Here is a 72,089-nt window from a genome sequence, read left to right on the forward strand (position 1 = left end):
TGGCTTCTTAACGGCATTAAAGCTGTTTTTAAAGTTGTTTCGCGTATTAAAAAACCTAGTGAATGTGTATAACTAGTAAAAATAGTAACTAGTAAAAATAGTAACTAGTAAATACTGCAGTATAAATAGTAGTAACTAGTGAATATAGTGTAAAAACTAGTGAATATTTTGTATACGCATCTGTTTGGTTTAATTTATTATTTCGTGGCCATATATTTCTAATTAGTTTATTCTTTATAACTTTTCTTTCACGGTATCAAAGAATTTATAAAAATATGTTATATAGTCAGGCTTAGTTTTTGATATGTAATGAAATGTGTGGTTGTATTGATTTAATTGTGGGCTCTTTGAATATTTAACATGTATTTTTTTCCTTAAAGTTAGTAACGAACCTAACCTTTTCCGCAACACCCAAGATAAGCAATATTTATAAAACAAAATAATGTCTTATTTTACGATTATAACGTCATAACGACACTTATCTTGAATGAAAAGCGGGCGGATTGTATTTTGCTATAACAAAAACAATAGGCACATTCAAACAAACTGAAAATACCGTACGCAAAAGAATCTTATGAATTTTTATGCATAATAAAACTGAAACAGCTCCATATTGGATTATTATCTGTATTTATATTCAGCGTCTCACGCTGAGAGACTAACATTATTGGCATCGATATAACACGGAGGATCCCGCATGTCATTTCGTTGCCGTTCCGGGCGCAAGAAATTGCATGAAATACATCTACGATACACGACCAGTCACACGAGATCTGTGTCTGTACCACGGCTTGCCTGTAACTGGTAGGGAAATAGCTAGAATGACGCAAAATGAGGGTCGATCTACATTGGGCCTGTGAGGTTTACTATATGCGTTCGTGCACCCCTACAGGGCATATTGGACGCAATCTGTGATACCTGACGTGGTTGGGAATTTCATTATAGGCGATTGACTGCTCATGACGGCCGCCTGGATTGAAGTGTGATGTTGAAAATGTTTATCGTTGGCCGTCGAACTAAAATTTTAGTGAAATTAAAAAAAAAATATGAACTACATTTTTGACCATTCAAATAATACACATAATAATACACCTAGTTTCAGAAAACGAAAGATTGTTCACAAATAGATTCATGATTTTTGTATTTTTCTGTATGTAATATACCAAATACAAAAACAAGGAAGAGGTAATTTTATTTGATATATACCACCCCCTATTGTTACCCTCGTATATTATATTTCTTTCTCCTGCATAAAAAGTGCGGCAAATATTATTTTCGGTATTACAGTTTGATTTAAAATTTAAAGTACTCTTTACCCGACTGCCGAAGAAATTTAATATTTTTCGAACTAATATTTGGATGGATAGATGGATGGATTTGATACTGAATTTTTATCATGTAAAAAGCTGATCGTTTAAAAAATATATAACTATGTATGTCAGTACTAAATGTCGTAATTAACTATTAAATAGAAAAAAAGCTAATCCGTTCAACTAACAGAGAATAACAAGGCGCTGAACGATTTTGCCTATGTCTATCTAAATTCGACTGTATATAAAATGTATTTGAGTAAAATAATGTTTTCTATTTATTTATTAGTATTATTCCAATAAATTATGACCGTGGATGCTAAAACTACGTAAGTCATTCTAGTAACAGTTATACTAAAATTATAGATTATATTATTATATAGTTGAGTAAAAAACTCGTATTTATTAAACGCTTTCGGTTAAGTAATGCATTGATATCGACTGTTGTCTGAACAGGTTTATTTCTATTTAACTATGATTGAAAAGAGTTGAAGAAAACAGTTAAGGAAGATTTGCAATTATTGTATATTGTTTTGCATCACCCTTATTGGTTTTCATAAGCACTTATTCATTTTAAATGCATCGAATATTAAAGGTAGCGGCTCGAAGAATCCTAAAAAATACGCGAAGTACGCCACACGCATAATATAGCCGCCATGTCACAGTACGTAAGCATTATCGAGGAGGGGACATGAAAATGCATTTCATTGATTCAGTCCTCGGTCATTGTACTCGTGGTACGTGGAAAGCGGAAATATCGATCAATCTATTATTTACTTCACTGTCACATCATAATTTTCAAGGTATTATTATTATGTGGATCACAAATCTAGTTACAAACATTCGGCTGCTTGATTTTTTGCAAATTTTGGGCCTATTTTTAATTAATCAGGAAATTTTATAGGATAAACAATCACAAAACAAAAAAAGTTGGTATGTCGTTTGGAACGTCGGCGGCCTGGCCAGCTGCTGAACCTGTGAAATATTCAATTTTAGCTTATCGATGACGTGTTAGCAACTGAATATCATTCTGTAACAATTTTGTAATTTCTGAAGTTCTTTTTTTTTAGTGATAAAACATTATACGGTTTGAATCGAGAGCCATCTTGTTGAAGTCGTTTTCCAATTTAGTATAATAGCCGGCAAACTTCTTGAGCATTTGTTGACGTAGTGGGGGTAAGTTTGCGCATGGTACACTCACATGCAAAAACATTATTTACTCTGCGTCATAATGCAATTAAATTATTAAAATCAACATATGTATTTATTTATATATTTATTAGAACATCAACAAAAAATATAGGTTAATAATTATAATAATTTAATCTTGGGGTAAAATAGATATTCCTTCTATTAAGTCAAAACTAGAGCTGTTGCCAGGTCTTCGTTCAGTTGAAGCGAAGCTGGTATTTGTAATTTTTTTTCATTATCATAATCTTGACCATTATCATCATCCTGTTTTCATCACCCGAGTCGCCATCATCGTGATAAGTCGACATAGGGCTCATCGGTGTAGTTTACGACTCGGTCGGTTCGATCTTCTTTTTTGTCTTTATTTAATTATTTTTTGAAGATATTCGATTCGTAGTAATCGAATGTTACTTTTTTCAATTACCAGCTTCCGATTATTTTCTGTTTTTTTTTTCCATCTGAAGCCTAGCTCTTTCATAATTCGTCGTAAACTTCATTCCGAGCCATTAAAATGTATATCTTCTTTAAAATTTTCGAAGCCTTTCTACGGTACGGAGTTTCGCTGCTTGTTATGTAGTTATTATGATTACATCTTTTTATTACAGATTGAACGAAACTATCCATTCCGGTAACTTTCTTCTTCCCTGATCTTTTCTTACCCGGAGTCCCAAGCACGATGAGCAAGCCAGAGCCTTTAGCTTCGTTAATAATGCACCTAACAGTACTCACTGATGTTTTTGTTGCTTCCGAAGTCTGTTTTACTTTTTCCATAATATCATTCTTCCCCTGTTTTATAATGAAGCAATATACGTCGTACACAATTTTTCTACCCTTTCTTTTGAATACTACACCAGTTTGTCGCGGCATAGTGTATTTTTATAAAAAATCAACAAACACTCAACAAATCGCAATGGCAACAAAGTCAACAAGCAATTATAACAAAATATAACTTAACGATTAATAACGATAGACTTTTCACTGTACGCAAGCGTACTTTTGGGAGCAAGCGGAACGAAGGCGCGGTGCGGGACGCAAGGTTCGACTGATCTACCAATAACGCGCTCGATACGATTTCCCCTGCCGTCGCGCCTCACCCTCACCACCAAAGTGATCTAAAATTCGGTTCTGCGCAGTCAAGGTCATTTGCTCACGATGTTTGCCGGTTACTATACCTGATTTTGATTTAGTATAGTTACCTTAAATCCCTAGATGCGTTAAAATTAGTATGAAATAAAATTAATTGAGTTGTGACATTAAAAAAAAATGCCAATTACGGTAATTAAATACATTAATTGCATATTTTCGTTTTGAGAATATAAAGTTTCTCCACTCCAGAGCACTCTCTGCTAAGAGAATCCATTTGCAATCCGAAAGTTCTTTATTCACTTTCCTTCCGTCAACTTGATAAATTTTATTACCAAGAATAGTGTTTTAGTGGCTTTTGTGCTACGTACTTAAGAAGACGAATAAAGTAGAAAGTTACGTTTGTAATTATTTAATTAATTACTCAACTAAAGTAATTATAATAATAAAAGCCTATAGATCACTAAATAAAGTTGTTTTATGATTTTAGCTTTTAATCTAAGTATGAATCTAATATTAAGGCCTGCGTTTTTATTTATTTATTCTTTGCTGGTGTTGAGGCGAAGTTAGTATGCCCTGACAGATTTCAGTGAGCAGAACTTGCTAATTTTTTTTTCCTACCTAAGCTGAGAGCCTTGAGAGGCTATTTCAGCGTAACCTTAACTAATAGGTGAGCTCACGGGGCTCAAACCTGACGACGTTGCTAACACGAACCCTAGCAAGAGCCGTGCTTTGCAGAATCTACCACCGGATCGGAAACGCGACCCACTGAGAAAATCCGGCGGGAAACTCAGTGGGCTGTGTCTGAGGGTTAATTTACTCGTCGAGCCCTTCGTCGCAAGCGACGGGTTTGTCGAGAACGATGACCGGTGCTTGAGGTACCCAAAAGCACCGTTAGTGGATCGGGAGGATCCGAAATGACGTGTTTTGGGCGACGTAGACTGCTTTCCATTCTTTCCGCAGGATCGGGAATGTAGACCGGCGGCCACGATGAGAGAGTTCTCATGTCGTGCCGCTTTATCGAAGTGGGACCTCGCTTATGGACTACTACGTGCTGAAAATGAACTTACCTGATTTCATTGACACAGCATATGCTGATATTAAGTTAAATTGCAATCTCTTTTGTATAATCATGGAATTTCTTTGACGAGTCCAGCTTTTTTTTTTTGCTTTGATGGGCGGACGAGCTCACAGCCCACCTGGTGTTAAGTGATAACTGGAGCCGATAGATATCTACAACGTAAATGCGCCACCCACCTTGAGATATAAGTTCTAAGGTCTCAAGTATAGTTACAAGTATAGCTTAAAGATATTTAGTTGTTCAATAAATATTAAGACAAGATTTTATCTTTTATTACGAAATAAAACAAAAAAATGAAACAAAATCAATGAGTTCTATGTACATGGGGCCATCATCGATTTTGTCATTAATGGCGAAATATTTCTAATTATGGAAACAGCTAGCGTAAAGGAAGAATGTAAAAAGTCAGAACTATGTCGAGGACAGCGAAGAAGAAGATTGTGAGATGAACGAACATTTCGGCTGTGGTCAGACCCTAAGTATTGAAAGGAAGTAGTTAAATAAGCAGGTGGATTTGGGGAGTGCAACAAAGAGTAAAGAGTACTGAGAGCACGCAAGCTACGGCGTTCTCGAATGGGGAGCCATTTGAGTTGGAAGCAATGAGAAGATACGTGATCGTATTTCCGAAGATTATAAATAAATCGAATGCAGTTATTGAGAAGCCGGATAAGCTTATTGTATAGATCTGCATTCAGGTCAAAGTAGCACACATCACCATAGTCGATCATGGGGAAGACCAAAGTTTGAACGAGCATTGTCTTGGTCTCGGGCGGAAGGAAATTCTTCGGGCGGTAAAGCATACGGAGTGTAAGTGTAACTCGCTGAAACACGGAGATGACCTGCGCTTGCCAACTCAGGGTAGAGTAAAAAAGTGGGCCTAGGTCCGTTACGACTGAACACCAGTTGATGAAATGACTACTTTTACCGTTATTTATTAATAAAATAGTTACAATAATTTACATTTAGTATCCCAGCCCATTCTACGATAAAATGTTTTTTTTATAACAAAATAATTTTGCCTTATTTATTGTTTATTTATTTATTATTATTGTATAAAATTACTTTAGATATAATAATATAAGTTTCGAATGCTTAATATTATAATACTTTTCGCGTTTACGAAAGACTAAGGTGTTATTTGTCGGTATTTCAATATTGTGTTGAACACCGATTTTTTTTTTCTATTATAAATATTTCTTTACAATTATTGTTTTTATATTTATATTACTTACTGTTTTTAAGCTAAATTATATTCTTTAACTTTAATTATATACTACAATTATTCGAAATGTCGGATATAAAAATAAAACCGTAAAATAGCTTTTAATAACGACTACGAATCGCGAAAACCGTAAAAAAAACTAAGTTCAACTGAGTTACAAACTAAAGTTCCGACAACTTCGATAAAAATGTGAGCGAATTAAAGCTGTTATTTAATTGAAGCGTTTTACCACTTGGCGAGTTAGTCAAGGAGGTGCACAATTTAGGGTCTGCGTCAGATGGCGCCGAAACTTTGCACTTCGCAACGTAATCACCCAAGTTTCGTGTTTTTCTTGTTGTCGCCTTATTTTAAGACGATTTACTATTGCCCTTTGTTGAGTCGTAGTAAACAAGGAGATTAACGGTAGTTATGTTAGAAGGGGTGAATATTTGATGTTTTTTGTGGGTACTTTTGTGTTTTTATAATCTAACCATTATAGTGAATTCTCCGAAATGTTTTAAGACAATGTTAAATGTTTTATTTAATCAGTAATTTCATTTTAAAATCACCACTTTTCGTGTCCACTGCTATAAAATTCTACTGAGTAAACCGAATTAAGCTATTTAGTTTTCCAGTACACTAACTCGTCCGAATTACGCTACAAGTATTTCCTATAAAATTATTCAAAGTAATTATTCTCAATAAAACCTATTAAACTATTATATTAAAGTTACAAAATATCGATTAATATAATGTAAAATCCCCGTCGTGTCCTTCAGAAATTACACGCCCCCAAATTATTCATGCGTACCAAAAGTTTTGCCCTTGGAGCCCTTTAACCATGTTGCCGAAGTGATGCGGGTTTGATTTATTCCCATTCACCTCTCGAGTGGGACTTTTGAACTTCACCGTTTTTTCGTTGCTTGTGGGCAATGGGCCCAGTAAATTATGTTTCCCACTTGTTGGCCACCTTGACTATTTACAAGGCTTTTGGTTTCGTGTTTGGGGATAGGATTTTGAAGCAATATATTGAAGTTTAATTCGCTAAATAAACTAAATCCGTGTGACTTAAACAAAATTTCGGAAAACTTCAAGGTTTTTTTCAAATGTAACTAAATATGTCGTCGGGAATGAATCACGAATTCTCACGTTCACCATTTTCATGTCATCCAATGATTCCCTTTTGTAAAACATAGGAAAAAAGAAGTGGATTAAATTAAAATTATCTCAACAAAATACCAATTCATACAATAGAGTATGAAGGAACAAATCTTCATCAATATTACTTTACCAACCTCCAAGTAAATACAAAACAAATAATTTCTCACGTGAAACGTCTTAATGTGCTTTTTCACACAAACGATAATGGACTTTCCCTGAAAGTAGATAGTTATGTACCGTTACATCGGCCACCCACCCTAATGGACTTAACCAGAGAACTATAAATTCCAGCAGCCCCTTTCTAAAAGGATAATCACATAGACAACTCCGTTGCAAATGGGAATTTACAACACTCTGGGCGCAGGCCTAATTGACAAAACATACTCGATTACAGCAGGCCCCCTAAGTTTGACGTGGAAACAAATTGTCACACGAATTAAGTACGTATGCAAATTAATTCATTGCTATTATAGTTTTGAGAGACCTTTAAATGGACATATTAGGTTTTTATCTAAGAAATTGACGTTTAGTATACATAAAGTAAAGATTTTTTTTTTGAAAATTCTTTTTTATTTCTATATATCAAAATATACACCCGTGGTATCGATGTATCTCTGTCAGCGCAGTGGTAATTTTTCAATGCCATTCTTCAAGAATTAAGGTCTACGGGTGCCAACAAACACTTCAAAGGCAAGTGCTACGACGGTGGATGAAGCAAAGCGTCGGACCCTATCTTTTGTAGCTTAAAGACCATCTCTTGTGCCGAATGAGGACGATCGTTGTCGTGTACGACCAGCGGAGACAAGCGCTTCATCAAGGCTAGGCGAGGATTTGCAAGATTTACCATTATTGCGCTCAGTTCCTTAAACGGAAAGCGTTCGTCTCGATGGCGATCGCTCAGTTCGTGCGGCACTCGCTTACCGAGCTCTTTTACCTTACCAATTTGACGCAAATGGACCAATATTGTTTTGATGGTAACATTGAAAGCCAACGGTAGATTGAGTACCGGCTGCTTCCACTATCGCTTTTAATTCCTCGTTGTTGACTTTCAATTTTGGACGACCACGGCATTCATAAATAATGATCAATATTTCCATGTCGGAATCATTTAAACCAATAACGAGTCGTGCGTTCGTTTCTAGTGTTCACTCCGTACACGTCATTAATGTTGTGAGCCGTTTACTTTTCAATAAATAGCTTCCTAATTTGAAAATAAAATTCCATATTTGTAGAAGAAAATTCATTTGAATTTAGAATTTATTGCCAGCCAGCAAGCAATACATAAATTACATTTCAAATGGCCAATATTGTAAAGCTTCATAGATAAAGACTTATTATTTATATACCTTACCTTGAATTATGAGGAGTAGAGTCCTTAAGTAAACAATGATTACTGTGCTATTGACATTGACACCTGCATACACCGAAGATTTAGTTTAACCACAAAGGCAAAAAAAACCACTGATTTCGGTCTAGGCTTACCATTAATATTTTGATTGACGATATATGTCTTACTATCAGCTAAATGGTGTATCTTTTTAGATAATAGTTTTCTGATTATTTATCTTGATAAGACGATGCTTGAGATCAATTTTCCTTTCCATATATAAAGGTTTTGTTCCGGAGAATTTCCTCAAAAACTAAGTGTATTTATGCAATATCTCTTAAACTTCAACATATGATACAACTTATATTGTTGGCTCGTTCATGTTTGAAGATTTTTCTACTCCGCGTTAGATCTCACAATGTGCTCAATGTTCTCAGATATTTACCTTTAACGATGTAGAATCCTTCACTATTGATTAATGATTTTTTTTATTGCCCTTGTAGGCAGACGAGCATACGGCCCACCTGATGGTGAGTGGTTACCGTCGCCCATGGACTTCAGCAATGCCGGGGTCAGAGCCAAGTCGCTGCCCACAAATCGTACCAAAACCGATCGTAACAAACATTACATACATTACATCGATAAATATAATATATTTTTTACCTATTCAAACGAGCAAGTTCTACTAGTGTTTATAAAATTGGAAATATTGAAATATCGAGAACGATATGAAGTCCCTGATGTTGTCAATTGCTCCATAAAGTGACTCGATACACCGTATAAACGCCACGTGATCAGAACGTACAATATTTTATCACGAAAATATTGGAACCATTATTATTAAATATTTTTGTACCAAAACTTAACTCCGTAGGATATTGAAATTGTGTTCAACAGATCCGCGGACCTACAATATAATTCTTTTAATTTTTAATAGTCATCGATGTTTCATAATTGAATAAAACACTATAAAAATATGATGATTACCTGTAATTTTATATAAGACGATTTTGACATGCGTCACATATTTTTTAATATTTATTTAAATTTAATAATACTAGTGGTTCCGCAGTAGTCGAAATTCGACTATATTTGTTTGAAATTATAAGTTTGAACATTATTATGGTTCTATTGTCAAAGACTATTTATTATACTTCTATAATCACAGATTTCGCCAAAACTACACTTTAGACAAATACTAACAAAGACAAACAATATTTAATCCATTCTCAATTTGACCATAGACTTTATGCAATAAGAAAAGTTTGACAATAAACAAATAGTATGCATGCGTATGTGTCAAATAAATGGTAGATTTTGTAATGTTTTCTTTATTGATTTAATGTATATTTTATGCATTATTTAAAAAAAAAAATTATCATTGTCACTTCTTCTCTATATTCTCTATAAGTGTGGGAAATTTTATACTCCTCCGTCCGCGCTATTTTCGTAAAAAGGGATACAAAGTTTTGCTTTACGTATTAATATATAGATTAACAGAAAAAAATCGCATAAACGACTTTTCCATACTATACAAGTATACAGTTTGTTTAATTTAAATTAATAATATTATTATAATGACCCAGAAATCATCATTTGAAAATTTTGATAAATCTATATTAAAAAATAAAGTAACTAATCACACTGTAAAAGTATTGAACAAATTCAAGATTTCAAGCGAACATGGATTTTACGGCGTAAACTTTATGTTCGCAACATTCGTTTGTCGTATTTTTATTACGACACAAACTACGAGAAACTTCACATAAAACAGTCTATCTACAGATCTCCCTTAAAAACACGTAGGCCAAGACAAAAACAAATACAAATCAATGATTTCGACTTAGTGAAAAAATGATTCTTTTCATCCAGAATACAATCGATACCGAGATATCATCGACTTCTAGGAAAACTTATAAAGCCATCCTTTATATTACCGGTGAAGTTCTAGAATTTTTCATGTTAAAAGGTAACCAATAACTTATGTCTGAACTGAGTAAATCTTGAGCGAATCTCAGCGTATCAGTACCGACTTTTAGAGTTATATTATTATAGTTTGATATCCAAAATAAGTGGATGAAAAGCTAAGAAAAATGAGTGCACGATTAGGTAGGTTACGATTTACTTGACGAGTTCCAGATTAGCATTTGAATGTACAGTTTCTTATTACAACTGGTTAGCACAACAGATTACTGATTGTAAGGCGTATTGTATCCCGCATCGGTAGGTACTGCTATTATGCTTATTTCTGCCGCGAAGCAGTCATATACTTCAGTTTAAAGCGCGAAATAGTCTTTAAAAAACATAATAGAACCTCGTTCTTGCGTCTAAAAAAAAATCAATTAAAAAACTAAGATACAAGAATATTTACTCGAAGTAGAGCGAGAACTATTGGTTTATTCAACAAACACACTTCTTCATTGTTCTTCTTCATTGTTTTACTCTAGAAAAGGGGAAAATGTTAAATATTTCATGGCTGCTCTGTCCAAAAATCAATTTAAAACCAGGATCTTAAAGGGTCGCTTATCTTTGGCCGGCAGCTGTGCTGAAACAACACGACCAATGAACTGCATGGGTCCGCGGTTTTATTAGAATTTAAAGCTTCAAGATTGCCTTCTGTTTGGAACGAAACAATACCCGATTGAGTAACTTGCGGTTTCAGAAGATTTAACGGCGGCTTTCATGATTGCGAAGAGCATTCGGGTTGTAAGATATGGTTCGTGACTGAACAGTATTGGCCGTCTTTTTTTTTCATTAGAGCTGAATTTCATTCATTTCTAATATCATTTCATTAGAATTCATTAGAATTTTAATGATGCCATAGTAAATATGAGAATATTTTGTGGTGGTTAATTCTCTGTAGACCAAACATAGGAACGTTGTTATTGGGTAGTTCTACAAACGGAACACTTAAAATTGTTGATAGCACGGTTCAGATTTTCATAGATTCCTTTTATATAGTGTTAAGCACGAAAAAATAAACAAATTACCGATGGTAGGACCCCTTGTGAGTCCGCAAGGGTAGGTACCACCGCCCTGCCTATTTCTGCCGTGAAGCAGTAATGCGTTTCGGTTTGAAGGGCGGGGCAGCCGTTGTAACTATACCTACTTGAGACCTTAGAATTTATATCTCAAGGTGGGTGGCGTATTTACGTTATAGATGTATATGGGCTCCAGTAACCACTTAACAACCAGGTGGGCTGTGAGCACGTCCTCTCATATAAGCAATAAAAAAATTAAAAAAGCAAAGGTAAGTCGATAATGCTGTGACAAAAACAAAGAGCCAACAATTGTACTACAGTTTTAAGAATTGAATGTAAAAGTTATCACTGAAAATGTATAAAGCTCCAGGAAAATGTTATAATAACATTTTTGAATAATTTTATGACGTCTTAATAAGGTCGCCAGCGTTAACAACGTAAATGAGTCTTAAATAAAATGGCGCTAATAATATTTATGTGACAAACTGAGGAATTGTTCGAGATGATACCGGCATCTCGTTTTTACCATCACACCGCCCGCCACCGGAGTAGAGTTCATCCATACTACCTGGAGCCACTGCGGTCATCCACAGTGCGTTTCCAGAGGTCTTTTTTGCCACGTACCATCCGGCTATGGAATGAGCTCCCCTCCACGGTGTTTCCCGAGCGCTATGACATGTCCTTCTTCAAACGAGGCTTGTGGAGAGTATTAAGCGGTAGGCAGCGGCTTGGCTCTGCCCCTGGCATTGCTGAAGTCCATGGGCGACGGTAACCACTCACCATCAGGTGGGCCGTATGCTCGTCTGCCTACAAGGGCAATAAAAAAAAAAAAATCCAGAAAACAAGTTAAAATTTTTCATAATAAAAAATTACATTGGATACTGAGTACTAATTTCATTAAGTTTAATCGAAGGCGACTAAAGAGAAATAAACTCAAAATCACCTTTTGAAATGGAAAAATTCAGGAGGAAACGCTTTAGATTTTTTTTTTTTTTTTTTTTATTGCCCTTGTAGGCAGACGAGCATACGGCCCACCTGATGGTGAGTGGTTACCGTTGCCCATGGACTTCAGCAATGCCAAGGGCAGAGCCCAGCCGCTGCCTACATACAGATTTCTACGTATATTCCTCGTTTGAATGAAAAGTAAACACATTGTCCTTTACTTCAGACAGTGTTTTAATTTGAGTATTGTTGAAGTGGAAAAAGGTGGGAATTTTGGATGCTCGGAACTTTTTTGATACATTCATGAGACGTTACTATGTTACTCATTTTCGCACAGTGGTTGGCTTAATTAGCAATTGTGCCAATTGATGTAATCCATTTCATCAGTTAAACAAAAGAAGTAACATCTCTCGACGGCCAAGTAATGGAACGTATGATGAATACACATTATAACTTTTAACTTACCTTTAACATTACATAAATAATATATCTACTAATATTACAATCAATACACTTTTTTTTTCAATTATACGACAACCTTATTAATCATGTTGGAGTTGTTTGATTGTCACATCCAAATAAAGAACCCGTTCCCACATCCAAGACGAAAAGTCATTTGGGAAATTCGTAGGGTGCGAACGCCGACGTGGGGCGGTGTGTTTTCACTCAGTGTCGCTTTCGGCTGGGACGCGAGAGGGCGCCGCTCGCGCTCCGCTAAGCCACGTGACTCGTTGTTTGAATCGTAAAACAAACAAACAATGTTATCTCTATACAATACAGCTAAACTATGAGATCAAAATCGCTCGGAGATGAATATTACAACGAGACCGCCGTACAGTCACGGCAAACTTTTCATGTTATTCAGTTTCGTGGTTGCTGTGTTCCTAACGGGAGTATTTCTCCGAAAAAGAAGCAAACAATCGCAGCTCACGAATCCGCACGAAATTCAGGAGCCCGAGGACATCGAATACGAGTCTATGATAAATGCGAACGCAACGGAGCCGACTAAAACACGAAGAAAAGAATACCTGTACCGCCTTTTGACAAATACGACCCGTTCGCTCATACAAATGGAAATAAAAGCCAGGAGACTGGAGGAAAATATACGAAGGATCGAGGAGAAGACTGCGGATTTATTGTGGAAGAACAAGGACAAAGCGTTGTGGCACATCCTATTCAAGAACATAAGCAGGCACATTTCAATACGGCACGAGTTTCATCAGCACGCCAGCCTGAAGCGTATTATGAAAGACGCGCCGCACTCACATAAACGCAAAACAAGAAGAAAATATTTATCACACCAATAAACATTTATATAAAATAGTTTGTACGATAAACAGTTTTGTGTATAATAATACGTTTATGAAGAACATTATTTTTTTAAACTGACAATAAAAGTATTTTATGTAGCATCTTCTTAAAGTGTAACGAATGCAGTCGATTTTAGTCCGCGGAGCACGTAAGTCCCATATGTCAGTCTTATTTCCTTGTCACAGTATTATTGTGTTGTATTCGCCCGCCCGCTAGTATTAACGAGAGAACGTTTTCTGATATTGCTCTTACTTTACGTTAAGGTAAAGATTGCAATTTGTTTTTGTCAAGGCGTATTCCGCACACGTACCCCGTGATTAACGAGTTTCACACGTAGCCTTAATGTACGTGAATTAATTACATTTATATATACGATGTTACTTGAATATAGCTTTTAGGTATTATTATTAAGTTATTAAATCTCTGGAACATGCTGTTAGTAAATTGGTCAATCTCAATGTTCGTTTATAATTAGATAGTAATTCTTTTTGGATGCGATTTGTTTTAGGTTGGTAAATCCTACAGTGCTTAAAGTCTATCCGGATATTTATCACGGGATCCGGGTATGTACGTGACCTAAGCCACCTCTAGCTACTGCTACTACATCTGCAGCTTATATTTAACGGGTGAAGGATGCGAGTAGAACTACCTGAACCCTCCGAACCCCTGTTGTCCCATAATTTTTCATCTGCTAGAGCTTAATGTACGGGTGAATTCCGGGATATCATTTCTTTCTGTGTCAAAACATAGATGGAATTAATGAAGAGATATGACTTTCATATAACATATCAAAGTGGGCGTAATCACGCGATTTTATGATGTCTATGACCTCTGCTTATCACTTAACAGTGTGATGCAGTAGCTTCGCTACCGAATACCCGATTATACACATGTCATGTGAATACCCGCAATGCGATATAAGATCGAATACTACGTATTTTTGCCGAAAAGCACTCATCTGTCTTAAATTGCGTTTGAGCATATAAGTTGTAAGGTATATAGGTGCAGTTAATCATCTAACACCAAGGAGCCAGTTCATTAATTTATGCAATTAACAAATTAAAAAAAAAAGCAAATGGGTCCATGGGCAATCACTCACCATCAGGTGGGCAGAGGGCCGGGCAATAAAAAAAGTATAAATAAATGAGCAAAGACAAAAAACGTGAACTAAGCATATACTATTATATACTTACTATTTATATAATATATATATTTTACTGGTGGTAGGACCTCTTGTGAGTCCGCACGGGTAGGTACCACCGCCCCGCCTATTTCTGTCGTGAAGCAGTAATGCGTTTCGGTTTGAAGGGTGGGGCAGCCGTTGTGACTATACTGAGACCTTAGAACTTATATCTCAAAGTGTGTGGCGCATTTACGTTGTAGATGTCTATGGGCTCCAGTAGCCACTTAACATCAGATGGGCTGTGAGCTCGACCACACACATAAGCAATAATAAAAAAAATTATTTAAAACTAGAAGTTTAAAACAAACTGTAATTTTTAAAACCGCCATCAATATATGTCTGTTCATTTTTAATTCGTACGCCAATAATAATTAAAAACTTTATAAATTGGTTTTCACACTTTAAAGCGAAAATGATATAGGAACATATTTTATTATCACCCGTAATGTTTATTTTCTTGTCATGTACACACAGTATCCGCTACGTTCGGTTCTAATATACTTTAATTAAATATGAACGTTCTGATCTTTGCGATTGAGCTTAAAGTCGTTTAACTTATTTTGTGGTTTGTGATGTTATGATTTTATTGACCGATATGCAAAGAAGTAGGTACAGGAAAGTGAACGTCAGATATTATTGTGTTTGTTTTAGTTCACAGTTCATTCACTAGTCGTTCGGTTATTCTGTAGGCTAGTTGTTTGTTGTGTTGTGAATTTAATTTTGGAAGTCATGTCTTGTTGTGAGTTATTTTTTTTAACGCAAAATGATTCATTTTTGTTTTATCACTCAGTATTTTTATGGTGGAAATAATTGGTTGATCAATTGTTTAATTAACATTTTATCGGCAGAAAGCTAGTGTTGTAGCCGGTGACAGTGACTTGTAATTGTGTTAAAATAATAGCAATTTTTCTCGTAACTAACGGGTACAGTGACTTGTGATTGTCGTAAAATGATAGCTATTTTTATTTAATAACATGGTTTTTGCTAATTTTTGGGTATTCAAGTACAAGGTTTAAAACGAAAATAAACTTTCATGTTTCTCAAGTGATTACAAATAAGTTTTTATATTTTAAGACCCTTTGGATTTTTTATTTAAGATAACATGAGATGTATTATTATTTCCTAACTAATATTTCAAAGGTTATGTTAGAAACTTGATTCATTAACGGTGCTTTTAGGTACCTCAAGCACCGGTCATCGTCCTCGCCGAACCCGTCGCTTGCGACGAAGAGCTCGACGAGTAAATTAACCCATAGACACAGCCCACTGAGTTTCTCACCGGATCTTCTCAGTGTGTCGCGTTTCGGATCCGGTGGTAGATTCTGTGAAGCACTGCTCTGGCTAGGGTCAGTGTTAACAACACTCCCGGTTTGAGCCCCGTGAGCTCACCTACGCGTCTTGGCGAAGCTGAAATAGCCTCTCAAGGCTATCAGCATAGGTGGAAAAAAAATTTGCAATTTTGTTTACGTTGACGCTTTCTTGGTTCTTCTAGTGACCATAACTACTGTGGAGGGGACTTTAGTAGGTAGAATATTCATTAGGTCTCAGGGTTTGGGTAAGCTTGTTCGTGTCTCGTGTGTATTTTTGATATCTGTAAAGCAGGAGAAAGTCCTTGTTTGTTTTAGGCACATAATAACGTATGTAGATTATTTTCATTATTTTATCAATATACATTGTGTCCCTACAGACTTATCTTTAGACCCGAACACTTCAAGCTAATTTGTGGAAAAAAACATATTTTTGGAATCATATTATCAAACATAATCTAATCCAGTTTTTTTTTTAATCACGGATGAGTCAACAAAAAAAAAGCGAATCAATGTGAGAACGTTTTGAAATCTATATGCCAATATTTAAATTTAACCACTATTGACAGATTGACTGAAACAGATTAGATAAATAATGCACTAGATAACGTATTAGCCATAAATCAATTTGAACAAGCGATCGGTGGTTTTCAGGTTTAAAATTTTCACATCTTCTCATTTTACTGGATAGGTACCACCGCCCTGCCTATTTCTACCCTGAAGCAGTAATGCGTTTCAGTTTGAAGGGTAGGGCAGCCGTTGTAGTGTTAAAACTGAGACTTAGAACTTATGTCTCGAGCTGGGTGGCGGCACTTACGTTGTAGGTGTCTATGGGCTCCGGTAACCACTGAACACCAGGTAGGCTGTGAGCTCGTCCTCACATAGGAGCAAAAAAAGAAAAGATGTGTGTTGTCGTGGGACGCCGAATAGGAACGAAGTTCCTTATTATAAAAATATTAATTTTAAGTTCTATTCGAGGTATAAAGAAAATAAAACTGGAGGTTTCGCAACAACCCACGGTTATTCGGTAACTTGCGAACTTATTGTGGTACACTTCATTCACGGCTATTTGCATACGTTATTACACGTTATTACAAAGTTAACTGTGTGCATTACTAATAAAAATCTTACGTTACGGACATATTTTCCCGGTTAGGGTAACCCTCCGTATCGTCCCATAAGGAACTTCGTTCCAAAAAAATATTTTACGTAATACTATTCAAACATTCCTTATTAAGGGTGACTGTTTTTTTTTATTGCTTAGATGGGTGGACGAGCTCACAGCCCACCTGGTGTTAAGTGGTTACTGGAGCCCATATACATCTACAACGAAATGCGCCACCCACCTTGAGATATAAGGTCTAAGGTCTCAGTATAGCTACAACGGCTGCCCCACCCTTCAAACCGAAAGGCATTACTGCTTCACGGCAGAAACAGGCAGGGCGGTACCTACCCGCACGGACTCACAAGAGGTCCTACCACCAGTAATTACGCAAATTATAATTTTGCGGGTTTGATTTTTATTACACGTTGTAATTTCTTCACCGTGAAAGTCAATCGTGAACATTTGCTAAATACGTATTTCATTAGAAAAATTGGTACCCGCCTGCGGGATTCGAACACCGGTGCATCGCTAGACACGAATGCACCGGATGTCTTATCCTTTGGGCCACGACGACTTCACTGTTTATGCCAAAGACATAGTACGCGATTACTACACCGTTTTTTTAGTAACCTAGGGCATATTTTTTGTCGGTTTCCATAGACCTTGCGATATGTCAATGGATTCTCAACTATATAACGCCTTCCCTTTAAACCGAAACTAATTATTATACGGCAGAAACAAGCTGAAGCTACGAAAAAACTTCATTAATAAGCCCGTATGGTTTTAGTAACGCGATCGAAAGGGACAAACCAAAAACTTTAATAAATCCTAGCTCTAAATAAGCAATAATATAAAATATTTTTCTTATTTAATAATAGCTACGAAGAAATAATATCGAAAAGACTATTTTCAGCCTTTTAAACTTGGGCTCGACTCGCAGAATTACTGTTCTTATTTGTCAGCCCTTTGAGAAGATTATTCGACCGTGTCACGTGATAAGAGGAATAAAGGACCGGGTAAGAATGTACAGCGACAAAAAATGTCTAAAGGGTGCTTCGCATACGCAAAGTCGAGGGCTCCTTACAAATTAATGAAAAAATTCGGTAATGTAAAATTGTTCTGTCAAGTCGGTTGTAGCTGCGGCAAATACGATGCTATGGTCTTGAATCAAAAGGCAGAATAAAATTTCTTTACATATAATTATAATAGCAGAAAAGAAGATTTCAGAACAATTAAGCATCGCTTCATCTTCTACTTGTCAATAATTCATTAGACTGTGATTTCAATATTTTCGTGTTGTATGTATTTTCATCTATTTTTGCTCTAATCATATAATTAATAATTTTTTTATTGCTTAGATGGGTGAACGAGTTCACAGCCCACCTGGTGTTAAGTGGTTACTGGAGCCCATAGACATCTACAAAATAAATGCGCCACCTACCTCGATATACAAGTTCTAAGGTCTCAAGTATAGTTACAACGGCTGCCCCCACCCTTCAAACCGAAACGCATTACTGCTTCACGGCAGAAATAGGCAGGGTGGTGGTACCCACCCCCGCGGACTCACAAGAGGTCCTACCACCAGTAATTACGCAAATTATAATTTTGCGGGTTTGTTTTTTATTACACGATGTTATTCCTTCACCGTCCTTGACCGTGGGGGTCAATCGTCAACGTAAATAGGAATTATTATCAAACTCAGAGAACCCCCAAAATCCAACACTTTATGTAGGGTCGTTTGAATTTTATCATTCACGCCTCGAGGTAGAAGAACATCAAAGCAATACCTTAAACGTCTTCCCAAGAACCTTACTTCTTTTAAAGTAAATTTTAGGACATTATTTTCTCGTAATTTAAATAGCGCCGCATAGAGAAACAAATAAAAATAAAAATTCTAAATTAATTTCTACTTATCAGAATAATAAATCACAATTTTGAATTTAGAACACCGTTATTTTACACTCTAGATTTGTAAACGATTTCTCATCTATAGTTTTCAGAATTCACAGATATCCTAATAAAATATTTAATTTTATTATCGCATAATTATTTAATTTTGGAAAAAACAATTGTTTTCGCTCGGAACCGAACATCAATAAAATCGTTTTATTAGGAAAGCAGTATTTATCTACCAGGAAACAGGCTCAATTTATGCTTTGCTTAAATCAAAGAGGATGTCGTTGACATTAAATTTGTCAAACTAATAAAAGACAATTTACGAGCAAAGGGATCGCGAAAACAGTGTCAGATACATCAAGAGGCTTGCAAGTTATCTTTCGTAGCTCGAGGCATAGCATCAAAGAGTTGTCTGAAACGCGCTGTTTTAAATCTTCTTGACTTTAATCTAAATGCTTAGATAAAACCTTTTTTTTTTTCGTTCAAAGAAATCTCCAGCACTTGTCGGAATATTAATCATCATTTTAACGTTTACGCCTTTTGACAAAGTAAAGGAAAAAAAAGTGAACCTTAAAAATAAAGCAGTAAAATTACGACATTTAGTGAAATTGTCTGCCATAACACTGAATTTGAACGCTCAAGGTTATTAATTTTGTTTTCTGAAAATTCGATTTCAAACAGTTATTTATTATTTGTAAAAACTAAAATAGTTTAGCGTACCTACTACATTATTAATTAAAATTCTAAGCTGAATAACTTTATTAGCAAAACATTCGCATGATTACTTATTAATATTTATATGAACAACATGAGCTGACTGAATTATAATATGTTGATGCAATTACATTTTGCAAAACGCAATCTATATGCAAGAATCACCTGACATGATTACCTAATAAGGGGCCTGTTCCCCTATTCCAACGCTCCCCTTACTTATTATGAAACGGAAAAATTATGTTTTGTTGCCTACAGAAGATTTATTGGTGACGACAGTCCTTCCTAACTGGGAATTCGGGAGAAAATTGAGTGCTGTTAAACAATATTGAAAGGAAATTAAATACAGAAAAATCTTTCGTTTCGTAATGGGAAAACGATTTTTTTTTGTTTTCGCTTCGATAAAATGATTTCGTATTGGTGAATTGCGCTGTTGTTTTCCAATGAATAAGATTTTTCATGAAATTCGCTGTCGTAATTCATTAGGGACGACTTTGGAAATCATCTTGAACACGAAACGCTTTGTGTGCGGTCGCGTGTGGTTTCTTTTTATTGAGGTCAAACTTTCTAGAAAATTTAGTATATGGTAAAATACCACAACTTGAAAAGATGACAGTTTAAAAAGGTTCAACAAATATTCGTATTTCATAGAACATTTCGCGATCAACACAGCGAATCATGTGAATGAAGATTAAAAAATCATTAAGAATTTCGGATCGGTTGTGCCTTAATGAGTGAAATGTCCGAGGCACTATAACCCAGTTAAAATTTCGTACCAATTATTAAAGGACAAAAGTTCTGTAAAAGAGGTCCACGAATGAACAAGCCGAACAAACCGTGTCCAGAAGTTTTGTTGTAATCACCTGCCTGTGTGCATTTTCTCAAAATCTCAAATGCTAATGAGTCACAATTGTTTAAATATTTATACACGAAGAAACACTACATGGTTTTTTTTATTGCTTAGATGGCTCATGGCGAGCTCAGAGCCCATCTGGTGTTAAGTGGTTACTGGAGCCCATAGACATCTACAGCACAAATGCGCCACCCCCCTTGAGATATGAGTTCTAAGGTCTCAGTATAGTTACAACGGTTGCCCTGCCCTTCAAACCGAAACGCATTACTGCTTCACGGCAGAAATAGGCAGGGCGGTGGTACCTACCCGCGCGGACAAGAGGTCCAACCACAATTTAAAGTGGGTTTAGAAAACGCAATAAAATCACATTCTCACCACTTATAAACGACAATTTACAATCAATCAATTCATGCAATTAATTTTGACAGGTAAAGGACCAGGGTATGCGTCACCATTAGACGCATTTAATAATGGACCGAGAGAAGAACTTCTTTACGTGGTCTGCGTTCGGCCAAACAAAAACAAACAGGACTATCTTGCAACAGTGGACGTTGATTCTAAATCCCCAACATACGGCCAGGTGCGTAGTTTACGTGTTACTAATCACATACGGTATCATTCATCATCATTATATTAGTTCTGACGTTTCAAATGGTTTACGCCTTTCGTGGATCCTGATGTTGAAAATTGATCCATTCTAGTTCACGTTTACTGAATACCGTAGATAATACCATGATTTTTACTATTTCTGCTTTTTTTTTATTGCTTAGATGGATGGACAAGCTCACAGCCCACCTGGTGTTAAGTGGTTACTGGAGCCCATAGACATCTACAACATAAATGCGAGATATGAGTTGAGATATGAGTTCTAAGGTTTCAGTATAGTTACAACGGCTGCCCTACCCTTCAAACCGAAACGCATTACTGCTTCACGGCAGAAATAAGCAGAGCGGTGGTACCTACCCGCGCGGACTCACAAGAGGTCCTACCACTAGTAATTACGCAAATTATAATTTTGCGGGTTTGATTTTTATTACACGATGTTATTCCTTCACCGCGGAAGTCAATCATGAACGTTTGTTAAGTACCTATTTCATTAGAAAAATTGGTACCCGCCTGCGAGATTCGAACACCGGTGCATCGCTCAACACGAATGCACCGGACGTCTTATCCTTTAGGCCACGACGACTTCAACACTGCGACGACTGCTGCAGAGTACTCATGCGTTTCGGTTTGAAGTATGACTTTAAACTCAAATATCTAAAGGTTGTGTTCACGTATGAGATCCAGTGATTTCTCATACCAAGTGGCCGTGAGCTGATCCTCAATTTTTTTTATTATTTCTTCTGTAACAACATTTTATACGTCAGCACAAAACATAACATAATATAAGTAGCACATACATTAATCTCAAAATAAATGCTAACACAATTATAAATACCTACTGCATACATTAGCGAAACAAGCGGTTCATTTTATGGTTCTCGAAGAGCATTAAAAACATTTTAAAAAACTTATCGGCTTAGAATATTATAACATTAACACACACATAACCTACAGTTAAAATAAAAAATCATGTTTGCTAAACTTATTTTCACCTAAATTAAATACGTCAAAACGAAATATGTTTTGAAGTAAGCTTGAATATGAGAGAAAAGCAATGCATAATAATGATATTGAATTTAAATACTAAATGCTATCATTTTAAATTCGATGTGCTTCATTGTTATCGATTTCTCAATGTCATAATATTGAACTTGGGATATTCGAAGTATAACATCTTTTTTTAAATTAGATAAACCTTGTTTATTTATGTATATAATATTATATATAGAAAAACAAGAACATTGATAAAATCTTAGTAAGAGACTAATTCCGATTTACAACGAGTATTCCTTTTATTAAATATTCAAGTACCGTCCGCCTCTCGAATGAACCCCCTCCTTTTTTTTGGGCCGAGGGCCGTACCTCCCACTACGTATCCGCGCCAAGGGGGTACGTGGGTTACGTAGAACTGCTCCGCAGGTGTGGGGGGCGGACCTCGAGCCCCAACCCCTCCCGAGATCAGAGCCCGGGTGGGGTAAGGGGGTAACTGCGGTCGACACTGAAACCAGACAGCGCAGCTCACCCCAAAGACGCCCGGCCGACGGAGCCTTCGAGGCGAAGAACGAAGGCTATAACATCAGCCGTCATGGTACGGTAGGCCGTCAGGCCGCCCTGATAGTGCCGCTGGTATCCCGGAATACCCAATTGGACCAGAACCAGTCTGCTGGGCCAGGACACGGTACACCGCCAACCGATTGCTCTTTTTCATAATGGTAGTGATATTACTTCTCGGCAGCACGCTAGAGTGCTGGTAGCGCGTCGCGCATCCCTAACCCCCTAGGTCGCCCCATGATATTCACCAGGGGGAAGCCGCCTCCTACATGGGTCGGGACGTACGCTCGTACTATCTCTTCCGGCCCCCGGCTCGATGGTGACGAATCCGTGCGGAGAGCGAACAGCTCTCCCTCTCTCGTTCCTCCACCTCCTTCTGCGAGATGGTGATGACAGAAGTCGAGCACTACCTTCCAGGACGTGTCGCTACCGAGCATCGTATCCACGACGATCGGCAGCGACGATCCTCTCCTATAACCACAACAAGGGCGGCGCGCTGCTCTGCTCAGGCGGTGCAGCGCGCAAGTGTATAAGTAGTCCGCAGTGCCCTTCTCATCGCGGTCGTCGCAGTGGTGATACTGCGCCGTCGGTTTCCTATGGCAACGCGGTGCAGGTACCGGTCAAAGCAATCGTGGCCGATGAGCACCTGCGTCAGCAGAAAGGTGAGGCGTCCTTGGTTGCGGCCCACCCAGTCCGCAAAGCCGGGCGGAGCGTCTCCACAATTCGTGAGCCGTAGGACGGGTTCGCCAAACCCGTCTCGTTAACTCAAACGAGACCATGAATTCAGGACGGAAGGCAAAGATTGGAACCCCCACGCTCGAATCACTCCTTCGCCAGGGCACCGTTCTCCCCTACATCAAGGTCGCTACGCCAGGAATTAACTCTTCTACCCGGTGTGTCTCGAGCACTATGAAATGTTTTTGTTGAACAGGCTTGCAGAGAGTCCTTAGCATTAGGCAGCAACTTGGCTGTCCTAGCATTGCTGATGTCCATAAGCGACAGTGACTACTTATTATCAGGTGGGCTGTATGGTCATCTGCCAAGGAAGGCAATAAAAAAATCGCTACTTCTCCGTCTTAATTGGAAACATTTCACAGTAGTGTAAGCTTTAGAAGAAATTTTCGCACACAATATATCGCATTCCGGCTGTTAATTCTGTGTCGTGAACGGTATTGCAATGGTGTAGTATACAATAATAGTTTCAAGCTGAATCCTGAAATCCTGCAGGATTACCGAGACGTTATTGCCTCCCAACGATATCCCAGGACTGAATTGAGGACGTGAAGGGTTTATTCTCTAATACCAAAGTCCAGTAATTGCGTATTTTTGTTGCCCTTTGGTCAAATAAAGGAGAATTTACGCTGGGCAATATTGGGCTAGTAGCACACAGGAACTAATTAAGTGCCTGCGAGAGAAAATGATATTTGCTAAAAATGGAGAGAGAGCATTATCGTAGATGGCTCAAGTAGGTTACCGAGAAATTAAGCAATTTTCTCCAAATGATCTGGCGAGGTCAAGTGCTTGACCTTTTTCAATTTGATAGGACGTGAACTCAATATAATGAACGATAACGAGAATAGTAACAATGTTAAATATTACATAATTTTTTATATTAATAATCTTTTGTATCTGAGCATTGTTCTTAAAGCCATGTTTAATAATGTTCGTGGCTAATTAAGTTTATAAAGTGCTTTTATAAATACCAATCGTACTTAGCGGTCGTAGTTAAACTGAAATTTGGGTTCATCTATACTAATATAAAAATCTACAGTGGTTTTTACGGATGTTCCGCTATAACTACCAAACCATGCATCCGATTGACTTGAAACTTGGTATTCATGTAGAAAATACATGTACTTAATAGATAGGATAATATTTATATGAGTGTTGGACTGCCTAATAATAATGACAATAAATAATAATGTTAATTTTAAATGCCCAGAGAAGCGGGCGAGTATGGCTAGTCTAGCTCTAATATTTGATCATGAGACTTAATTCAATTGAATTTTGGCACTCAGGTCATTCACCGCACCTACACGGGAGTAACAGGAGACGAACTGCATCACAGCGGCTGGAATGTCTGTTCCAGTTGCCATGACAACGCGGCACTGAAGCGAGACCTTCTCATAATGCCGGGATTGCATTCCTGCAATGTCTACGCCGTTGACGTCGGGACCGATCCTAGGAAGCCTCGATTGCATAAGGTAGCTATGGTTATTCGAAATATCGTGTCTCACAATACTTTTATAATAGAGTTTGTATGATTTATGATTTAGGTAGGTATAAAGTTTTACGGATACTGCCTATATTTAGATTCGAATGTTGATTTTATTAACTTAATTAATTGTATTTTCTTGGATATTCGCCGTTATACGGTTGAATCTAGAGTTTATTATTTTCATGTGAACTTCCCTTATTATAACTTGTTATTCCATATTACCCACTACCAATAATTATAAATTAATTACATGTTGTGATGGATTTTGAATACACGATACTATTTGTTTATCCTGAAAGTCATTCGCGAATACTTAACCAATATGAATTTTCTAAAAAAAAATGCTTTTTTAAATGCGGGATTTGAACACCCGAATAGACGCGTTGTTTGCTGCTAGTACTTTGAGCGTCTTATCCTTCAGGGCATGTCGACTTATATACCGACGACATACAACTTTAATACAGAGTACCCTTGCTATGTTGGTAAATTATAGTTTACAGCATTTTAGTGAACTACATCTCAAAAAATCTCATAATAATATAGAGTCTGTCTAGTTATTGTTCGAACAATACCTTCGAGTATGTGGCCTCCACTTATCTGCCCTCAGAATTTTACCTTATGTCAAACATTATTCATTCCTACTATAACGATAGTGGTACGTTAATCAATTGAAAGGATGGTGTCACGCCTTTTGCCGCATCACGCTGTATATGACTACGTTTTGTAAACAAGAAAAAAAATTCTAACGTAAAATTTTGTACGTGTCTTATCGCATCAGCGGGTGTAACTGCAATAATAAATATGCCACAGCGCTTGCTGGTTAGCAAATTTACGCAATGATATATCTACAAATTGGGTAGTAACTTATGGCTAAGACAGTGTTATGGCAACTCATGATCCTAAGAAAATGCAAAGTGTTTAAATTTTTTCCGGATTAGAAATATAATGGAAAGGCTGTGCAGATATCGTTGTCAAATAAAATTACGTTGGATAAAATAAAGTCTTCGAAACGAAGGCCGACTGCAGATTTATAAGGACGCCATTTATCTGACTCAGGAGCCAGTTATTTTCTATTTACCTTCCAAATGTCTCCAGATAGCTTAATTCGATTTAATTCGCTGCTTTACATAACAAATATTCTAGTTAACTAGCTAACAACTCAGCTATGAGATCACATTAATTATTTTGGATAACAATTTAGTGTTATATGTAGATTTCAATATCATTAGGATAATATGTTGACAAGAAAAATAAATTAACTGACAATTTTCTCGTCTATTTATGTATGCATCAAATAATAATTAATAAAATTCCGTAATACAATTCAAATATCTTTCTTATAACCTTTCTGCATTTATTTTTTATAACCTACACTAGCAAATAAGCAGCAGTTATGTAAATGGATCGATAATATGCTACCAACAGTGAATACTCATGAATGCTTGCATGTTTTAATTTAGGGCAACAATCTAAATTTCTAAAGTAGGTACAAAAGAAGCCTCTTTTTAATTTGTAAGTATTCTCTTCCCGAATTAATTTTAATGAACGTACGCATAAAGAGATTCTTCGATATTTTAATTAGATAAAATTCATCTCATTAAACTTTGCGTTAAACACCCACCGGCATGTTCTCAACGAAATTTGTGAAAAATAATCGTAACCAAATTTGTATAATATGATTGTTTTCATAATTTTAATCATTTGTGAAGGATTATTTTTTATATTAATTATAAGGATGCATATATATTTTAGTTTAAGGATCAACATTACAGACGGTGACCGATTTTATTTGAAAATATAACTTTTATTTATATGTTTTGACCGCATATCAAGTAGGCTGTGTGTAGCTGTAGCTTATCCTCTTATCGACGCTTAAACAAAACAATGAAAGTAAAGCGAGCTTCACTTAGAGCTTTTTGCATTGACCGGCATGTTCAAAGAAAAAAGACCAAACGTAGTGTAACTTAGATTAACTCGTACTACATTTATTTGAGAAGTGAACTCTGCTTTTCAGCACAAGAAACGGGTTTTCGAAGACAGCCAAAAAGGAAATCATATCGTCCGCCCATAGTAATAATTTAAATGAGAAATATGTGGACATACAATTCGTTTTTAAACTTCAAAAAAGAAATAGATTCTCAACCCGACTGCGTTTTTTTAAGTATTTTTTTGCTTTTTTTTTTGGAAGCAGTCTCATTTAATCCCATTTGAATTTTAATAAGATCTGGCCAAGAGCTTTTAGAGCTTTTGAATTATCCTTAATAATGCCTTAAAATTAAAAGTAATATTGGCCAGCACTGCTCCTGCCTATCGCATGACTTCCCTGGCAAATAGTATACGTGATGAAATCGACATATTTGTTTGCCATGCTTCTCTAGCCTCACCTAAAATAAATTTAAGTTCCGTGATCCACACCGAGCTGTAGACCAACCACACTTATTTTGATTTCTATTGAACATTACTTTCCCTCTTTTTATTATTGATTGCTCTTTGTATGTTTTTATATGCAGTTTTTTGTTTTTGTTTTTTTTGTTTTCTTTGTCTTAATTTTAATATTAGTTAACCATATTTTTATCTTAAGCACAAGCGCTCTTAAGCAATATGTGTTCACACCCAAAAAGGGTGAATTCTATAATGTATTTTTTTTATGTAAAAAGGGTCAATGTTTATGTATCCAGTTGTGTGAACCTAATAAAAAAAGCGTACTTAATTGACTGCGACTACATTGATAACATTCTCGTTTTATTTTGTTGAGTCTGTTTTCTTTTTTGTTTAAATCTTTGTTTTACCATATTGATAGATTGGATTTGGTTTTCGATAACAAAAGTCGAGCTCAGTGTTCACACGAAAGAGTAAAATTTGGTCAAGTCAATATTACCATTGGAATATTAGCGTCATTTGAAGTGCTCACGAATTGCTTTAATGAATACTTAGCCGAAATTTCATTAAAATTTAACCATTATTTCTACGATAACAACATCTTTTCCATTCAAAAGTCAAGAGTTCATTAAAAGTTGAAAAGAGTAATTAAATTAACAAGTAAATTTTCACTTTTCTATGAATTGAACAAATTTAGCCGCATTATTTTGTTGCTTAAGTTAATCTCAAATAGAACACAAAAGTCAAAAGATCGTAAACGTAATTAAATTTTTCATAAATAAAATCAGTTTATACGCCTACTGCTTTTTTTTTATGATTGAAGGATTACTGGTGGCCCGGAGGCCTTTCCAGTTTCACCAGGACAGGTGGGCGAGCAAAGGCTCAGCCAGGAGGGATGGGATTTGCTAACAGCTACCCGAGCGCCTCCAAAGGAGACCTAACAGCTCAAGAGAAGCTGCTTCGCGAATGAATCCGCTGCTCTTGAGCTGTGAGGTCTGTGGCGGTAGCTATAATATGAGTAGAACAGAAGAATGGTGACAAATACCGGACAGCAACATTCGGACCGTCGGTTCACGTAACCATTAAGTTTCTATTCAAGATTTAAAATTTTATTTGTGCTTCTTATGTATTATGTCTGAAGTTATTTAAAAGCTCGATCCCAAGAGCTATAAAATATGAGTACAGTACACATATATTTGCTGTTCAACAAACATATATTTATTCGTGGAAGGGTACATTTTACGGTTTGTTATTGCGATTATGCGTTCAACTCTGAAAAATGGGCTAATCACTATACGACCAAATTGAGAGTTTTACCTCATTTGTCAATGTTGGTGACAGCCTATCACTATATGAGATCTATGGACTCCGATATCAACTTATAATTAGGTCACCTTAAATTCATTTGCCTATGCAACCACAATCATGCACCTTGCACCTTGTCACTGGAAAAGTGGAAGGAAAACGTCCTAGAGGCCGGAGCCCCAAACGTTGGTCCGACCAGATCTCCGAGCAAACCAGCGGACCACTTAGCGCTGCACTACACCAGGCAACTGACCGGAACCGATGGAGGCTGACAGTCGACAAGCTAAAACTGAGTCACGATTCTCAGCAACGAGGGAGCGATGGAAAAGAAGAAGAATGCAACCACAAAAACAATCAGTGTTCGGCGATTTTCGTCTAATATAAAATCGTGATATGCTTCTGAGGTTTTGTTCGATTACGATGAATGATTGAAATGCGATTATAGGTTTTTTTTGGGACTGAATCTCTCAATAAACTCCTAATAAAAACTAATGCGATTAGAGCCTTTAGCCACAAGTAGCCACTTATGCTATTGGAAGTTACGATCCACAAATAAAATTATTTAATTGCACGAACCGAAAACACACTATAGCCAAAGCTTAATGACCCAATGACCAAAACCGTCAAATATGGATTTATGAAAATGCTACGCCAAAAAGTTATAAATATCCAACAAAATCAGAGTAATCAAATAACTATCTAATCACAGCAACTGTTCAGGAAATTAACCTATCTAAACAGAAGACCACGAAACATTTCCGAAGAATATCAATCATTATCCAACGCGATAATTATTGTAATCAGTAGCTTTGGTTGTGAGTTCGCAACTAACTCACGCCTTCCGTCGAACTCATTCAGGATACATCGAGAAACTTCTAACAGTGCTACTCATGAAGCTTGCAATCCGATTGTATTGGCTTTCATGGAGTCTTTCTCGAGTACTTTCCGTGATAAAATAGTAATATTACTCTCTCTATTGGGATTATTAAAAATAAATAAGGATTAAAGATATTAATAGCTTGTGCAAGAGTTTGGGGAACCAGACATTTTCATGTATGCATATGTATGTATGTTAAAATCTATGAAGATGTAACGTACTATATTGACTGACCGGCGGTGCAGTAATTAGTGCCCCTGATTACTGGGACGGAGGTCGTGGGTTCGATTATCTCGAAAACATTCGTGTGATGAGCAGGTTTATTTGCTCTGTCGGGATGATCAATATTTATATATGTATGTTTCTATTTAAACGTATATAAGTACTAGCTGTATCCGTTCGCTTCGCTGGGCATTTAAAATTAACATTATTATTTCTCACCCCCACAAAGGTTCTCATCATTAACGCCCCCCCAACTGGTGTAGGGAGTCCAACACTTATATAAATATTACCCTATCCATTAAGTACATGTATTTTTTACATGGATACCAAGTTTCAAGTCAATCGGATGCATGATTCAGTAGTTATAACGAAACTTCCGAAATTACCGCTATAGATTTATATATTAGTATATATAACTACATGAAGATCACGACCACTCTGTCAAGAGTGACACGACTGAGAAGAAGAAGAATAGATGTATATCAATCTCTGGTTCCCATAGTACAGGGAATCCTAGTTTGATGCTAGGTGATCTTGTGTGGCTTTTCTCTCATTTATTATTATTACTATGATAATCTACTATCAATTCCTTCATGAGTACTTGAATTAATGTAAATGTTTATCCAATAAGTTCAGCTCAAAAATGTTAGGAACTTATATGGGATTTCTCAATTACTTTTCTCTTTATCATCTTATAAAGGTATTCCAATATCCAATCCAAATATCCAAAATATCTTTACCGTTAGGTAATCGACGGCTCAAAGATGAGGTCATTCAACTGCAGTTTCCCGCATACGACGCACTGCCTGGCAACCGGCGAAATTATGATCTCAACGATGGGAGATGAAAACGAAAACGGAAAGGGGGATTTTGTGCTCATCGACTCGAAGACTTTGGAAGTGACAGGTGGGTACTGAACGTGATTTGACGGAGGGTAAGAACACTCTAGTTTGAAAATACTTGTGAATCAACTATGTTTGGTTTTTAGGAACGTGGACTAAGGGGAAAAAACTTGCTAAATTTGGCTACGATTTTTGGTATCAACCATACCATGATGTTATGGTTTCCTCAGAATGGGGTACTCCGAAATATTTTAAAAGGTATTCTCACTCTATTAATTCATATTAAATAGATATTAGTAATATAACTTAAATATTTCTCCATTTTACTGAAACTAAGTTTACTTATTAATTTGGAAACACCTGTCACATATTTTTTGTAAATTGAACGGGATCGAGCTTCTACCCTATAAACTTGATATCCTAAAGCTTGTTTAGGCAAATATTAAAGCAACAACTTACTAAAATATACGAGTTAATTCATTTGAATATAATCTCGTACGCTTTATGAGGATTATACTTGCTAAAGTTATTAGAGCGTCAGCCTTAAGGATATTATGGTAATATCAAGATATCATATGATATTTTCGTAATAACATTTATGAACAGAAACTCTCGCGGTGTCACGTTATACATAATTAATTGTATCATTTCCTGGAGTGGAATTATAGCTAAAATTATATCATAATATTAAACGAAGTTAATACTAAAATTCAGCTGAACTTTCTTTATTTTGCAATTAAAATTCTTCCTTGGTAATATTTTTGTTTTACACTTAAATTCTTAGCGGATTTCACGCAGAAGATATATCCGACCCCGAGCGATATGGTACAAAGTTAAATGTTTATAAATGGTCAACGCGCGAACTACAACAAGTTATAGATCTGGACAGCGAGGGTTGTGCTCCATTGGAAATCAGATTTCTTCATGATCCGAAATCCGCTCAAGGATTTGTTGGGTGTGCAGTCCAGGCCAATGTTTACAGGTACGGACATATTTTGTCTGTTTGTTTATTTTGTTGAGCTTGAGGTTTATATAGCTTATGTATAAACGTTGCTAAATAAGTCTCATTTCATACGCTAAGGCGTACAAATTAAAGAAAAAAAAAATCTCCTCGTTTTTTGGTGTTGATTGAAAATATCCAAACATCTACAAATAACACCTTAGTCGTTCATGACCACGAAAACTAGACAGTATTTGAAACTTCCTAAATAATAGATTAAATTGTAAAGGTATTTTATATTGTAAAAGTTAATTTACTCGAAATAGATGACATTTTTTCTCAGACTCCTCATTTATTGTCATCACTATCGTACGAATTCAAATAATAGGAATTACTAAGTTTACTAGTTACTCGACTTCAATTTTCTTTTGTTTGTATAGATTCTACAAAACTGCCGAAGGAACTTGGAAAGCAGATAAAGTCATCGACATACCGGCTAAAAAAGTTTTCAAAGATGGAGTCGAGTCGGAACTTAACGGTAGCTTCTTTATTTGTTTTATTTCGTTTACTCTAGTTTTTCTAACGTTAACTCTCAGTTAAGACACTTTCGTCTCAACCTATTTATTACCCAAGAAGTCTTTTTTACTTAAAGTCGACTCGACTTTTATCGATATTTAATTATCCTTAAGTTCAGGATCTAAGCTGCCACTTTGTTCTAAAAGTAGAGTATAGCTAAAACGTGCCACGAATATCTGATATTAAGCGTTGGCTTCGATTCAATCCAGAGCTTTTGTTCGCTGGAACATGACAGTTCCATTAACTTTTTGTTCTAGGTTTAATATCTGACATTCTTTTATCATTGGACGACAAGTATTTATATTTCTCGTGCTGGCTACACGGTGATGTTTATCAGTATGATATATCGAATCCGGAGCACCCAAAGTTAATAAGTCGTGTGCATCTCGGAGGGAAAGTTGCTTCTGAAGGTTTGAAAATCCTGGACAAGGAAGAGTTAAAGGCGAGCATTCCATCTTTCTCAATAAGAATTCGTAACGGCACAAATGAACGTCCCATGACTCGACGCAATTACATTTCCCCGTGTCATTCTTTTCATTTGAGTTTTTGCCGTCTGTTGTTTGTTAAATTACATTTTCGTTCACGCTTCTGTAATCTTTCGTGACCTTTCGACGTTTCGTTTTATGAATATTGATAAATTAATTTCGTTGTTTTTTCTCTCATAATTTACTTTTAGTATTAATTCTAAAAAAAGCCAGAGAAGTTTTGTGTGCTATTTTTGTTAATAATTTAAATTTTTTTAAAGTCTGTCTAAAGTTCGAAAACATTGGGTTTCATTACATTTTTTTTTATATTTAGAATTCTGAAAAACCGATAACAGTCAAAGGCAAGATCCTCCAGGGTGGACCACAAATGTTGCAACTATCATTGGATGGAAAACGCTTGTATGTCTCGTCGTCGCTATACTCACCTTGGGATAAACAAGTTTACCCTAAAATGGCTGAAGAGGTAAACATTCATAATGTTAATTTTTTTTATAAATCACTGCTAGCATTCAAACCATTTCTTTCAACAAGTACATAGTCAGAATAAGAAGTACTTCTTTATGTGAAAATACTGATCTCAAAAAAGCATACTTGTCGGTAAGTACAAGTAACGTTTTTACCAACAAATAAATGTTTGTTCATTTCTAATATCACTTCCTTGGGATCTTTTGTGTCTCAGATATCCCGAACATTCTCGACATTACAAGCAGAAAAATGTCGAACTTACTTCCATTATTAAATGCTACATACACACAAGCGTTTGTGAAGATTCAGAAACATTTTTATTGCGCTTGGTGGGGAAAAATATACTGCCAGTCGGGCTATTGTATCTATGCCGACTTGGCAGGCTGGTTCTGACTGGACTGGACTTCTGAACTCCGTCGGCTGGGCGTCCTTGGGGTGAGCCGCACGTCTGGTTGCAGTGTTGACTGTGGTAGCCCCCTTACCCTGTCCGGTTTCTGACCTCGCAGATTAGACGCTCAAGGGAGAGTTTAGTGGGTAGGGCTCTACCAGCCTTGGCCCACGGTCCGCTTCCAATATCTGCGGACCGTCCAGTCCCAAATCCTACGCGCGTCTCCTAGGCGCGGCGAACTTGTAGGAGGTTTAACCTCAGAAAAAAGTAGGGGTAGTATTGTATCAGTAGGCAGTCATTTGGCTCTGGCTCAAGTGCCATGAGCGACGATAACCACTCACTACTGTATGTTTGTTTGCCTATAAGGCCAATAAAAAGCCTCGGAGTCATCATGGCTTTTATTTTTTATTGTTTAGATGGGTGGACGAGCTCGCAGCCCACCTGGTGTTAAGTGGTTACTGGAGCCCATAGACATCTACAACGTAAATACGCCACCCACCTTGAGATATAAGTTCTAAGGTCTCAGTATAGTTACAACGGTTGCCCGACCCTTCAAACCGAAACGTATTACTGCTTCACGGCAGAAATAGGCAGGGTGGCGGTACCTACCCTTGCGGACTCACAAGAGATCCTACCACCAGTAAATGGTTTAAATTGGATGGCAGTATTGGTCTTGCGACGTCACCACTTAACACAACACACATGTCGAGCAGTAACAAAACGAATCATTTTTGTTTTTGCTACTTGCTTACAACCGGTTTCTTATTTCTACAATTTTTTTAAAGCAGTACATATACGAATTTATGTTTTTGAGGTCTATTTCTTCTGTGGGGCCTCTGTCATCTCTGATTAATGAATTATTCACGAGCCACCACATTTTGTCATACAAATAGCTGTCAGATGTAATTTTAAACCCGGTCTACTGTGGACGATTTTTTGTATTTTATGACAGGCATCCGAATCTCATTTTGCATCATTAGACATTTAGGAAAGGACGTTATTCTTCTTAATTGTCACTTAAAGGGATTCCCTTCGGGGCTTACCGAAAGAAACAAAGAAACAATTGTTATTACAAGAAAATGTACCAAATTTATTGGTTCAATTAGAATATTCAGAGATAATTGTGCGTCTGTAAAATACGAAACTTTTATCTACGTTAGCTTGAAAATCTGAGCTGGTTAAATAAAATTGGAAGGCCTGGTTTTGTCGTGTGAAAAGTGATTTGTATTTTGTTCTGGGCAAGGTTTTAAATCGCGAAATGAGGTTACAGCCCACTTAGTGGTTACCGGAGCCCGTGATATTACGTGGGCTTAAAGTTATTTTCCACACAGAAACCACATTGAACAGATCTTTGGTTAGTGATAATACAGACCTGTTTGGTATTAAATGTTGCATAATACATAACTTAAGCCCTGATTTCCGCGCAAATGTTTCCCCATGTAACGCACGCATCGGGGCATTAGCAAATATTTTGGCATCGCTGTTGTCAACACAAAACTTAATTGTAGGGATCTCGTTACCATGAGTATTTTCACTAAACTAAACATACATCAGCTCACTGAGAATTCACCAAACATAAATTAACAAATACTTAAAAAACTACTAAATACAGTAGTGGTATAGTAGTCGTAGACATCGCAATGTGAATGTCGATATCCACTTGAATTACGAGGACTAAGAAAGTCTCAATTGTAATAATGGCTGTCCCACCCTTCCAGTTGGAACACTTCGCGGCAAAAATCGGCAGGATATCTTCTCATGTACCTATAATACATTACTATCCGAACTATCAGCAGTACATTTGTATATCCAGTATGTAACAAGCTCCAAGCTAAGGCACTTGAATGTTGAGTTTTTTGTAAACAAATTGATAGCTTTTGATAAAAGCTAAAAATAATTGTGCAATTCACATATAATAGAAAAGAAACCACCAGAAGTAGTCTATCTCGCTGTATCGTCGACTAAATTCTATAATAGATATTTGTCTATTTTTAGAGTGACGTATTCGCTTTATCGAGTTTCTAATAATAGCAGTGCTAAAGAAGTTTTCGTTTTAAAAATATGTTTCTATTTTGAGAGTCCACAGTTAGAGAGTCAAGTCAAGTGTTGCATCGGTACAAAACATATCCGCCCATGAAACCTACTTTTCCATTGTTCATCCAGGGCGGGTGGTTAGTAAAGTTAGACGTGGATACTGTGAATGGAGGCATGAAGTTGGATCCGGATTTCCTCGTAGACTTCGGGGCCGAACCGGACGGGCCGGCGTTGCCGCACGAAATGAGGTAACTTTAAAAACGTCCGACCGCTTTCCTACAACTTTTTGAAAGTGTGTTTCCTTAGATCTTTTTGTGTTGTGTCGGTTTCATTAATGATGCTGGTCTAGATATTTTTTTTTTAAAGAAAAACGTTTGGTTCTTTGCGAACGTCTTTTAACGAGCAACATGAATTTTATTCGGTGCTTGCCAAAAATAAACCTAATTTTGCAGGATCATTCTTAAAATTAATATACTTTTATAGATTGAATTTTGTCTGGAGATTAGTAAATTTCGGAACCCAGACAATATTCTCTTTTTAATTGATGTTAATTTTGTTATTCATTCTAGATACCCCGGCGGAGACTGCACTTCAGATATTTGGTTGACAGATGACTAAAATATCATTCGTTGGCTGGCTTATAATAGAATTTATACTACATATTATCAAAATGAAATCTGCTATATACGATAACGTCATGTGCCCATATTTTTGGACGTTTATTAATGTATGTAAAATAACTTTAGCTTTTATCTAATAATGAAAATGTAATCGATTTATAAATCAATTTGCATTATATATTTTTGATATTTTGCAGAGCGTTATTTTTGAAAATAAATGTGAAATACATATTTAGCTTAAAGGAAAATTATCATAGTTGAGTAAATCTATTAACTGTATCACAATAAAGAAACATTCTGGTAAACTTATTATATGTATACTAAAAATCGATCAATAAATTATTGTCATGTACTTTTTTTTTACTTTTATTATTTCCCAGTTGTGTACTTTTACTAGTCGCTTTATGTTTCACATAAACATAAGCAGTAAACAGGTACCTATTATAATTCCAAAATATCGTAAAGTCATTTTCTTTTTAAAAAAAACCTGTCTGGACCTTAAAGTAAGTATTTATTTACAAAAATTATGTTGATAATTTGTTTTATTTTATGCGAGAAGAATAAAGATAAGTTTTGTGACTAAATACTATCATTAGCGCGACATCAGGTTAAACAAAAAGGTCAGAGGTCAAAGAGAACAGAAAATAATACCGTTCGTAGCTTCTGCATTGTTGATGAAATATTTGAAATACCTAAATCCTTGAAGTTGTTCGGAATAGTGAGATAGTTTGAATGCGAACTAAATATTTCAAGCGCATCCAAAATTCAATTATTCAGAATTTCACTAACACGTGGGTCGGAATTCCGCAGAGCGCATTGTGGTCGAATTAGCAACTTTTCAATGTAATTACCAATTTAATTCACCATGTTCTGTGAAGAGAGCCGCGCTATAAATTCAATTGTTGTATTTCTGATAGTTAGTTTGCCATTTCGGGTTTTGCGCTCATCTTCCTTTACACGAATACAGTTTTCTGCATCCTTTTGAAATAATAATTAGGATCGTCGATCTTCTAAGTGAACTTTGTTAGCAGCCAAATTCATTAGCATACATATGCCTGTCGCTCATGGAAGTCAGCTAATACGAAAAAGAGAGGGAGAGGCAAGTAGCTCTTTATTGCTAGGATTCTCTCTTCAAGCCTTGTTTGAAGAATACGTCCATTGCTCTTAGTAAAGTACAACGGAGGAAATTCATTCCATATCCGGGTGCTCAATGCTAAAAAAGATATCTGATAATGCACTGTACACGAATAGGGTGGTTCCAGGTTTTAGGGATGCATGGGGTGCATGCTATGCTCCGCAATTATGCGGCAAAACCAACCTACTTATACACTTCTTCACAGCACCTTCCATATACGTATGATATAAAATGCATAGCGATAAAGGCGAATTACAACCTAGTTCGAAAAGGAGTTTTAATATGTTTATAAATATATGTATAAATATGTTTAAGAACATTCACCCAATGAAGTTGATATGCAAAAAGTAGACATTGGAGACGGTTTCAGTGAACAAACAAACGTACAGCTTGTCACATGGTCGGTGTCACATGTACAATACACATTCGGCACGTTTTTGGTTATCGTCGTTGTCAAACCAAAATCTGCTATTTGCACTTTTTGTGATTTTTACTTTTTCAACTTTTCGTATAGTTCACAGCCCTATCTATCGTATAAAAAAACTGTTATGTGCTTATAGCTTTAATATTTATCTATAGCTTTCATTTGATATAGTTCTTAAAAATTCACCTTCATATAAAATTTTATACGAAAAATTTTTTACTCGTTAATTCAAAATAGAATTTTTGCACATAGCAGGTTTTGGTTTGACAGCGACGTTATATTGCTGTGCTTGTTTACTAGCTCGTGTGATCATCAAACACTATCGCAAGTGTTCCTGTTCGATTCCCAGTTGGCGCTAGTTTCTTCGATTGATATTGGTTTAAATAGTTGTTATCGTAGTACAGGGGAACTACCATTTAAATATTGACTCGGAGACATTTGCGATACTCAGTTTGAGTCATCAGAGGTGTAAATAAGCTTGATCAAATCTAGCTGAAATGAAAATTTGTCGTGAAATTGTTTCGTCATTTTAAAGTGAGAAATAAACAATTTTGAACTTAAGCGTCAGGTCAAATCAAGTCGAATAACCTTCAAGTAACAATAGATTTTGTAAATCTCACCAAATGGATGAATTCATAACCGGGAAGGAAGTCCTCTTTGATTACCGTCTAATTTTACAAGGAAGTAATTACCCCTTTTCTCGATCAAGTATTATTTAATTCATTCCCAAATTACCCTTTCAAAGAGATTTAGGGTTTTCCGTTACGGCTTAAAATAAATATAGCCTTACAAAATAAAAATAAATATTAAGTTATTTTGGGAATGATTAAAAACCTTTTAAAATTTAAGCTGGAGGTTAATTTTAGGTAAATTAAATTTAGAAACTTGTAGGTATATTATAAATTCTATTAATTTGGGCGCTTAATGTTTTATAAATTATGATAATTTCGGACTATAATAAAATGCCAACTAGATTTAAAACTACTAAAAGTCCAAGCCATACATACATTGCTCTTGAAAAGATTAAAAAAACATTATTAAGAAATTTAAAAAATAATATGAAATTTCACCCAATTGGGGAACGTAAAGTTACTTATTAAAGTATTATTGAAAACAAAATGCACTAAAGCCAAAATGGGAAGACACAAATAGTTCTAAATAATATGTTGGCACTAAACAACCTTATTGGATTTGCTCATATCATGGGCTTTCAATATATATGGCATTAAGTTTGATTTTGTGCCCCTACCGAGGCGCACTTTCGTTTCCTGGCAGGAAAAGACAAGAAGACGATTCCCGCATGTCGATGTTTATAATGCACCCTACCATAAATAACATTAGTGTCCGGAAGATAGAAGAATTTAGGAAGGTAATTGGGGAGAGTATACTATCACAACAGAATACATAAAGAAACGCAGTAGCCCCTCATTTAACTGGCGTAGACGCTGTTTGTGGAAAGATCTAGTCTTCATAAAGCTGTAAAACGATGAAAGAAAGAGATAGAACTACAACATCTTCACAGTTCTAATTTCAAACAAAATAATGAACAAATTCACTTAGCGTTAACACTAAATTGAATATTTAATTATTTTTTTCTTCTCCTCGTTGCGGGGACGGTAACGGCAAATGCTGGGCCGTAAACGCCATTCCAACGTTGGCCGGACCCTTTTAAGCCGGTTTCATTATCGTGAAAGCAATCTTTATTTTGCTACATTTATATCGATTGGCGCTCTACGATTGAGACTTAGTTCTTTTTTTTTATTACGTAGCTGTTATAAAAAAAAAATTATGAATCTAGAATGAAAAGAAAAAGTTGTAAATGGATAAACAAGCTCAAAACCCGTAGACACCATTCACTACAGCCACCGCTTCATTCAATTCTTAAAATATATCACGCCATCTTCCTTCTTCCTCTAACTTCCTCTCTTCTTATTATCCATCCTTCTACATCTGGTTCTACTAACCTTACAAATATCGTTTTATTGAACCATGGGAAAAAATTTAGGCATTGCGCAAATTAATTAAAATATTGGGATACAGTTCCAGGAAAGTCAACAAATAGAAACCGATGTGAGATAACTAAATCAGAAATACATCTTTTAGATTTAAAATTTAAGTCAAGTCAATTTTATCTTTTTTTTTTATTTGTCTCCTAAACAAGCTTATGGTCTTAAGTAGTTATATTATCGGAGCCCGTAGACCTAAACATCGTAAATCCTGACACCCACCTCGAGACATAAGTCCTAAGTCTCAGTTTTTACAGTACAATGGTTGCCCTACAACCATTGTACTGTAAAAACTGAGACTTTATAACTAAACATTCGTATACTGCTTTAAAAAAATTGTAGAAATAAGAAACCGGTTGTAAGGAAGTAGCAAAAACAAAAATGATTCGTTTTGTTACTGCTCGACATGTGTGTTGTGTTAAGTGGTGACGTCGCAAGACCAATACTGCCATCCAATTTAAGCCATTTACTTGTGGTAGGATCACTTGTGAGTCCGCACGGGTAGGTACCACCACCCTGCCTATTTCTGCCGTGAAGCAGTAATGCGTTTCGGTTTGAAGGGTGAGACGGCTGCCTCTGCCTCTGTAACTATACTGAGACCTTAGAACTCATATCTCAAGGTGAGTGGCGCCATTACGTTGTAGATATCTGGCTCCAGTAACCACTTAACACCAGGTGGGCCAGGTGGGCTCGTCCACCCATCTAAGCAATAAAAAAAAACAAAATTAATGTTAGTGGTTACGAGGTTACGCTACCTGCCGCTACCCTGTCGAGCAAAACGCAAAGAAAAGCGATGAAGATTTTTTAATAGATTACAAATCATCCCATAGCTTACCTAGCGTTTAGTTTTAAGAAAAAAATTAGAAACTATTTAGCTCCTAAACCATGTTAATTGTTCTCATGTTATTTGTTTTTATATAGTTTACTGATGGATTTTTTCTTCTTAAAAATTTTATCTGTTTTATTTTTGTTCCTTTTATTTTTTGTTTTTTCTTTCAGATTTAATTAATTTTATAATCATTTGGTACTAGAACTAGATGTTAGTTGTGATTACCTATAATTAAGTGAGCACATGTCATGTTTTGATATTTTTGTACCCTACGTTTAAGCCAGTGTTTCATTTGTTGGTGATACCATCGACATAAAAAAAATAGGCTATGTCAAATGATTAGCAAAGACGTAATCAATTAGAAGGGGTCAAGTGAGCCTAATTAAAAGAGGTATCATTAATTACCAAAATATCCCGTCATTTATCCTATCTTTAACTTAATATAATAGTTATTCTGGAACAGTATTTGAGAATTGGGTTTGAACACATGACCTAATAGCGGATCGCTTTTTTTAAACTTTACAACACCTAACCCATAATACATGAGTGCACCGGACTCACCACAATCCGGGAGAAGGGGTGATTGCTCGTGAGGCGCATAACATCTGCAATGATACTGAATGACGATCATGACCGCTCTGACAAAAGTGATACGACAAAGATATATACATAGTTATATATGTATGTACCCCTCTATGATTGTAAATAAATTCACAGTTAAATGCAATTGATTTTGTTACCGAGACTTTTGCTCAACTAACTTAGAAGACAATAAAATTAGAACTTCCATAACGAGCTTAAAGCAGAACACCGAATAAGACCGTCCGGAAATTCGTATTATTGTGTTACAGCTTTTGAAATCAGACTACAATTTTAAAATAATTGTAGCAATCTAAGGTGTTCATTTGACGCAGACTAAATTCAAGAATGTTACACTTATTCATTGTTTTAGTTTGTCTAAATAATAAAAATTAATGACGTATAAAACTTCACGTGATGGATTAGGACCCTCCAGTCTTCAGTGTGTTTGAAAACTTTGAAGTATCCGAAGAGGCTGATAAATACTGATTAAATTGTATAAAGACAACGTAATATTTTTTTTTGTAAACAATTTCGGATAGTGAAAAAGTGAAACAATTACAAGTGGGGTATTAAGTATTAAGCCAATTAAGTGAGGTATTAACTAATAAGTATTAAGACTAGTATTAAGGGATGGTGTACCCTATTTGGTATTGATCTTTAACTACATGTCTCATTCATATCGTAGAGGCTATAAACTTTAGAGACCCATTTATGGATAGTGAAAAATCTGCTTAACTAAAACAATCATAAAATATAGTACATTCTTTCTACCGCTTTAGTTTTTTAGACAAAAATAGTACTTAAGCGGATAATTTTTTTATATTTTATCAAACTTTACTAGCTTTTGTAGTCTGATACTAAAGATATTGAGTTATGAAAGAACGAGAAGATTTATAGTGACGCCTTATTGCGCTTTTACGAATACCGGAGTAGATGTAAAATAAGAAAAGAAACTAATATTTTTTTTACTGCTTTAGATAGGTGGTCAGGCTTACGGCTCAACTGACCTTGAGTAGTTAATGCTTAATAGTGAAGATGATCGAAATTCTGCACATAGGACTGACATATGATTTGAAAATATAACTTGTCATACTGAAATGTGTTTAGTGGCAGTAATAAGATGATCGTACAAACATCTGGACTCTCAATACTCTGTACTGTCGTTATAGTAAAAACCAGGTGACAGAGTTGATGACTTAATTGAATAAATTGTCATCATCCTTTTTTTTCTTTGTTAGTTACATAAAAAGCAACTAAGGGATTTACTGGAAAATTGACAGTATATACAGTATAGCCTGACGTGCTGTTACCGTAGTAGGTAAATCACTAGTTCCGGTTAGAAAAGTGGGGGAGCTAAAAGACATTGTGTCTTATTACGCATAGCGGTATTGACGTTGTGATGACTATGGTAACTGTGGTAACTAGTGATTTATTTTATTTTGTTCAAGTATAGGTATGTCCCCATTAGAATCCAAAATACCACTCACAAAATCCATTGCAAAATGTAACTCAAGAACAATAAAAGAATTGAGAATAAAATTGTCATAACATGAAAGATTAACTCCAAGAAAGTGCACATCAAAATCAACGAAGGCAAAAATCTTACCCTTAACTTGCCTTGAAATTATTGCGGTCACGCTCTTGAGTCAAGACATTAGGAAACGAATAACTCTTGGAAATGTTCTCGTATAGTCCATACATATTTCACATATCACTTGGGGCCTTCCATCCGTCTCTTAATATGTTCCCTAAGCTACGGGTTTCGTAATTTGATTCCACTGAGATATTAAGTGAGAAAATTTGCGACACAAGACAAACGGCGTAAGTGGGTGTCACTACGCCAAGAGCGTAATTGTTAGTTGTGTATATAATGTGTGGATGGATTGTTGAGACTTGCTGAAATGGTTTCATTTGTTGCCTGTTGACAGTAACAAATTAGACTTTAATGGAGTTCGGGTGTCACACAGATCGTTTGGAACCACTGGGCTCTCTTGTGTTTCGTAGCATATGTTCAATGTGGAGCGCTCTGAGGAATTGTTTGAGATGATTCACGTGATGTTATTTATTTATTTAGACACACCAACAGCAATACACACAAAACATTCAAGCTTAAAATTAACATGTATAAAATTAAGTACTGGTATGTAAGCCAGTTACAGGCATGTACAGCATTCTCTTATAACACACTATGGCATGTTACAGCAATTTTACAAACAGCGGAAAAATAGGATAAATTTAAATGTTAACAGTACGACAAAAAGGTATATTTGAAAACAACATGACAACAAGAGCTAACTACACACACTACTAACTTCACAGATTACTAAATAAAAAAAATAAAAAAGTCGAGCGCGGCAATGCAAAAAATATAAATACATAGAACAGACTACGCAATGTAATCAGAATGACATTCTCTCATCAATTATAAGAAAAGGAACTTGGATACTAGTTTGTTTTTGAGACCAGGACACATGTCGTTAAAAATGTCAATGCCGTCAATTAATGCACATATTTGGTTAAATTCACTACAAATCTTTGATAAAGGGGAATATCTAAGGAGGTTTGTTCTACTTGCGGGAATATGGAAAATTTTAGTAATAGGATGCCGTATGGGCAGTGGTATGGAACGCTAAAGTTGATTTTCTGAAGTAAGTGGCTACAATCTATGCTTCCGGAAATTAGTTATCGTGGCATTTACACAAATTTTTAGTACTACCATTTAAATTAATACACGAGTGCATTGTTTATGCAGTGGTTTCATGGTTTTAATTAATTTAATAAAATAACTTTCACCTCACTATAAGCTGTAAAGTGTAACTATAGTTGTGATTTAAGCTTTATATCAAGGCCAATTTTGCTGAATTGCTAGTGCCTTGCATTGAGGAAACTTAACATTAAGAAGATAATAATAGTTTGGCTTTGTGCTTTTTCTTTACATTAAATTTTTTTTTTAGTCCTAAACCTTATTTGTAATAACCTCATGTAAAGTAGTTCACAATTCACACCTGACGATTTTCTTTAGTGATAACATCTCGCATTTGAAATCCCTCGAACCGCACGCAACTGCGGCTTAATTTCGCGTTTATTACAACGGAGCAAAGTTTAATATTCCTGTTACCATAAAAGTTTCATAAGACAGTTTTAAACGAAATTTAAACTACCGAAGGGTGTACGGATAACAATGGCAGAGGCGTGTATTGAATGTCACATTTTCTGTAACATAAGCTTCGAGAAAGTGCCTGAAAACGCGTTGTAAGGCTGCAGCCTTTTGCGTCTCGCGATAGAATCGATTGCGGAGCGATTCATACCCACGTTTCTATTTTATGGTCAATGGCTTCGTTTGAACGTAAAAATCGGATCATTTGTAGATTTAAAGAAATCTTTGCTATCGTTTACGTGACCTGAAAAAGGCTGTGTACTTTGATCCATAAATCAAGCTTCAAAATGCGTGCCATGTTGTTTCATATCTATTTATTTTATTTATTTATTCCTTCGATGGGTGAAGCAATTCACATTCTGATGAGATGTTGAATAATTAGCGAAACCCCTAGATATGACATTGTGAGGGCCACGTGGTAGAAATTTCAATTGTATTAAAAAAAATGTGCTTTTACCTACCCCTACGCGCTTACAAAACGTCCGACCACCAATAAACCTAGATAAAACAATATCTCTTACCTTGGCTGATTCTTGTCAACTTGTAGGTTGTCGAAAATGAGTCGCTCTAGGCCATAACACTCTCAATTGTGTGTGTACTTATTTTCATTTGCAATGTATTATTATTATACTGATCTACAAAGTACATTTTACTCTCATCATGAACCAAAAATCTTCTAAATAAACTGTAATAAAGTTCGTTTTTTTTTGTGAGATTTAAAGTTAATAGTCCTCACGGCGCAGCAATAAATGCAGTCACGCATCCTGAAAGATTAGATATCAGCTGGATCGGAATAGTGGCTATCATTTTAGAACAATTGTTTCGACACCGAAAATTATTGGCTTGCAATACATTGGAGTAGTTAAGAGAGAAGTGTGGAAAATTGAAAATAATTCGAAGTAAACACGTCAGATTAAGAGCGCCGAGAACTTTTTCTGTGAGTAGTAAGTACCTACCCTGTTGCGAGTAGCCTGCTTTTGTAGAGCCGAGATGTGAGACATTTTTTTACTAGCAGCCCTAATTTGCCAATAATGAATTTGTCCTCTAACATCGTGTTACTAACTCTTCTAGCGCATATTAAGCCTTTGAAGTTATTATACGAATTAAAAGCCACTATTGTACCTACTAATTTCCGTTCGTTTCACAGTCTAGTCAACGTGACGACACAACGACAATGCTCATCAAACACGTTCGCAAAGTAACATTGAATATCGTTCAGTATTCGACACGACAACGCTATTTATGTACGACACGTTTTGAGCCGGTTCGAAACATGTTTGTGAATGTTACAGACGATGTTCGAAAATCGATGAAATCGAGGTTTTGGTACTGAATCTGGAAAGTGCTTTCGTTCTACTTTAAAAAAAACACAAAGTATCTATATATTAATACGTGAAGCAAAAACTTTGTACCCCTTTTTACGCAAATTACGCGGACGGAGGAGTATGAAATGTCCCACACTTATAGAGAATATAGAGAAGGAGTGCACAATGCTAATATATTTTTTTAATTATTCCTAAAAATACATTAAATCTTTTTTATTGTTAAAGTCTGTGGTCAAAGTGAGAATAGATTAATATTGTTTGTCTTCAATATTATTTGTCTATGATGTAGTCTTGGCGAAATCTGTGATTATAAATGTGAAGTAAAATAATAGTCTTTGGCAATAGAACCTTAATAATGTTCAAATTTATAATTTCAATTAATTATAGTCGAATTTTGACTATTGAGGAACCACTAGTATGTATTAGTTTGTGATGTAGGTGTCAAACCTAACTCCTATGAATACCAATATAGGTTCGTCGTAATAATCTGATGCTAATAAAAATTACAATGTTTCCAGAGCATATCGAAAATTGTATGCGTGGAAGATATGACAGCCTTCAGCGTCTAATGAAGTGAATTAACAATATGATACTAAGGAGGAGGAGAGGAAAAGAAGTCCCAGGAAAAGAGGAGGAAATCCCAAAGCTATGGGATCAGATCGGAACAAAGGAGGAGGAGAGGAAAAGAAGTCCCAAGAAAAGAGGAGGAAATCCCAAAGCTATGGGATCAGATCGGAACATGTAGTGTATACAGCTCTCGATCAATCCAGTAACAAAAATCAACGGTGAGAGACTATTAAGAAACTGGGTCATAATACTTATGTTATTCAGCAATGAAAGAACGATCGAGGAGGAGAATCTATTGTGTTGATTTTATCTGTCGACGTATCGAGATGTTGTTCATTGAAATTTTTTGGTTTACATAAAAAATTCCGTGACTTATCTTTTAACTTCCACGATCACAAAAATTGAATTCTGGACGGCATATCGGGACATTGTTGGTTAATAGATTATTATTAGATGAAATCGTAAAACTAGATTTCATCGTGTTTTTTCTTAAAAACAGAATGTTGAACAGATTGTTAGAATATCAGGCCAAATTTTCTCCTTATACAAAATATACTAGATAAGACAAACATTCAGATAGCGTCTTCTAAATATATCAATGAAGAAACTCAGTACGACCAAAAGCCGAATACAGTTTAGTGTACAAATCTGGATCCCTAGTTATTTCTGGGCCGTAGGTCGAATTTTCTAGGAGCTCCCCACGTCAAGGCTGGCGCACTATGCGCGTGGATGATTCACTAACCCTACACCAACATGGCGAAGTGAATGATAACAAAGAATTTTTGGTCTCAACGAGTCGATACTTCACTTGAATAAATTATTATATTGAAATCGTTTATGATCGACACGTTCTGAGCCCACTCAAAACGTGTTTGTGAATTCTGCTAACGATATTCGAAAACGTAAAACTCGAGAGCTTTCATTATTCCGTTTCAATTTGAGCCTTGAGTTCTAACGGCTTCTAGAAGTAAAATTTGAAAGTTGAAACCGCGAGTATCGAATTTCTGAAAAGCCTAATTAATTACAAAATCAAAATCAATTTGGACCGCCAAACAATATTACTAATTACTACACTTACAAAACTAACAATGATTAAGCACTATTTGTTAGGCTTTCGAAATGAAATTTTCTACTGGTGGTAGGACCTCTTGTGAGTCCGCGCGGGTAGGTACCACCGCCCTGCCTATTTCTGCCGTGAAGCAGTAATGCGTTTCGGTTTGAAGGGTGGGGCAGCCGTTGTAACTATACTTGAGACCTTAGAACTTATATCTCAAGGTGGGTGGCGCATTTACGTCGTGGATGCCTATGGGTTCCAGTAATCACTTAACATCAGGTGGGCTGTGAGCTCGTCTACTCACCTAAGCAATAAAAAAATAATTAAAAAAACCAATATATATTTATCACGTTACTAATTTACAAATTTAATTATCTGTTTTATTGCACACAGTTCATCCAAACTATTTCAGTCGCAAAATAAAAATTCGATCTGATCCTAAAAGCGAAACAGCACAATTGTACCTTCTTCTTATACTTCAACCCCTTGTCTCAAGGTAGAAGACGGCTCCCACTTAGTGAATGATTTATTAACACTTCTTGTACAATAAGTTGTGATATCTTGAAACTATTATATTTAATAACACGTCTGTTGTTAAGAAGCTTCCCGTGAGCTTCGCCTTCTCCACAATATTTTTTAAATGGTATCAAATGTCAGATTTGTGTTTTCATGATCTCGTGATCTCGAGGAGTTGTTAGAGATGATACTATCATCTCGTTTTTACCATCGCACCGCCCGCCACCGGAGTATAGTTCATCCATATTACCAGGAGCCATTGCGTTCATCCACGTTTCCAGATATATTTTTTGCCAAGTACCTACCAACCGGCTTTGGAATAAGCTCCCCTCCACGGTGCTTTCCGAGTGCTATGATATGTCCTTCGTCAAACGAGGCTTGTGGAGAGTATTAAGCGGTAGGTAGCGGCTTGGCTCTACACCTGGGATTTGCTGACGTCCATGAGCGACGGTGACCACTTAACATCAGGTGGGCCGTATGCTCGTATGCCTGGTCGGGCAATAAAAATAATATATAAAATAATAATCGTATACATATTTCTGCAAGTCAATATCAAAACCACCTGTACCACGCATTTTCTCTGCAACATATCTAATTCAATTCTCACCTCGCTACCCGTTGCCTACAATACCGGCCCGTTTAATATTCGAACCGTTTCCGAGCCCAAATGGTAATGAGTTACCCAGTTTTAGCCAAATGAAGATTCTGTTTATACGATCGTAACAACCAGGGTTATCCGCTTAATCCTCTACTATGGCTATTGAAAACGCATTCAGTCTTCTCTTGAGACATTTACGAGGCAATCATTTATGTTGAGTAAATTAACGGTGGGGTGCCGAATTTGCTGGAAAAATTAAAGTATCAGTTGAAAAACGTAGAGACGATAGTTTTATCGGCAACGGCGAGTATTATTTTATATACTTTTTTTATTGCTTAGATGGGTAGAGGAGCTCACAGCCCACCTGGTGTTAAGTGGTTACTGGAGCCCATAGACATCTACAACGTAAATGCGCCACCCACCTTGAGATATGTTCTAAGGTCTCTGTATAGTTACAACGGCTGCCCCACCATTCAAACCGAAACGCATTACTGCTTCACGGCAGAAATAGGCAGGGTGGTGGTACATACCCGCGTGGACTTACAGAGGTCCCACCACCAGTATTAGACATTGGTTGTGTATTTTTTTGGTTACTAGTGATATCTTCTTACTCTACAACCATCACATTACCATTTTTTAACAGCTTTTTTTTGGGAAGTTACAAATAAGGTCGCTGAGACTATAAGAATGTCTGCTTTTTTATCAAGACCGTGCGTGATATTATGATATGAATTATTATGAACCAGGATTTTTTCTGGACATTTTTCACAAAATCCCGAGACAAAATAAAAGGTTAACTTATGTACTAGTCTTGTCCCGTGATTCCATTCACTAAGTTTGGACAAATAGCGGTTCGAATAATAACACAAATACGGGACATGAAATGAACTTTTTTAATGCACTAGATGTGTGAACGAGCTGATGAACCATGTGATGAACAAAATTTCCAGATCCTATTAATAAGCGAACGTGTGAATACCTATCTCAATCCACATTGAACCAAAAGTTGATGCTTTAATTGTATTGTAAAACGGCTGTCTCACCCTCTATATTAATTGATGCTTTGCTGCAAAAATAGGCTAGTGTGGATTCACAATACGCCATACCAAACAATAAATTTCCGTTTCGTAGTGAATTAATTAATTGAATTTTTAAATTAAAGTAATGAATAATCTGCTAAATTTACAATACTACGCATTTTTAATTTATTTATTTATTGCTTATATGGGTGGACGAGCTCACAGCCCACCTGGTGTTAAGTGGTTACTGAGCCCATAGACATCTACAACGTAAATGCCCCACCCACCTTGAGTTATAAGTTCTTAGGTCTCAAGTATATTTACAACGGCTGCCCCACCCTTCAAACCGAAACGCATTACTGCTTCACGACAGAAATAGGCAAGGTGGTGGTATCTACCCGTGCGGACTCCCAAGAGGTCCTACCACCAGTAATAACTACTTTTTTGTTAGTAGTACAACACACACACAAACACACTTTCGTCATACTTTTTTTTATAGTACAAGTCTGTTTTATGACACACGCAAATTATATGAGGAGAATGCAGGTAAATTACGTTTAATCTCATTAAATTTCGCCGGTCGTTTTGTCATATAAACATCCACGTCGAGAGCCTGCGTGACTCGTGCACGGCGCATCGTAAATAATGCTCATTTTATTTCGAAGTCGAGCCGAAAATGAATTAGTTGTTTACGAAAATTTCCGGTAAAGGATTTTAATGGATTTTTAAAACGGCTCCGGAGCGCAGACAAGTTTAATTAAAATCGTAGCGGCGCGAAAGCGACGACGACTTTCAGTATAACCGTAGGAAAAAATGTGGAATGATTTCATTTAGTTTTGTTTCTCTCGAGGCTTCGAGCATCTGTTGTTCGAAACCGTCCGTTTGAGCTCGACTAGTGTAGATCGCATTTATAAAGCTGTGGAAATGTACTACCGTACCGTTGGAATTTTGTTAAAGGAGAAAATAGCCCATAGGAATGAACATTTTTTTGGATATAGAACATGCCTTTTTTTGTCAGGAGGAAATCGCCGGACTCCCGCCCTTCACTGGGGATGGAGGGCGGGGCATGTCGGAGTCGAACCGACTAAAACATCCAGTCGCTCAACAACCAGCATCCAAACCTCGCATGAGACAGAGCTCATGAAAACGCAAAGGTTGGAAAGTGAAGCGTTTAGTGCGGAGCACATTTCTCCCATCACCCTCTCCCTCTCGGGACGCCGGACTGGCGGTCGTCGGCGCCACGACCACCAGCCCTTTCGGTCGGCAAGCTATCCGAAGCCGCTCGCAGAACCAGCGTGGGTTGAGGACAGCCGGCCTTCCATCACCCGGATGCTCATGCATAAAACGCGTGCAGAGCAACTTGTACGTCTTCTTAGGCCCCCTTCGCCGGTCCTCAGGCCGACATCTGAGCGAGACCCGAATCACTTAGAGGGCCAGGGCTTGGGCGATATCCACCTCCCTGGCCCCCGCTCGACGGCGGCGGGCCTGTGCGTCTCTCACGCGCCCCACCGCCTCCTTCTACGAGATGGTCCACTCGCAGAAGTTGAGCATCACCTTCCAAGACTCGTCGTCACCGAGCATCGATGCCACAACACTCGGCAACGACAAGTCATTTCCTATTTTTGCGACGACGACACGGCGCCACCCTCCCATGCGAGGCAGGCGACGAGAGTGTCGGCAGAGTGAGGCATCCTCTGTCACGATTCACCCAATCCACAATGACCGGGCGAATCATCTCGACGGTCCTACGATCAGCCGAAGGATCGGCCAGCCGCCTGGACCATGATTCCAGCACGGACCGCCGAGATTGGACCCTTCGCGCTCTGACCACACTGGAGAACATAGCTTTAGAACAAAAATTCTAGAGTTAAATACTTTGATAAATAAATAGGCTATGTTTCTGATGTTCAGAAAATCAATGCCGACTATTACTGGTTCAATTGAACAATTTTCTTGTTTTTTGTCGTCCATACTTTGCTCTTTTCTCTTCTCTTCTTCGCTCGGGTGGGCTCTGTCTTGCCCATTTCGGTCGCTAGATGGTCATATGACCCGGTTTCGAGGGTGGGGTACCTGATACCCAATACAATTAAGGCTTCGACCTCATATCTCTTGGTGGCGTTCAAATTATGATGTCCATAATAGACTCTGGTAATAATTTAATATAGTAAAATGCGGAACTCGTCTGTATAAATAAATTTTGAAAAATAAATTCATTTAAGCAGTTTATATACGCCGTACAAATGAATCCTTTATAATTAATTCATCCTTCTCATTTTCTCACAAGCTAACTCGTATATACGTAGATATATGTTTGTCTCTTTTAGTTTCTACCTGTTCCATCGAGTTTAAACTTTAAAAAAATAAGAATTCTAAGCTAGCATCCCGAAACCCTTATGGAGAAGTTAATGCAGTTGCATTAAGTAGAATACCACAAAACCCGCCGGCTATTATTATCGTGGTGCGTTCTCCTTAATTGGGCAGGTTTATAACCGAGATTAACTGACCCCTTTTAATCTTTAGATGAAAGTCCTTTTTGCAAAGCCCCGGAGAAACGCAATTACGTGTCTATTAAGTATTAATAGTGGTTGTCGTATAATAAGGAGGGTTAAACGGTATTCATATCTGATCTTAACCCCACATAAGCGTACGGTATTTTGTTACCTTCAATGTTATTTAAAATTCATTATAAATATTCATAAAGAACAAATTTCGTGAATACGGAATTGGGCTGTCCGTGTTGGGATCAAAAGTGTTTCTTATTCGTACTCCGGAAACAAATTGTGACAGAAAGGAAAATAGTGGAGGGAAATTCGGCTGACAAATTTGCTTTCTTGAAAAAAAAAACTTCTGTAGTATGCTATAATGCTAGTTCTGTTTGGGATCGTCGTGGCCTAAAGGATAAAACGCTAGGAAACGCTAGGAAAAGATAAAAGGATAAAAAGAATGAAATACACATCATCAGCCTATAGCAGTCCACTGCTGGACATAGGCGTTTCCAATTGCTCGCCACTGAGCATGGTCCTCAGTTTCTCTCATCCAGCTCCTGCCAGCCACCCGGTACATATCATCAGTCCACCGAGCCTGAAGATATCCTGCACTTCGTTTCCTCCTCCTTGTGTCGTATTCCTCATTGGTGAGGGTCGTGACCACCATTTTGTATCACCTTCGCTCACACGATCTTTCTCCATCTATTCTTGTCTCTGGCGGTGTGGCGTTGTGAAATGTGGAATCAAGAGTGGTGCGGATCTGGTCGGACCAACGTATTGGGCTGCACCCCCGAGGCCTTTTCCCAATCTCGAGATTGCTACCATCCTTCCGTGAAATGTGACCGAAGTATCCAAGGACTCTGCGAAGACACTCGGATGACAGCCGCGAGGAGATTTTGAATTCTTGCAAAATTGATAAGTTAGTCCGAAATGCTGTGCACGGAATACGGAGCGTCATTATCCAGCACCACATCTCAAAGGCGTAATTGCATTTGAGGTCTGCAGATTTCATTGACCAGGTCTCAGCGCTATATGAAAAAATCGAGGAGACTAGAGTCCATACTAGTTTGGTTTTGGTCTTTGAGTTGAGTCAGGGCACTATTGGTCATGCCAATTCTCCGGCGCACTTCAATCTCGCACGAACCATTGTTACTGTGATGCACTTCGTTTACCAATAATGAAATAAGTACTCTACAAATGTTCATGTATGCCATGGTGAACGAATCTTCTTCTTTTTTTCCATCTTTTCCCACTAGGTGGGGTCAGCACAGCTAATTTTTCTCTTCCATTCTTTTTTATCAGCCGTCATTTACACCTCTTTCTCTCATATCGTCATTCACACACTCCATCCATGTCTTCTTCGGTCGACCTCTTCTCCCTCTACCTTGCACTACCATTTCCATACATCTCCTAGTCACATGCATCGTATAATCATTCCGATAGAGGCACCCGTCACGTGCGGACGTGCCCATCGACCACTCGATCGCCCGGCCTTTGTTCGCCCGGCTTTTGTTAGCCCGGCCATTGTTCGCGCGGCCTGTGTTCGTGGTACATCTGCCGACCAAGTGTTTTTCCTGGAAGTTTTTATTTGTTTTGTTTCCTTTCGTTATTTCTGTGTTCGTGGTACATCTGCCGACAAACTGCTTTCCTGGAAGTGTTTAATTGTTTTGTTTCTTTTTGTTATTTCCGTTTTGTTGTGTTCTTTCTTTGTCCTGTAGTAATCGCGCCGCATCGCCACCTGTGTTCAATAGAACCGCTCAGGTCCGAGAAGTTGGGGCCTCGCCGTAAGGCGAGTGTTTTCAAGACCCAGGGCCGCCCCACCTGGGCACTCAGCGATCATGGACGCTGTATTCGCGGAATTCCTCCGACTTCGTCATCCACAGCTCGCCTCAGAGTTTCTGGCTTTCAAGGCCAATCACACTGCGAGCTCTCTCGAAGACTCCGCCGTGCTCGCTGCTCCTGCGTCGCCTGTACCTGCGTGCAAAGCTTCTACATCGAGCACCGCAGCCACCGTCGTGCCTGCCGTTCCCGCGTCGCCTATACTGGCGAGTAAAACAGCTGCGTCGTCCGCCGTGGCCACCGTTACAGCTGTGCGATCATCCGCGGCCTCCGTCGCGCCCTCCAAAACACCTGCTCGTAGGTCACCTGCGCCCGCCTCCTCGTCCTCCGACTCTGACTCGGAGATGGAGGTCGACCTCGCCCCCGCCTCATCGACGGATGGATTTACCCTGGTACAAAAGGGTAAGAAGCGTGCCGCGGAGTCTCGAGCTCCCGCGGCCGCTAAAATTAGCAAAGCCGCAAACGCGTCGCGCCCCCGCCCCCAGACTCCCGTTGCACCTCCAGCCCGTGCCAGTCCGTCGCCGCGTCCGGTGGCACACAATAAAACCCAGTCCCCTCCTCCGGTAATCCTTCAAGAGAAGGCAGCTTGGGATCGAGTTTCCTTGGCCCTTAAGGCCAAAAATATCAATTTCACGAATGCCCGTAACCTCGCGAACGGCATCCAAATAAAGGTGCATTCATCTGATGACCATAGGGCCCTCACCTCTTACCTCCGTAAGGAGCGTATAAGCTTCCACACTTATACGCTTCAGGAGGAGCGCGAACTCCGCGTTGTAATACGCGGAATCCCTAAAGAGTTAGATGTAGAGCTCGTAAAAGTCGACCTGTTAGAACAAGGCCTACCAGTGAATTCTGTGCACCGTATGCACACCGGTCGCGGTAGGGAGCCATATAATATGGTTCTAGTCGCTCTCCAGCCTACCCCCGAGGGTAAGAAAATCTTTAACACACAGACCGTCTGTAGGCTCTCTGGTATCGCTGTCGAAGCCCCCCATAAAAAAGGCACTCCTAGCCAGTGCCATAACTGTCAATTGTATGGGCACTCTTCCCGTAACTGTCACGCGCGCCCCCGATGCGTCAAATGTTTAGGCGATCACGCCACGGCCCTATGCACTCGCGATCAAAAAACCGCGACGGAACCGCCTAGCTGCGTCCTGTGTCGAACACAGGGTCACCCCGCAAATTACCGCGGATGCCCCCGAGCCCCGAAAATAAATCGCCGCGTCGCCCGCCAAAACCGCCTCCGATCTTCCGGCCCAGACATCAAAGCCTCGGCACCCTCTGCGTCGCAGGCTAAGCCAGCGTTCGTTCCGGCGGCGGTGCCCAGTGTCTCGGCCTGGGCGAAACCGCTGCCGTACACGAACACGGTTACAACTCCCTCCTCCGCGATTCGTCCCGCCCCCGCGACTTGCCCTCCGACCGCGTCCGAAAATCTCGCTTTAGCGATCGACTTCTTTCAGTCGATCAACTTTGAGCGCGTTAACGCTTTGGGCGACGCCATTCGCGCTGCCTCCACTGCACAACACTTTATCGCCGTTGTGCAGGAATACGCCGACGTATACGCGTCATTAAATACGTACGTCCTCCCCTCACTACACCGGTAATCAATGGCGTATATAAGTAGAATAAAGCCCCTATCCGTGACGATAGGATTTTTTAACGCTTACGGTCTCGCAAATCAACGTGATCAGGTTTCTGACTTTTTGCGTGACCATCAAATTGATATCTTTTTAGTGCAGGAGACCCTACTTAAACCCGCGCGCCGTGACCCTAAAATCGCGAACTATAACATGGTCAGGAACGACAGGCTCTCTGCCCGTGGTGGTGGTACCGTCATTTACTATAGAAGAGCCCTGCATTGCGTCCCGCTCGATCCTCCCGCGCTCGCTAATATCGAAGCATCAGTGTGCCGAATCTCACTGACGGGACATGCGCCGATCGTTATCGCGTCCGTTTATCTTCCACCGGATAAGATCGTTCTAAGCAGTGATATCGAGGCGCTGCTCGGTATGGGGAGCTCTGTCATTCTGGCGGGCGACCTAAATTGCAAACCCATCAGGTGGAACTCACACACCACAACCCCGAATGGAAGGCGGCTTGACGCGTTAGTCGATGATCTCGCCTTCGATATCGTCGCTCCGTTAACCCCGACTCACTACCCGCTAAATATCGCGCATCGCCCGGATATACTCGACATAGCGTTATTAAAAAACGTAACTCGGCGCTTACACTCGATCGAAGTAGTTTCAGAGTTAGATTCAGACCACCGTCCCGTCGTTATGAAGCTCGGTCGCGCTCCCGATTCCGTTCCCGTCACGAGGACTGTGGTGGATTGGCACACGCTGGGCATCAGCCTGGCTGAATCTGATCCACTATCGCTCCCGTTTAACCCGGACTCTACCCCGTCTCCTCAGGATACCGCTGAAGCCATAGACATCTTAACATCACATATCACCTCGACATTAAATAGGTCATCGAAACAAGTTGTAGCGGAGGACTTCCTTCACCGCTTCAAATTGTCCGACGATATTAGGGAACTCCTTAGAGCTAAGAACGCCTCGATACGCGCCTACGACAGGTATCCTACCGCGGAAAATCGTATTCGAATGCGTGCCCTACAACGCGACGTAAAGTCTTGCATCGCCGAAGTCCGAGATGCCAGATGGTGTGATTTCTTAGAAGGACTCGCGCCCTCCCAAAGGTCTTACTACCGCTTAGCTCGTACTCTCAAATCGGATACGGTAGTAACTATGCCCCCCCTCGTAGGCCCCTCAGGCCGACTCGCGGCCTTTGATGATGACGAAAAAGCAGAGCTGCTGGCCGATACATTGCAAACCCAGTGCACGCCCAGCACTCAATCCGTGGACCCTGTTCATGTAGAATTAGTAGACAGTGAGGTAGAACGCAGAGCCTCCTTGCCACCCTCGGATGCGTTACCACCCGTCACCCCGATGGAAGTTAAAGACTTGATCAAAGACCTACGTCCTCGCAAGGCTCCCGGTTCCGACGGTATATCTAACCGCGTTATTAAACTTCTACCCGTCCAACTCATCGTGATGTTGGCATCTATTTTCAATGCCGCTATGGCGAACTGTATCTTTCCCGCGGTGTGGAAAGAAGCGGACGTTATCGGCATACATAAACCCGGTAAACCAAAAAATCATCCGACGAGCTACCGCCCGATTAGCCTCCTCGTGTCTCTAGGCAAGCTGTATGAGCGTCTGCTCTACAAGCGCCTCAGAGATTTCGTCTCATCCAAGGGCATTCTCATCGATGAACAATTCGGATTCCGTACAAATCACTCATGCGTTAAACAGGTGCACCGCCTCACGGAGCACATTCTTGTGGGGCTTAATCGACCAAAACCGTTATACACGGGAGCTCTCTTCTTCGACGTCGCAAAAGCGTTCGACAAAGTCTGGCACAATGGTTTGATTTTCAAACTATTCAACATGGGCGTGCCGGATAGTCTCGTGCTCATCATACGGGACTTCTTGTCGAACCGCTCTTTTCGATATCGAGTCGAGGGAACCCGCTCCTCCCCACGACCTCTCACAGCTGGAGTCCCGCAAGGCTCTGTCCTCTCACCCCTCCTATTTAGCTTATTCGTCAACGATATTCCCCGGTCGCCGCCGACCCATTTAGCTTTATTCGCCGACGACACGACTGTTTACTATTCTAGTAGAAATAAGTCCCTAATCGCGAAGAAGCTTCAGAGCGCAGCCCTAGCCCTAGGACAGTGGTTCCGAAAATGGCGCATAGACATCAACCCAGCGAAAAGTACTGCAGTGCTATTTCAGACGGGAAGCTCCACACGGATTTCCTCCCGGATTAGGAGGAGGAATCTCACACCCCCGATTACTCTCTTTAGACAACCCATACCCTGGGCCAGGAAGGTCAAGTACCTGGGCGTTACCCTGGATGCATCGATGACATTCCGCCCGCATATAAAATCAGTCCGTGACCGTGCCGCGTTTATTCTCGGTAGACTCTACCCCATGATCTGTAAGCGGAGTAAAATGTCCCTTCGGAACAAGGTGACACTTTACAAAACTTGCATAAGGCCCGTCATGACTTACGCGAGTGTGGTGTTCGCTCACGCGGCCCGTACACACATAGACACCCTCCAATCCCTACAATCCCGCTTTTGCAGGTTAGCTGTCGGGGCTCCGTGGTTCGTGAGGAACGTTGACCTACACGACGACCTGGGCCTCGAATCAATTCGGAAATACATGAAGTCAGCGTCGGAACGATACTTCGATAAGGCTATGCGTCATGATAATCGCCTTATCGTTGCCGCCGCTGACTACTCCCCGAATCCTGATCATGCAGGAGCCAGTCACCGTCGACGCCCTAGACACGTCCTTACGGATCCATCAGATCCAATAACCTTTGCATTAGATGCCTTCAGCTCTAATACTAGGGGCAGGCTTAGGGACCCCGGTAACCGTACTCGTCGAACTCGACAAAGAGGTCGACGTGCAACCTAACCCATGCATCAGCCCGCTGAGTTTCTCGCCGGATCTTCTCAGCGGGTCGCGATTCTGATCCGGTAGTAGATTCATTCGCGAAACAATTGCTCTTGAGTTGTTAGATCTCCTTCGGAGGCGCTCGGGCAGTTGTTAGCAAATCCCACCCCTCTTGGCTGAGCCTTTGCTCGCCCACCTGTCCTGGTGAAACTGGAAAGGCCTTCGGGCCACCAGTAAGCTTTCAATCATAAAAAAAAAAAAAAAAGCATCGTATAATAAAATACAATGCCTGTGTGCATGCATGTAATAAAAATCAAACCCGCGAAAAATATAGTTTGCGTAATTACCAGCAAGGCTGTGTACGCTAGGGGTCGTCATCGTTTGAAGAGTTCGACGAGCAACTTAACCAATATTCACAACCCACTGAGTTTTTCGCCGGATTTTCTCAGCGGGTCACGATTCCGGTTAGGTGGTAGATTCGGTGAAGCACTGCTCTTGTTAGGGCTGCAATATCTCAGAGACTGGGTCCCCTGAGCTTGTCTATTGCGGGAAGGAATTACCATCCTGTCCATTTCTGAACCAAAGTAATCATGCATTTTATGGGTGGCGGTATTCCCAGTGTCTATGGGCTGCCGTGTCCGCTTGACACCAACACCACTGCGTGGTAAACTCTTTCATTTATATATGCAACAGAATCTTTAAAAAACCAAGTCAAGGTTTAGCCTTAAAGAATTGGAAACAAAGAACCGACGTGAAGAGCTTTGGGTAGATTGAAGTAAATTCACGGTACCATTCAAAAACTCTCAAGCTTGATTAACCATCCCTTAGTATGCAAATATTTCATAGGGCGGCGGCACGAGGGCACAGGCCTCCGGGGCGTTGTTGAGTAAATTGACGGAAAACAGGAGATGTTGCGGAGTTAGGGCCTACGGGAAATGGGGCTTGTCGACATATGTGCTCGGAATTTCTGTAATCACTGATAACAGAGAACAGTGCTTTCGCAGAACATAGTTTTTAACTTTTCGAATGAGCTCAATTCATACATAATTTCATGAAATCAAATTCTAATTATAAACAAGATCTTGATCTATTAGATTATTATAAGAGATTTATTATATTCATCGGAGGATAAAACAAGACGAATCGGGTAGATTGTTGTCGAGGAATTCAAGATTAAAATTCCGTTCATTACTCTGACGAAGCCTGCAGAATTTATGGAGAAAACTTAACGAAACCTTCTAAAAAGGATTCCTCTAAAATTCAAGTTCATTTTTTTAGTAAGATTTTTTTTTTGTTTGTGAGGTTTTGATCCGAACACTAAATGAGCGTGCTCAAAGCGAGTGAATGACTGGTAAAAGTAAATGCTTGTACATAGTAAGTTGAATTCATTTTAAACATTTAACTATATTATGTATTTACATGGTTTATAAGTCTTGCTTACGTGACCATTACTGGCAAGAAGGTTTCTGTTCTCGCTCGGGGTTTTCGTTACTTTGTTGTGTGAAAAGTATTTGGTATTTGGGACCAGTGTATATTTGTTTTCGGCATAGCCATAACACATAAGACAATTCTGGTTGGATGCGAGCCGTTTAATGTAGAACATTTATTTATCTAAAAAATAGGGTATATTGGAATCATTTTTGAAAACTACGACAGCTTGAATGTAGTACTAGAGATTTCTTATACAACAAAATCTGATATCTAAAGATAAAATTTTACTAATGTATTACGCGGAATAGAACTCAGAGAAGTATTCACCATCTAAACTTGCTTTAGTTACGCGCTCATGAAATATGACACCAGTCCCTTTTATCATAAATTTTGGAGTACAATTAAGTTATACTATATAAATTGTTATAATTTTTATTAAGCCTCCATTTTCTAATTTACACGTACATATCAATATATATATATTTTTTATACAGTTTTTTACACTATTACGCAAAACAGCTTTGATTGATTTGTTTGCCATTTCATCTTTATCACATCTAACGTACCTTACAAGAATGAACCCAAAACAAACTAACAAAACGTTAAGAATTGAACACCATGGAACAACATGGACACACAATTCTCGATAAAACTTCTTTGAGTACCCCAAATCTTGCTTGTTACCAAAGGTATCATCTCAGATAGAAATTTGGGTTCAATTTAAAACACCTTCGTGAATAATTCAGGCGGCACACCCCTATGAAGGGGTTGATTATCCCTCACGCACTGGATCAAGGAACCGAAAGCTTTCAGCTTTAGGGTTAGTTGAACAACCCCAGAAACTATGTTTCATATCCACGCATTAAGTTATGTTTGTAATGGACCGGAATAAACGGCATTGTTCTGACTATTATTTTTAAGACCCTCTCATGAGAACATAAAGAAAGATTGCCGTAAAACTTTCTGTTCTCGTACATTTGGGATGGAGAACAAACTTTTATCTTTTACTACCATGCAACCATTCCATTTATTTAAAGTTCACGCGCCTACACCTAGGTTTCGGAAACTTTCGCTAATTAGCAACGCTCGCAATTTATATTTTATGAGTTAGTCGTTTAATGAAACATTTATGTACCAGAAGGTTTACTTCGAACCAATCTCTAACATTGCCTCAACCAGAAGTCATTAAATCTGACATGACAAATTCTATGTACCATGGATTATAATTTGCGGCATCTATATCCAACGTTACTGAGGAGCACTTCTCAGATAATACTACGTTTGATTGAAATAGCAAAATTGCACCCATTAGGCGTAGCAACGATACGATCACATTCCGGCAACGGATTTAGACATCTGTCTATAAGGGGGGGTTACGACCTTATAAAGACTAGTAGTCCCGCAGTAGTCGAAATTCGACTATAATTAATTGAAATATTTAAAGTTTGATACATTATTATGCCTTTATTGTAAAGATTTTCACAGATTTTGCCAAGACCACACTATAGACAAATAATATTAAAGACAAACAATAATAATGTAATCTCAATTTGATACTTAAAGCAATAACAAAAGTCAGTAAACAAAGGGTATTGTTACGCCGGTAAGAGTAACGCCATCTATCGCCGAATAGTCGAACGAATAGCGAAGGATCTAGTAGCACTTGGAACGCTCGGGAAGTACAACGCCATTTATTGTCAGATAGCGGAAACACAATACTAGAAATGTGTGGAATATTCTCGATAATTCTAGGGATGTGGTATCTGCTATAAAAGCGTTGCAGAGATGGCACGCAGTCAGTTAGTAATCGGAACTACTCGAAGTGAAACAGCGAACGGATCACCTGAAGCGAAGCGGAAGAAGAGAATTGAGTATTATAAAGTGTTTATTGAGTGTTTTAAGTGTTCTAAGTGTTGAATACAGTTTTAAGTTGTACTCCGGTAGAATTTTTATTTATCCCGAACCCCAGCGCGCAACAGTATATTTTTTTTTTAATTATGCTTATTAATACATGAAATCATTAAAAAAACAACATTACACAGGCTACCGCATATTTTACACCCACACATATATAATATATTTAAATACGTGGCGATTTAATACACAAATGTATTGAAATAATGCTAAATTTATATACACACACACATTCATGAGTTAGTTACTCAATATTTTTTTCTAGTATTTTCATGAAGAACAATAGTCATTTGATTTTTACAAAAAGATTCATTTAGTTAAATAGTTTTAATAGTAAAATAGAGTCTTTCAAATTTTGAGAGTTCGAGATTACGGCATTAGCGGACGTCAACTCTCAATATTAATTTAAATTAAGTAAATATTTAATATAAAATACGTGAACACATTAAAGATTAAGCGACAAAGCATTTTTCGAATGACACCTCTCACTGCTACGAAAATTATAATTCTAAGTCCACCCCTGCCTTTCCATTTCCGTCCGCTTTGATGTTAGCTAGTTTGCCTGAATAAGGCACTACATCTTGATTCGTGCTATTGTTCATTTGAGAGGACTTATGGTCGCGGAGTCGTGATAAGGCACCAACTCCAGTGTGATATTTCCTTTGTATGGAATCATTTGATATCATGTTATGTAATAGTACCAATTAGTATAGTTTCATAGCTACAGAACTATCGTTAGATGATACATCCCTATGTTGTTTCATTTTTAAGTCACCCACATTTCTTGTACAATAATTATTAGCACGTCTGAAAAAATATAGGCTATTAATAAATACTAGAGGTCCCACAGTAGTCGAAATTCGACTATAATTAATTGGAATTGTAAGCTTGTACACTATTATGATTTTATACTTCTATAATCACAAATTTCGCCAAGACTACACTATAAAAAATATTAACCAAGACAAACCATATTCTGTTCTCAATTTGACAACAGACGTCAAGAACAAAAGTTTGACAATAAATAGTATGCAATATGCATGCGTGTGTGCGTCAAATACATGATATGTAGTGTGTGTAATGTTTTCTTTATTGATTTAATGTATCTTTTATGCATTATTTTAAAAAAAAATTAGCATTGTGCACTTCTTCTCTATATTCTCTATAAGTGTGGAAAATTTCATTCTCCTCCGTCCGCGCAATTTTCGTAAAAAGGGATACAAAGTTTTTGCTTCACGTATTAATATAACTAGTCAGGTCATAAGTATTGTCACACAGTAAAAACTTTTCTTTTAGAATGCTGGTCACAAAAAAGTTTATTGAATTCGAATTTCGAATTGTTCATGAAAATAAAAATAGTATACTTTTAGAATTTTACTCATTTTTTAATATGGAGTGGACGCTTAAAGAAGACCGTGTTGCAGTTATTGCGTTGCATCGTTGCGGTTACGCGCCAATTCAAATTTTTAACATACTGAAAAATTTAAATATAACCAAAAGATTCGTTCATCGTACCATCAAACGATACAATGAAGACTCTAGTGTAGATGAGAGGTCAAGAAGTGGTCGCCCTCGGTCTGTTAGGACTCCAGCAGTGATAAAAGCTGTGAAGGCGCGAATTCAAAGAAATCCCAAACGTAAGCAGAAACTGTTGGCCCTTCAGATGGGGTTAAGCAGAACCACGGTGAAAAGGGTGTTAAATGAAGACTTAGGGCTTCGGGCATATCGAAGAAAAACAGGACATCGTTTGAATGCTCGTCTAATGGACCTGAGACTTAAGAGATGCCGCGCTTTGTTGAAGCGGTACGCGGGAAAAAAATATCGGGAAATTGTTTTTTCGGATGAAAAAATTTTTACCGTAGAAGAGAGCTACAACAAACAAAATGATAAGGTGTACGCACACAGTAGTGAATAAGCGAGCAACCGTATTCCGCGTGTCCAACGAGGTCATTTTCCATCCTCGCTCATGGGAGTTTCTTATTGGGGCTTAACAGAGGTACATTTTTGTGAGAAAGGTGTAAAAACGAATGCAGTTGTGTATCAAAATACAGTCCTGACGAACCTTGTGGAACCTGTTTCTCATACCATGTTCAATAACAGGCACTGGGTATTCCAACAAGATGCGGCGCCAACTCATAGAGCGAAGAGCACACAAGACTGGCTGGCGGCGCGTGAAATCGACTTCATCCGGCACGAAGACTGGCCCTCCTCCAGTCCAGATTTGAATCCGTTAGATTACAAGATATGGCAACACTTGGAGGAAAAGGCGTGCTCAAAGCCTCATCCCAATTTGGAGTCACTCAAGACATCCTTGATTAAGGCAGCCGCCGATATTTACATGGACCTCGTTCGTGCTGCGATAGACGACTGGTCGCGCATATTGAAGGCCTGTATTCAAAATCACGGAGGTCATTTTGAATAAACTTTAGTGTCATAAGAATCTATGTTTTGTTAAGTTCATTTTGGTATATGAATGGTTACATAATGAATAAACTTGTTTCAATTATTTTACATTAAACATGTGACAGAATTTATGACCTGACTAGGTATAGATGTACAGTTGTGGTCGTATAATTTAGATCAATTTATTAAGCTGTTCCTGAGTTGCTTCATACGAAACTTACATTTCATAAATAACATTAATGTGAAGTGCGTAAAAAAAAGCAATTTAATATTATACGTTTGTCTCATTACTCTTTTAAATTGCTACACTGTCGATTTGAAAGCTTTTTCTTGACATTGCCCCAAAGTTGCTCAGTTAGGTTTAGATCTGGATTGTTAGCTGACCAATCAGAGACATAAACTGATGTGAAAATTTCCTTAACGGTGATCGCAGGATGCTTTTGACCATTATCGTGCTAAAGTGTCCAAAAAATAACCGATAGCACGTCTTGAGCATAAGGTAACATGTTGTCTTCTATCAGCCTAACACTCTATTGCAAAAACAAACAATGCCGAGTATTATTTTTTGTTTTTAATAAATTACTTAGCTATGCAAAAGCCAAAAGATTAATTTTCATCTCTATAAATTTTCCATTATACTATAATGCTCAATAGCATCTTAATCTAAAAACAAACAAGAAACTATTTTGATCCTGTGGGCACAGACCTGACAATCCCAGAGAGTTTATATCGTAAGTAAAAAGATTTTATTGATGTTGGGTTCATATGGAGGTGTTAAAATGGAGTTCTTCGTATTAAAGAGCCGGACTAAACTTCTTAGTTGCGCGTATAAGTTTTAAAGAGAAGTTTTATTTTATTTTTGAAGTGCGGTAGTTCAGTTTTCATAGTTCATGAAGTTGGAGATCGTAAATAGTGTAGGTAAGTGCTACAGATACTGCCGGTATAACTCCATGAACTTTTATTGGTTCTCTAAGTTCATTTTCAGAGTGTGTATGTTTGTTCAATTTATAGTTTATTTTCTTACTGTATTTTAATTTAATTTGCCTTTGTATAAATATTATAAAAATATAAAATCTTCTACTATTACGATCGTGGTTTCCGCTTATTTATGTTTTAGCCACAAATTGGGTCACTTTTCTTTTAATCGCCAATCCAAAAGGTAATTTAATTAGGTAACTTAATTTCTTTATGTAATTGAATTGAGTCATTCCTATCTGTGAAACCGGAATGTAAAATTGCTTCGCGATAGCTCGCTGCCAGTGATAACATACAAGCAGCTTCAAATCAGTGTGGGAGGTATTAAATTATGATCGTCAATATATTTTTTAGTGTATATTTTTTATTACTGTTTTTTCCCTATCCATTCACTGGTGACCCAATGGCCAGCTTCTCGCGGACGGGTAGGTGAGCTCACGGGCTCAGAGAATTGGTCAATACTAGCCCTAGCTCGAGCAGTGCTTCGCAGAATATACCACCTGATTGGAATCGCGACCCACTGAGAAGATCCAGCGAGAAACTCAGTGGGCTGTGTCTATCTATGGGTTAGTTCGCTCGTCGAACCGACGGTTTCGACGAGGACGGTGACCGGTGCTAGAAGGGCCTAAACGTAGCGTGTGTGGCCCGGATCGAATATGATTATTACTGTAGAGCAACAGAAAAACTCATGATCAACCCAGTGTTGAAAATAACGTCGTAAACTAACCTCGAGCCTTGAAGTTGAAATCTCAACTGCATTTTTTAACAGCTGTTTTTTTTTGTCAGTAGGAAATCGCCCTTCACTGGGGATGGAGGGCGGGGCATGTCGAAGTTGAACCAACTAAAACCTCCTGTCGCTCAACAACCAACGTCCAAACGTCGCATGAGACAGAACTCATGAAAAGGCAAAGGGGGGAAAGTGAAGCGTTTAGTGCGGAGCACATCTCTCCCATAACCCTCCCCCTCGGGACGCCGGACTGGCGGTCGTCGGCGCCACGACCACCAGCCCTCTCGGTTTTAACAGCTGTACCACTCTTTAAATTGGAATACACGATAGCAACGTGGCAGGAATACTCATAATAATGGTACTATATTTATTTACATGTAGACTCACAACACCTTAATCCAAGTTAAATACACGGATTAGAAAATATATCTAGCTTCCAATCACAATTAGAGGTAAATTCGCTGAATAAACCTGTTACATTTAAATTAAATATAATTAATACATCCATACATAAATTCACAGTAATTTTCATGCTCCGATAAACATATAGATAGAACAGTACATTGATATACCAGGACGGCCTCGTGCGTATTCAATGGGGTTGGCCGGTTAAAGCTTTTCTCAGATGTCGCCAGCGTAGCTTGTTCCCTTGTCACAGAGAGCCGCCATTTTGTGTGTTTTGCGTTCGTGATATTTCGGCATTTTGTGACTTTGATACGGTTCTTATTACTTTCTAAGTAGTGCTAAACAGTTTTACAACATGTATTCCAACTGGATAGTTAAAGAATTAAAGGAGGAGTTGAGAAAACGTGGTGCATCTTTACGAGGAAAAAAAGTGGATTTTGTCGAAAGGTACAATGTTAATGTTTTATTTTAACTTAGAAAACTTCTCTCAAACTGTTTCCGGTAGATATTATTATAATAATATTAAATTGTGTACCTTAGGAACTTTATTCCTTGTAGCATGTGCAAAAAGAATTGCTCACATTACACACATTACCTACCAACTAATGTATTATTTAAATTTTTTCAGATTAGAGCCATATGACCAAAATTTTAATTTTGAAACAAAATTAAAAAATAGCTCTAGCAATATATGCTAATATATATGATTTGCTAGTGGAGCCATGTGGCATTTTCATTAGCCAAGAGCGCCCATATCTTGCTGCATCTCCTGATGGTGTGTCGGGCGAAGAAACTATAATTGAAGTGAAATGTCCATACGCTAGCAGAAAACATGAAATAAATATAACAACGGTGCCTTACTTAGAACAATGTAACGGGATATTGTCTCTAAAAAAACCTGCACATATTATTATCAAATCCAAGGGCAGTTATACTGCTCAGGCAAAACATACTGCAATTGGTCATTTACACCTACAAGGACATCAAAGTGATTTATGTTGAAAAAGACAATAATTTTATAAATAATATTATAAATAAATGAGATATCTTTTATGAAAATATTTTCAAAGAAGCATTGTATGAAAAATATCTGTATTATAACTATACACACTTGTCGAAATAAATAATCAGGAATATTTTAAATTATTTTTATTGACAATTCCTTCTCTAAAATTACATAACATTACACATATGAAATATATAATAAGCTTAATTAGTAACATTCAAAATTGATCTTCTATTGATATGCCGACCATTCTACTCCAGCGATACCTTATATCAATGACATTGGCATAAGTGTAATTAAAACTAATGAAAACTTAGATGCTGTTTCCAACCCGGTGTAGTATTGCATTGTCTCATCGTCTGCAAGTAATAGCTCTGTAGAGAACAATCTTAATATATTGGATGTTTGAGTTCCAATAGTAATATGATGCCTTGTAATTGTTTCATCTATACTAGAGTTATTATTTTCTATTAGAATTTCTTGAGAGACATTTGAATCAAAATGCACATTGCTGTGTTCTTCAAAGGGTACGAGTTTGTAACCTTTGTTCTCTATTTTTTGTTTCTTCAGAAACTGGTTTCATATTCCATGAAAATATAGATGGTACAGCACCTTTCTTCAGATATTTATGTTAATGTTTGACACCTACAACACAAAGAAAAACATTTAAATATACTATCACAAGGAAACCTGACCATGGTTCAAAATATTTGTTATTACAATGGATGCAGCGATTTAGATAGAACTTTCAATAGTAACAGCTGATAATGAACAACAGCTCATGAGGAATGCGTTTCCTCCAGTCTGATTTTGTGTTTGTTAAAAGGTTCCTTAGAACATAAATCTACTTGCAAAATATGTTAGCAACGAATAGTGTGCCTAACTAATTATTATTGGATTTTTTTAATAAGAGAACAAAGATGTGTGCTACACCTAGTCATGCATTATAAATATTTGACAGAAAGAAACATACCTGTGTATTTACTAATGTTTTCATAGTCAGATTCTACAAAGTGTTTACGACATAACCTCGAACTTTTTGTGGGAGTACTTTTTTCGCGTCAAATGGCCTTTAACCACAGTCTTCCAATTTTCTTGTCCTTCGGAATTGATGTACTCCAATTTCTGAGCATATTGGCACAAAACAACGCGTCATTGCGCTTAAAATAATTTTTAATCAAAAATTCCAATACAAATATTGAATGTTATGGGAACAATGCACACAAGCGCCACTTTGACAGTTGCCAACCCCATTGTTAATTCCTCAGTAGAAACCTTAAGTAAATCCAATCCATTGTTACTTGAGTAATGGTCCCTGGGACATGTCTAGACATATTGGCAAAAAGCTTTTCGGTTTTGAGGCTTCCAATTTACGTGTTTCTCGATTTACTGTAATATATCAAACAATTGTTTTGTGGAGTTAATCAAATTGTACTATGTATGATTTTTTGTCATCTTTTTTTTTCGAACAAGCCTTTTTTCTATTATTTCATTGAATTCATCGCTAATAAATAGACGGAGCTAGTAAGGAAGGATTTATTTATTAAAAACTAGGTGACCTGGCAGACTTCGCAGTGCCACGACCAATAAATAAAAGACCTAAGCTTTTGTATAAAATAAACTTAAAACAAACAAGAGGAATCCGTCTGACGGGGGACACAACAAAATTGTTATTTTTATTTAATTCCGAGCATTTTCATATTTATCTACCTTTTAAACCTTCTCTGGACTTCCACCAATAATTCAAGACCAAAATTAGCCAAATCGGTCCAGCCGTTCTCGAGTTTTAGCGAGACTAACGAACAGCAATTCATTTTCATATATATAAGATACGTCTAATTGAATATTATGTTACTGATCAGGCTGACGATCATGGTACCACTTTGTAATCTTCAATATTTTTAAATAAAAAATACTGTTTATTCAATGACTTTAAGAAATCGTGAGAAGCAATTTTTATATTTTAGCTTAAACAAAATTATTATTAAGTATATTGATTTAGGTGTTGAACAAATCTCGTCAGTTTTGATGACAAATGAAGTTTCATCGTGGTTTTTTTTATTCCCCTTGTAGGCAGGCATATGAAAATATTGTCTATATATATAAAAATGAATTTCTGTTCGTTAGTCTCGCTAAAACTCGAGAACGGCTGGACCGATTTGGTTAATTTTATTCTTGAATTATTTGTGGAAGTCCAGAGAAGGTTTAAAAGGTAGATAAATATGAAAATGCCCGGTATTAAATAAAAATAACAATTTTGTTTTTCCTTTGATGTGTCCCCCGTCGGACGGATTCCTTTTGTTTGTTTTAAGTTTATTTTATACTAAAGTTTAGATATTTTATTAATCGATTGAGGCACTACGAAGTCTGCCGGCTCAGCTAGTAATTGTAAAAATACTTTTTGTTTGATTGCTCATCTGGGCACTATGTGTTCGAGCATGCTGATTTCCACAATGACATATTATTATGTTATTTATTTATTAAATAGGATTTTTGAGATAAGCTTGGCTACCAATTAGTTAGTGAGAAATGTTAAATAAGTTTTTTTTTCTTGATATCTACAGTTTCAATTCCAGACACACCCGAAGTTAATAAAACAGTTTATAGAATACGTATTTGCCATCAATATATTAAAGTTTTGACTAAATTTAAAGTACAAAAGCTTGTGTTGAATAAAGAATAATCTTAGACAACAATGGCACGAGTCTCCCTCATACGTACAATTGGATACGAAAATACCTTTCACTTTGTGTTCCCCGGGGATTAGATTTATACTTACCTTCAAACATGTGTACACGTGAATCCAAAAAATTGCCAATTTTATCCCATCATCATTTTCTTGTGTTGCCAGATTATGCAGATGATGTATGCCAGATGATGCATCATTTGATAAAAGCTAACTTTGTTAATGTCTTTGTTAATGAATAAACAATAAAAAAATTATTGCGTTTTCTGTTAGGTATATGTACAATAATGTAACATAATAATATAAACATTTGGAGCCCTTAATATCTTTTAAAATTAATATAGAAAATAATATAATTAGTATACAGTATTAATAAACTATACAAAACTGAACTCTCTTTTTTACTCAATGACAGATTTCACTCCATGACACTGAAGAGAAATCCTTTTTAAAAACTAGTTTTAAATAATAATGTTTTTTTCTTTACACATAATATATATGTTATCTGAATTTCTCATTGATTGACTTTTATTCGTATTAGAATAAAATTAATGTTAATTTTAATATTTTATGGAAAAAAGTGACTAAACAATAAACCAAGCCAATCATTGCAGTGAATAGTAAAAAAATGGCAGTCCAATATGGCGCACTATACGTATTTTTCGTTGACGGCAATAACCGCCGACAATTGCTTTGTGTTCGTTTCAAAAGAAAAATAGTAGGGCCTTTAGATTGCTTTCAAGCCCTTGAGGATGTCAAATGGGAGAGTTATTTACATCCTATTGGAAAAAAGTTTCCTTTTATTTAAGCAAGCCGAGAAAGTGTGGGCGAAAAAAACATGTTTATTTATTTACGTTCAGTGCGTTTTTAGGGTGGTTTCTTTAGGAAAACGATTAGAATCAATTGAAAAGCTCCTATTATTATGTTTTGTTTAGTAATTTTCCACAAAAAATGATCAAAATATATATTCAAATCATCTTTATTGTCCCTTAAGCGTTTTCTCGTAAAATACCAAATACAAAGTGTAATTTTGACAACAGGTCAGCGTCAGTAATCTCAGTAATAACTTTTATTTGGCCATAAATCTGATTAAGCAAACTATATTACTTAACCTTGCAAATATCAGTGTCCTGATTAACAGTTCATTTCAACACATGAAAAACCTTTGCAGAATAAACCAGTCGTAAAACCGTAAATAAGCCATAAACATGGCTTAATAAGCGCACATTTACGCTGCGGACATCTTTTTTGGAAGGGATCAGAGATATTTACTTTACGAGGCGATCGTAAAGCGTGTATTTCTTCAGGATCTCTTTAGCGATGTTTAGTGACGGCCAAGGGTCAAATAACTGCGTCGGGTGGTAACAAATTTTCGATCACAGTTATAGGGAGAAATATGGTGATGGTTCGCCATTTTTTATACCATAAATCTCCGACCTCTGTGTAATAATATCTAGCAAACACGTGGAACGTGAGAAAAATTCTTTACTTTCTATGAAATATATAAATGTGGAAAACTGGTATTATACAGGACATATTCAGTACTTTTTTTTAAAACGTTGAAAATGTCATGCATTGTCTTATTTTAAGTTCAAGAGTTCTTGTTGAACCCATACTATGATTAAATATTTATTTGTTCACAAAGGCATTACACATACGACACGTTTTCAGTTTAACTCAATTTCTTCTGTAGCTTCTAAAACCAAACGCTTCACTGACATCCGACCAAAGGTTCTTCTGAAAGTTAAAAATATCAGTTTCATAAAAGCAAACTGAATTTTATTCTACAAAATGTTCCCTCTAGAATACCAGCTGAAATTTTATCATCGACGTATCCTCTCGGATATTAACCGTTGCTATGGCGACTGTAGGTACTTACAGCGGAGGGGGGCTCAATATGAACTGCACCATTTGAATTTCAAGTGCTATGCAAAGTGAATCCGATCTGAGAACCATTGAGTGAGGTTTAAATGTACTTTAGAAAACACGGACATCAACGTTTCATTCGGTTATTATTATTTGAGGCTCGTCTGAAGTGATTACGTCGGAAGACCGGCAAGGAAATACCTTCAAAGAAGACGACAATGTCTGACACTTGAATTAATGTCTTTGTTTTAGTTTCGAAAAATTAATTGGCTTTGGTTCAAATAATGGATTCATGGTCAACGCAATTACAGTTTGATGATGTTCGAGTATATTGGGAGCCCTGAAAGCCCTACTCGTCCTCTAGATTTTTCATGTAAAGTAGTTGTACATCCTGCATTGACTCATAAAACAGTCAAATGCAAAACAATTGAGATTTCAACCGCCAGATCGGACGGTGGTATTAGCTTGTACTACGCCATTTTACTCCATTAACTGCTAAATGTGAAGCGAATCGTA

The 72,089-nt window shown here is 37.6% G+C and overlaps 1 protein-coding gene and 2 long non-coding RNA genes across 4 annotated transcripts; 2 read left to right on the forward strand and 1 right to left on the reverse strand.

The window, feature by feature from the left end:
- The first annotated feature begins 12,953 nt into the window (after window positions 1–12,953).
- Window positions 12,954–36,506, forward strand: LOC114247540 (methanethiol oxidase). 2 transcript variants are annotated; one of them, XM_028180529.2, is made up of 11 exons: window positions 12,954–13,736; window positions 21,075–21,226; window positions 24,822–25,007; window positions 30,551–30,710; window positions 30,793–30,904; window positions 31,431–31,628; window positions 32,027–32,124; window positions 32,420–32,604; window positions 32,961–33,110; window positions 35,664–35,782; window positions 36,104–36,506. In XM_028180529.2, exons 1-11 carry the CDS (start codon window positions 13,709–13,711, stop codon window positions 36,150–36,152), a joined length of 1,437 nt encoding a protein of 478 aa, XP_028036330.2. In that variant the 5' UTR covers window positions 12,954–13,708; the 3' UTR covers window positions 36,153–36,506. The 2 variants fall into 2 exon arrangements, with proteins under 2 accessions (XP_028036330.2, XP_028036331.2); XM_028180530.2 differs by lacking the exon at window positions 12,954–13,736 and adding an exon at window positions 15,362–15,510.
- A 29,703-nt stretch (window positions 36,507–66,209) lies between these two features.
- LOC149502049 (uncharacterized) lies at window positions 66,210–67,158 on the forward strand. Its single transcript, XR_016323792.1, has 2 exons — window positions 66,210–66,462; window positions 66,644–67,158. It is a non-coding gene; the product is annotated as an uncharacterized LOC149502049 (long non-coding RNA).
- A 386-nt stretch (window positions 67,159–67,544) lies between these two features.
- LOC149502050 (uncharacterized) lies at window positions 67,545–68,981 on the reverse strand. Its single transcript, XR_016323791.1, has 2 exons — window positions 67,995–68,981; window positions 67,545–67,666 (listed from the first exon to the last, which is right to left on the reverse strand). It is a non-coding gene; the product is annotated as an uncharacterized LOC149502050 (long non-coding RNA).
- Between the last annotated feature and the right edge of the window lie 3,108 nt (window positions 68,982–72,089).

Source organism: Bombyx mandarina, chromosome 11, assembly GCF_030267445.1.
Source record: "Bombyx mandarina strain Sakado chromosome 11, ASM3026744v2".
NCBI lineage: Eukaryota > Metazoa > Arthropoda > Insecta > Lepidoptera > Bombycidae > Bombyx > Bombyx mandarina.

Bases quoted from the DNA above. Each gene is read 5' to 3' on its own strand.
- LOC114247540 (XM_028180529.2), top strand. From the start codon at position 13,709: ATGCAGTCGATTTTAGTCCGCGGAGCAC. The intron at 32,125-32,419 runs GTAGCTTCTTTA...TTTTTGTTCTAG, and splicing joins AGTCGAGTCGGAACTTAACG to GTTTAATATCTGACATTCTT. The intron at 35,783-36,103 runs GTAACTTTAAAA...TATTCATTCTAG, and splicing joins GCGTTGCCGCACGAAATGAG to ATACCCCGGCGGAGACTGCA.